General features: G+C 38.3%; 1 long non-coding RNA gene across 1 annotated transcript; it reads right to left on the reverse strand.

Moving 5' to 3' along the window:
- Positions 1-35,435: 35,435 nt before the first annotated feature.
- Positions 35,436-41,492, reverse strand: LOC148116498 (uncharacterized). The gene is made up of 3 exons (XR_015733620.1): positions 41,324-41,492; positions 38,365-38,437; positions 35,436-36,288 (listed from the first exon to the last, which is right to left on the reverse strand). It is a non-coding gene; the product is annotated as an uncharacterized LOC148116498 (long non-coding RNA).
- Positions 41,493-72,089: the final 30,597 nt, after the last annotated feature.

Raw genomic sequence — 72,089 nt, forward strand, 5'->3', positions numbered from 1 at the left:
GTAGTGATAATAGATTTGGATTAATGGACTTTTTTCCATCACAAATTAAATTGTTTTGTGCTTTAAAAGTGTTTAAAGATATTTGAAAGTTAAGATAGGTCGGGTGGCCACTGATGGTTCCCAACCCAGAGATAGCATACAACTGCTCATTTTCAAGTCCAGCAAGTCCCAAGCCAAGAATCTGTTAATTCAGTAAATGAGAAAAAGCAGGCTTAAGTTTAAATTCCATGACTGTGAATCTTTTGCCAAGTCAAGTCAAAAAGTCAAATTAAGCAATGAAATATTAGATCTGCAGGTTGTAAATCATGACAACCATGTCTTTGGTTAATTTTACTACTCGTGTGAATGTGGACTACCACTTACACGTGTGGCCCAAAGGTACAAAACAAGGATACAAGAAGTTTATATTTTATGGCAAATGGCAAAAATAAAGCTAAATAGCTAAATAACTTTATTTTCAACCAACTGAAATATAAAACATTTGAACTGTGTTTGAGTTTGTCCTACTGGAATGCAGCTAATATCCTGAGGGTTATTTCAAAGGGATATATCGTGTCCTAAGTTTGAAACCCCTCTTTTTTTGTTGTGCACAAAAGGAAATGGATGGATGAAAAACCACACAGGGTGCAATCATATCTTTCTTGGAGTAAGTATAAGGGTTGAATGAAAAATAATGCCTCCAATGTTATAAGTCACCAACATACTGTTTGTATATTTCAGTTGGCAGAATGTTGCTATGAGAAAAGGTTATTCAGGTAGTCCTCAACTTACAACCACAATTGAGCCCAACATTTCTGTTGCTAAGTGAGGACATTTGTTAAGTGGGTTTTGCCCCATTTTACGACCTTTCTTGCCACAATTCTTAAGTGAATTGCTGCAGTTAATAAATTAGTAATCTGGTTGTTAAGTGAATCAAACTTCCCCATTGACTTTGCTTGTCAGAAGGTCGCAAAAGGGAAATCACATGACCTTGGGACACTACAACCGTCATAAATATGAACCAGTTGTCAAGCATCTGAATTTTGCTCACCTGATGATAAGGATTCTGCAAAGGACATAATTGTAAAAAATGGTCATAAGCGACATTTTTCAGTGCCGTTGTAACTTTGAACAGTCAGTAAATGGACTGTTGTAAGTCAAGGACTACCTGTGTTGCCAATATTCATGAGTTCTACAGTGGATACTCATCAGTGTGCTTTAAGTAACATGCCACATTTCAATTTTGATCACTGAAAGAATCTCTCTAAGCGAAATTGAGCATCAAATGTTTTTGGTAATGACAATCTTGATATGAATCCTGTGAATTGTTGGGCCACAAATATATAGATGGTGAATCATCTTTGTGCAATCAAGAATGAAACGGATGATCCTTTTGACAGCAACTGATATGGTTTGCAAGAAAAAGTTTTGATGAACTGATAAGAACAATTAACAGGTCATTCAAAAGCAAATTACTGTCCAGCTTGGTGTTTCCCAGGAATTGTGGGTCTTGAATGAAGCCATGTTGTACAGTGGATCCTTTTAGCATAAAAGTAAGATCTTTTTTCACAGCCATGGCAGTATAAGCCCATTGCCTGGGATACAGTAGATACCTAAAACATGTGTTGCTGATGTGGGTTGTTTTTTTTTCTTTTCTTACATAAAATAAAAATTTAAATGTGCCCGCTTTTCAGATAGAGGCGCTCAGTTCAGGGGTCCTTGTTGCTGTTGGAAGAAATATCCTTCTGGGTTCAGTTCCAACTGGGGAGAAAGACACTGGACTCATGGAGGTTGCTTGGAAAGAAGGTTTATTGATGAACAGGATCACATGGCTTTAGTTCCTGAGCAGAAAAAAGGCAGAGATGCTGAGAGTGCCTTGGTTTTAGGCCCTCTGTTGGGCTCTGAATTTGAGCTTGTATTCTGATTGGTTGTCAGACTCCCATGGGGCGATGCAGGGGCAACTCTGCAGTCTGTCCTGAGTCCCAAGCTTGGTTGAGCCTTTCTGGATGATGATGTAATGAAGGGGCTTTGGGCAATTCCTCTTTATTATGGTTCTGCTAGAAGGAGGTCATCATTGGCATCCTTCAGTCTCAAGAGACTATGGTATTGTGCTCTGGAAAGAGGTCCTAAAACAGCATCTAGTGTGACTAAAAAGGCCAATTCAAGAGTGGCAATCCCTTCTACACTGAGGGCAGATACATTCTGTCCCCTGCCCAGCCCCCAGATTTTGCTGGTTCCGGGACTGCCTCTTTGCCTCAGCCTGCCGAACAAGTGTCTCTTCGAATTGGAGAAGGCCATGCTGCCTCTTTAGCCCCCAAGCTGAACGATCGGAGGTCAAGGTTTCCCAGTTGTTCATGTCCATTCCCAGGGCCTTTAGGTCCCTCTTGCAGATATCCTTATATCACAGCTGTGGTCTCCCTCTGAGGCGTTTTCCCTGCACTAATTCTCCATACAGGAGATCTTTCAGAATCTGACCATCAGCCATTTTTCAGGAGAATGAGGAAGGAGGAGATCTTTGTTATATAGACTAGACTGGCCCAGGCCTTAATGGCCCATTAATGAAGGTGGGGGCTGAGTTCCTGCCTCTCTTTTAGGGGAAATATTCTGCCCTTTTAATATTTCCTAAAATATCCCATTTTCCTAGGAGAGGGGTGGGTGCTAACGTCCTACACTGCTCTCTGAGCTTGCTTGTTTTCTTGCAGATATTTCATTACCCAGACTAGGTAACATCATCAGGGCTAGTCACTGTGAACTGACTTGCACTCAGTTCAAGACTATGTGAGTTAGCTTATGACTAATGGAGGAAGGCAAGAAAGTAGAAATGAAACAATGCTGGCAGGATATTGCTGGGTAAACGCCCTTTAAAAGTGCAGAAGACTTCTGCTATTTATCAAAATAACGTCGTATATTGCTCTAGATTTTCTTTCGATGCTGCATTTAAAATAATCAAAGGTATTTTCTTTAACAGGGTAGCCAGCAGTAAATGGCACCAGGGAAATATTAAAAGCTTATCTTTGCAAAGTCATATTCCGAAGAATAGACATCCTTCAAAAGTGAATTCAAAACACTTATTTGTAGTGTGTGGTTGTTGTAAGAAAAAGAAAACAAATAAAGAATTCGTGGAGCAATCTGCTATTTGTGTTTGAAGGTCTGTGGCAGAATGCGAAAGACAAAAAGGGAAATAATTGATTAGTGAGGTCTTTGATCTGTTCAGGGATCAAAGGGACAAATACTGTCTCCTAGGATGAAAGAAAGGGAAATGCTCCCTGTGCTGATACAGTTATCTGCTTAATCATGCACTCTTTATTGTGCATTACAGAGTTGCTGCTACCTGACCCTCTGTCAAACCTGTTTCAAATATAGTATCTAAGCACATCTTGCTGTAGTTTTACAATCATTTGTAAATTGGTGGCTCAAGTAAATTGATGGGAAGTAGGTAGAAATTAGTTGCTTATTTTTCAAAATACAGAACAGCCGTGCCTGGCATTAACAGGTTCTTGTTTGAATATGAACTTCAATCTGAAAAAAAAAAAAGGCTTACATCCCAGTTAAGAAATGATATATGCATTCCAAAACCTGGGGTATTTTCCTAAGAACCAGAAAGCCATACAGTAAGCAATGCTTGGGGTATTTACAATATCAGAAACGTTTGCATAATTTCACAGAGTGTGCACATAATTTAAAATGTCTTTCAATCTATTCAATTTTGACTCTATTCAATTTGATCTAAGTAATATCTGTTTCCATGAGTGTACTGGAACACAGGTGCATAGAAATATTGAGGGTCTCAAACCTCCTCTGCCCAAAAACCTGGGGTTTTTCACTCCTTGACCTTTCCTCATGCTTTAAAATAGGGACTTGGAAGATTTTTGCATCCACTACCTACAGTATCTTCCACCGGACTTCTTTTCCCTAACCCGAGTGTGCGAGAGAGTTAAGACTCTCATAATCTGTGCACCTTTCTGATGACAAAAAGATTGAAATAATACCAATAATGCCGATTCCTAGCTATATGACATACAGACCTTAATTGGAAGATTTAGCCATTCTGCATCTCACAAGACATAAACAAAAGCCATGTTATTTTAAAAAAAGAAAGAAAACATAGAATCCGTTTTAACTTTAAATTTTAAATGCAAACTTTTAAAGTTGAAGATATATATGTTATGAACTGTTCATGGCTGTTTTCAAATGATTTTTTTTTTAAAAAGAAAAGTTTCAAAGGAAGGTATAATTCTCCAGGCACAACACAAGAGGGTGCTAGTCTGCTACAATGAATACTGGCTACAGCCTTGGAAAAGACTCCTGTGTTCAACAGGTTTCAAGAGGTCCAGATGAGCAGTAGACTTACCTTCTCTTCATATTTGTGCTCTCAGCTGCGCTTTATAGAGAAAAGTACTTTTTTCTGAGCTACCAAAGTCCTGAGTTAACACCTTGACTTCCCACTTGATTTCTGTTGGAGTTCTCAGCATTTCCCTCTCTTTGAGGGTATGGCTAGAAATGCAATAAAACAGAGATTGTAGAATTCAGGCCCTGCCCAACCTTCCCTCTTGCCTCAAAACTTGAAGAAGATAATAAACCTGCACATTTTGTAAGACTGTATGTACTTCATCATCCGAGCATAAAAGGTAAAGGTTCTAGTCATAACCGACTCTAGGGGGCGGTGCTTATATCCGTTTCAAAGCCGAAGAGCCAGCACTGTCTGAAGGCGTCTCCATGGTCATGTGGCCAGCATGACTAAATGCCAAAGGCGCACAGAACGCTTTTACCTTCCCACCAAACTTGGTCCCTATTTTTCTACTTGCATTTTTTACGTGCTTTCGAACTGCTAGATTGGCAGAAGCTGGGACAAGTAATGGGAGCTCTAGGGATTCGAACCACTGAACTGCCGAAACTTTCAATTGACAAGCTCAGCATCTTAGCCTCTGAGCCACCACGACCCATCCATGCATAGGACAAGGTTATTTGAGGGACAGACTCTCTTTTGACTCAGTTATTTCTACCCACCCCATCAGATCTGGAAGGAGACACAGGCTACAGTCTCATCAATTAAGGGATGTCAGACCCAGAAAGTGGACCTTTTTCATCTTAGTGCCTGCCCTTTGGAATGACAAAGTCCATAAAATTAGGTTGGCCCCAAATCTGCTGGCCTTTCATAAAGCACTAAAGACTTGGATATGCTCCTGAGCATAGGTGGAGACCACAGGGCATCTTAACGTTATTAGACCTGCTTTATCTGTTGCTCCCTGCTTAGAAGGGGATGCAGTGGCTCAGTGGCTAAGATGCTGAGCTTGTCAACCAGAAGGTTGGCAGTTTAGCAGTTCAAATCCCTAGTGCCGCGTAACAGGGTGAGCTCCCATTACTTGTCCCAACTTCTGCCAATTTAGCAGTTCGAAAGCACATAAAAAATGCAAGTAGAAAAATAGGGACCACTTTGGTGGGAAATTAACAGCACTCCGTGCACCTTTGGCATTGAGTCATGTCAGCCACATGACCATGGAGACATCTTCAGACAGTGCTGGCTCAAACAGAGATGAGCACCACCCCTAGAGCCAGAAATGACTAGCATGCATGTGTGGGGGAACCTTTACCTTTACCTTACCTGCTTAGAGTTTCTATGGTGAGATGGTCAACCATGAAAATACAAATAAATAAATAAATACTATATATAAGTATGGCACTCCATCATTGGAGGTTTTCAAGAAAATATTGGTCAGCCATTTGTCTGGGACAGTCTCAGGATTCCTGCTCTAGGTAGGACATTGTATTAGAAGACTATGACTCTATGATTCTAAGTATTTATAGTAATGGAGCCTTTCTTTTCACTTATTTCTAATCTGACCTTCTGAAAGATTTTATATTACAAATGATTCATTGCCAAAAAGATTCACTACAAATCTATAACCGTATGTTGTAAATGCTATATTTTTAGCTAGTAGAGTAATTCATTGGAATTAATTGCTTTAAGCCATTTATTTCGTTATTTGGATTATGCTGTTTAAAACAGTTATTCCTCTTTATTTAAATTCAAATGTATACCATATCTATATAACCTATCTGACCAAGCCCAGCTGCCAAAAATGCAGAGAGAGATGTGTTCTATTAGTAGTATCAGAAGTAGCATTAACAGAATATATTATTTCAGCCCTGTTTTAGAACTCCATGTACTTTGCCATTCCATCAAGGAAATCTCTGTGTCACATTCTTTGCTTGTTTCCCAGAATCTGGATAGTTTCATTTTTTGGACATAACGAAGAGTAAGCATTGTTTGGAATTAAGTTGGCCAGACTCATAACAAAGCATCTAATAGTTTCCCCATTTTGTCTGTTTATAATCCAACATCAGTCCCATCATACTGTATTTACAAAATAAAGGGTTATGAGATTTATATTGACTAAAAAATGGGACTATTGGCTGGTGATAGCAAGGTTATTCTGGACTCTGAGAGACTGAAATTACTGATTCTCACAGCCTTCCTAGAGTGCGGAGAGGTAAAATTCCATTTTGGCTGCCTGGGGATCTTCTAGCTTTCCATCTTGTAAGGGGATGAGGCCTTTACAGTCTTTATCTTTTTTTAGACAGAGCAGGGGTGAAATTCAGCAGGTTCTGGAGAACCGGTAGCAGAAATTTTGAGTAGTTCAGAGAACTGGCAAATACCACTTCTGGCTGGCCTCAGAGCTGGGTGGGAATGGAGATTTTGTAATATCCTTCCCCAGGAGTGGAGAGGGAATGGGGATTTTGCAGTATCCTTCCCCTGGAGTGGGGTGGGAATGGAGATTTTGCATTATCTTTCCCCTGCCACGCCCACCAAGCCACTTCCACCAAGCCACTCCCACAGAACCGGTAGTAAAAAAAATTGAATTCCACCACTGAGACAGAGGTATGTCAGAAGTTGAATGGACTGTTTAAGGTCTACATTTCCAAATGGACTATTTAAGGTCCACATAAGGTCAGAGCAGCATGTTTTCTTGTTTGTAGGGCCCTTATTTTCACATAATGTCTAGATTCATCTCATAGCAATAGAAATAGCATATAGACTATAGCATATATGGATAAGCTCACAAAGGAGATACCAGAAAAAGATGAAACAGATTATTACTTAGTCTGGGAGAAATAGTATAAATGGTTGGAGGAGAAAGGGGAAAAAGGAAAAAAGGGGGGGGGGGACAAAAGAAAACTAAACAATGGTTAAATTAGGTGGAGAAATATGGAAACAAATGGGAAGATATAAATTGTGGAAAGGAAACTAGGTACCTGTTTATGTTAAATGTAAATAAAATATTTAGATTAAGAGAATATATATATATATGATAGACTAGGAATATATGTATAAAAGATAGATTAAGATAAGTAAGAGAAAATGTATAAATATAATTACTGATGCGAAGATGTTGAAAAGAAGATTTTTTTAAAAAATAATATATAGACTTATATACCACTTCATAGTGCTTTACAGCCCGCTCTAAGAGGTTTACAGAGTCAACATATTGCCCCCAACAATCTGGGTCCTCATTTTACCTACCTCGGAAGGATGGAAGGCTTAGAAGGCTGAGTCAACCTTGAGATGGACCAACTTAATTAGTCTGTCAGCTCCAAAATCCATCAGTTTTAACTTTGGCATCAAATGTGCTAACAATGGCAAAGGAGAGTTCAAACCTCTATCACTAACTCTACAGCTTACATTTCTCTCAGTTTATTTACCTAATTTGCAGGTGTACGCACAGGAACATAAAGACATGTTGGCTCTTTTGTGCACAATTAAACTATAGAAAAGAGAAATCTTATTAGAAGTTTACCTAACAGAAATAAGTAACACCTCACATCAAAGATCAGAAGAAATAGCTAACTAAAATGGAAAAAAAAAATCAGTATCATAGCATATTGATGATCCAGCACTTCAAAACATTAGACAACCTTCCCTCCAAGAGAAGACAGATTATATATTGATGTATAAATTCATTCCCTTGGGATATAACATTCCAGTTGTAACAAATGGCACAAAGCCATAATGTACGGTAGCACATTATATTTATTTATGTAATATATTAGAGATTCAGGTCTTTTCCCGTGTAAGATTGAGAGTATCTTGGCGACGTTTTGATGAGGTCCCACTCGTCATCCTCAGGCTGGTGTCTTCGGCTTTATGCTTGTGCGAGGAAAGTGTGATCGGAGCTGCCGCCTCTCTATAAATACTGGTAGGGAGGTGTGGGGTGCTGGCTTTGTTGCTGTGACCAGGTTGGTTGCCTGTGTTGTTACATCTTGATGAGTTGATGTTTGCAGATTAGTCAGGTGTTTCGTAACATCCTGTGTGGGTGAGGTCCTTGATATGTGCCCATTAGTCTTTTGTGTTTTAATGACCTGGGTAATGGGCTGTGTGTTAACATGCTGAGTTCTAGTGTTGTGGTATCCTGAGTTTTTTGATGTAGTATCCTGAGCAGATGGCTGTGATGCCACATCCCGGGCTTTGGTTTGGCTCCAAGTTTGAGGTCTTGCCATGTGTTCATGGCGTGTGTCAGTTTGCTTTGTGTGGGGATCGGAGGGGGGTGCAGCAGCTGGTGATGCCGACGTGATCTGGCTTCTGGATGGTGGTTGTATTTCGTCTATGGGATGGGTTTAGATTTGAATCTGGTGAGGATGATTGGTGGTGGTGTCATGTATTATCTTGGTGTCATATGTTATCTTGGGTCCGGTGTTAATCTTCGTGGCTGGGACTCTTCTGTTGACTAGGGCTAGTTTCCAGATGTCCAGTAGGCGGGAGGTATCATCGTGTTTATTTATGTTATATGAAGCTGAAGTAGTCATTGACAGGAAGGACATTGTGGCAGATAATTTTAGTACTATGCTTAGGTCAGACTGAAGTCGGCGTAGTTCTAAATTGTCTAATCCTAAAATTTCAAGTCTGGTGGCATAAGGTATTTTATTGCAGGTAGAGGGATGGAGGACTCTTCTTGTGAAATTTCTCTGGACTCTCTCAATTGTATTAATGTCCGATATGCAGTCCGGGTTCCAGACAGATGAGCTGTATTCGAGAATTGGTCTAGTAAATATTTTGTATGCTCTAGTTAGTAGTACAATATTACTAGAGAAGAAGCTATGCAAGATTAGGTTAACAACTCTTAATGCTTTTTTGGCAATGTTGTTACAGTGGGCTCTGGCACTTAGATATTTAGAAATGAGCACTCCAAGGTCCTTGACAGAGTGAGGGTCATCTACAAGGTCATGTCCGTCTAATTTGTATTTTATATTTTGATTATTTTTTTTTTGCCAATGTGCAGGACAGAGCATTTGTTGGATGAGATTTGATGAGACCATTTTGAGGGCTGATTGTGACAAAGATCCTTGTCAAAGGTGAAATAAAAGAATGCAAAAGCTCACTATTACAAAACAAACAAACAAACCCTCCAAGATAACTTTAATATCAACAGGCTATGTTAATGCAATGCAAATTTAATGACAAACTTCATTTTTCAAGATTCAAAAATTGACACAAAACTTAGATTTTTAAAGTTGAGGTTTCAGGATTACACCAAGCTCTGTTCCATAGCATGACATATGCTTGAAGTATTGATTGAAATATTCATATTCATATTAAACATTTTTCTTATATACAATTAACATGAAGGGGGTGGCTTACAAGATAAGCATTCCTTTACTTTCCATATGTTTCAGGGGTGTCAAACTGGTGTCCCACAGGCCGGAAGTATCACACACAGGCCATGCCCACCCCAGCTCTGTAATGGGAAAAACATCACAAAATGTCAAGTGACGGCAATGTGATGCAGCGAGTTTGATGCCTGTGATATGTTTGTACTCTTCACCACAAGACTGGGTAATCTTTTTTTCTATCATGGTACCAAGCCTCAGGAATAAGAAGTCAATAGTTGCATGTCAGTGGTTGGTGCCTCTTAATTAGGCAGGACAAGGCCAATATTATTGGATTGAATACATCATTGCCTCTTTTTCAAACCATCACCTTTTCTTTTTCTAACATGCTCCCTCTTCTTTTTATTTTCTTTCATTTTTGGCAATGAGTTTCCCTTATTTCTGTCTTTGTCTCACTGGAAAGAGGATTGAAATTCATAAAAATTAGGTTAATGGATGGATGTAGGCCGTTTAATCTTAGGGTAACACTTATGTCACCCATGGTTGGCTGATGACTCAACTGGAAATCTGGTATCCAAGCCAGAGTTCATAGCATCCCAAGCACCTAGACCCAAGCAACTAGGCCCAGGTTCTCCCAAAGGAAGTAGGAAATACCTCAGGTTTCAGAAGAAATTTTCCACCCTAACTGAATCTCCCATCTTTTTCCAAAGATGAATCCTCTGGAGACATTGTTATTCCTGATAGATGGCCTTTCTACTTGTGCATAAAATAAAGGGCAGCTCATCCATTTGCCAAGCATGCTGTACTACTTTAAGAAGTTTGCGATTTCTGTAAGTCCTTCTAAATGAAACTCCCCTTCCTTGGCATTTGATTCTATTGGTTCAGGATTAATCTCCGCAGTAACAGGGAACACACTTGCTCTTCTATATGACAATCTTCAAATATTTTAAGCAAGCTATCATGTTCTCGCTTTATTATATCTTCTCTAGGCAAAACACACTAGTCCTTTAAATAGTATTTCAATAATATCTGCAATGTGAATGAACTGACTAATGGGCTTGACTAGAGGACAGCAGAGCCAGTCACAGTTTGATTTTTAGTATATTTTGCAAGTCAACAGTAGGCACATTCTTTACCAGGAAAATCCAGGTCTATTCTGTGAGAAACCATCAACTAGGTTATATTTAGCTTAATTTGTTGTGCCTACTGCACAACATATTTCTTTGGACTATCAAAGAATCTTCCATCTTTGACGCTATACAAGATGCAAAAAAGATGAGTCAAATATCCAGATTTGCTGCCATTGCTAGTATATCTAGTAGTAGATATAAAGGATGGAGGGAAGGAGAACAATCCCATTGGAAAAGAAATTAAGCCCACAAAACCTTTAATAAATAATGGGAGAAATTCTTTCTCCCAAAAGAGAACTGCAATCCCCAATTTTTCTGATTCAAATTAGATAGACAACTCTGAAGGCTATTTTCCCCCAAATGTTTATCTATTTATGGGTATCAATGTTCATATTCAGATACATTACTTTTTGGGATTCTCTGATCCATTCTTATGCACCATGTAGAAAACTAAATAAACGACAATTCTTTTGAAACCTTTCTGTTCACTGTCAACATCTTCATCAACAACAACAGAAATTCCATTCCTGATATTTATTCTTTGTAAGAACTGCTTAAGCAGCTGTTAGATGGTAAATGCCAGATTCCCATATAAAGCTTCATGGCAGCAGGAAGCTGGAAGAATTTTGAAACTTTGAAACCCAACCTCAGCTTATCCGTTCTCTTTTCAAAACAACTGACAGAGCCAAAAGATTTTCACAAAGTCATAAATGAACAAATAATTTGTTTTTTTATTGCATTCCATTTCCTGTCTTGTGAGTTTTGGATAAGTCCTATTGATTCAGTGGTCATTGAGTGGTTACGTTGTCTGGACTGATCATGACTTGGCTGGTTTACCCTATTTTACGCCATTAGCAAGTCTTTATGTCACTAGTAACAAAGTTGCATCATGGAATTTTTTTGTTGAGGGTGTCCATTTAATTTCTTCCTTCTTCTGATTTTCATCTTCTTTAATAGTCAATCAGCAACCCAAAGATGTTCAAACCAAGGATGTTGAAACACCACTGGTTTCTTTTAATATTCCTTAACTTATCACTTCTTTTCAGAGTTTGGCAACTGCCGAGGATTCTCCCGAATCTTCTAACCTTTTGCATGTGGATGCTGCCATTTCATCTACCTACTAGTCACCCTGTGAAAATTACACACATTAGTTTATGTGCTTTAATGTACCATTTTGCTATGACAAAAGGGTGGGAAATAAAAGCAACCATGTCTTATTAAATATGAATATGCCACAATGGTCTATTGTTTCATTATCCTGTCATAGATACATCTTAGAATCAGTATTTTGCACTTTTTCCAATTACTACAGTAGGCCAGCAAATGCCTACTGCTTTCCCAAAGCTTCTGTCCCAAAAGACAATTGGGTTTCCTTGCTTTTTTCCTTGAAAGTGTTTTACTTCTCATCCAACAAGTGTCTTGAGTTCACTTCTTGGAGGAGAAGCGAAATATTTTCAAGGGAAAAATTAAAAACTGAGGAAGTCCAGCTGCCTTTTGGAAAAGCACCTTTGGAACAACCATCACCTGGATGATTGAGAATCTCCATAGACACTTACTGTTTTCATTGAAGTTAGAATTGAAAAAATATTGGTTATACTTTTTTAGTAGCAATTGTGTTGAAATACTTTGTTTCTTGAAGATTAGAGAATCCATGACAGGTGTCAAAATCTATAAGATGGTGGGTATGGAATTATTATTAAAACCTCACTCCTTTTCTATGGGTAATGCACACATATGCAAAAAAAGGACCAGGGCTTGATTTGTGATGCTCCATCTACCAACCTGAAGATTTTGACATTCCTGGCTCCTTGTTGTGACCTAGGCTTCCTGAGTCATTAAAACACATGAGTAGTCCCAAAAACCTCTTTTATTGCAACAGCTCTGAATTACGTTCATTCACAGCTGAATCCCAATTAGTTGCAAAAAGTCCTTCGGGAGAAGTCCTTTGGGATAATCACCAACCTTTATCTCCCTTGACACGCTGCCAAAGACCTACTTGGCAAAGCCACATAGAGTCCAGAATCAAACAGAGATGTCAACTGGGAACAGAATTAACAATGTTGCTTTCCTGCAAAGTGCCCACATGCCTTTGTTCTTCTTTTAAGTCTTATGGGAAGGGCCAATCATCTCCAGGCCTTACTCCTGAGTTGTCCCTTTTGTTTTAACTGTTCGTGCCTTCTGGCAGCTCTGTGCATGCGCACACTAGGAACAGGCTCATCCTGTTTCTCTGCCTCTCTGCTGTCCAACTCTAGAGGCTCCAGAGTCCTTACATCACTCCCAGGTGGCCCTGGCCCCATCTCTGCCTCCGACGCAGAGCCCTCTTCCAGGCCTTCCCCAGACTCCAGGACTGGCCCATGCTCCTCCCCAGTCTCCTCATTGTCCAACTCCGCTGCCAGCTCCACAGGCTGCTGGCGGACTACAACACTCCTCTGGATACCACTGTATTCCTAAAGAATTTAATACAGTTTTATTTTAGAAAGTGTCCTTAGTTTTATTCTGTTTTGCCTTCTGTTTAATGTTGACCAGTTTGGAATGAATATTTCTGGTTGTGTACAATGAAAAGCAGTGTTTTGTCCAAGTATGTTTGGATTTATTTTGCCAAATTCAGTTAGTAACCTTTAAAATAAGCTTTCAAAAACTCGCTGTTTTCAAGCATTACAAACAGGCCCTTATTTCTCAGCATTCCCATTAGGACAGTGGTCCCCAAGTTTTCTAGCTTGGCAGCACAGCCCGGTGCAAGGGGGGGACATGTGAATGGCAGGTACATACGCTGTTGGAGCTCCACTTGTGCAAATGGCACACAGATGTGTGCCCCCCATTCACACAAATGGAGCTTCATGCATGAGAAGCTCCACTTGTGTGAGCAGAGAGCACTTGTGCTCATGTATAAAGCTCCACTCGCATAAGCAGAGGGCACTCACACATGAAGCTCCATTCATGTGAATGGAGCTTCGCAGACAACACCTCCACTCATGTGAGAGGACCTTCCCCCATGAATGCTTGCCCATTTCTCTCACAGCCCAGTTTTCAAACAGGCCGCAGCCTGGTAATGGGCCACGACCTGGGGGTTGGGGGCTCCTGCATTAGGATATACAGAAACATTTTGGGATTTCTGATAGAAATGTCAAAAGAAAGGTATCTCTAATCTTATGCATAACAGAAAATTAGCAACATGTTTAACTATGCCTTTCTGTTCCTAAAAGTATGTCCTTTTTTATTTTTGAATCCAGATAAAGTAGGCCCAATCATATGTGAAAGAAATGTAGCTCTCTTAATTCTTTATTAAAAGAATTAAACAATCAAGCCTGAAACAAATATGTTCTTATCCAATTTTTATCAATTATCAAATTTAATTCTTATAATAATTGAAATTATTTTCTTCATCTAGTCAGTTGCTAGGTTATAAAAATGTGGTAATTATATTCTTTTTTGTTTTGTTTTGTTTCCCCAGCTTTTTTTTTGTAAAATGTGAAAAGGACTTCAGGTGATACCCATATAACTCATTCTATGCATTATATTAATAGAGACGAATAATGAAAAATACAAATCTCTGATGTTTCTGTGTTCCTTTATTCATTTCTAATTTGGAACTAGCTCCTGGATTTGTGTGGAACTAATCACAGAGAACATTAGCAGGATGGGATGGTAGATGCTAAATGGGTAGTGTTGTATTATCCATATTTATGTCTACTGTGGATGTTTTCTATTTTTTTTATTAATCCATTGTACATCACTGAAGGACAACTGGATTGCAGAAGTTTAGAAATTAGTTAAATAAATATAAATCTTATGTTGTATTTCTATCCCAATTTCGCATCTACCAGTAGTTAAACAGATGATGCAATCCCAGGGGGCATTTTGTCAGGATCCTGTGTTACCCATCCCTTTTCATCTACCAGATCTTCTGTTCATGTGGGTGAGGGATGGAGAGGACACGCTTAATAGGGAATCTATTGAAATGAATGGGAGAAATTTAATAGTGAATTTCTGCGGATGGAGAGCTTCCTTCAATAAAGGAAAGGATTATACCATGCCTTATTCAGCCTCTATGTATTTGTTGAGCTAGCTTTACAAAGTTGTTCAATTTTCAGGTGAGATTTTGATGACATACAGTGGAAGGTATGAAGGAACAAATATTGTCATTGCAAAATGCAAGTACAGGTGGTCCTCAACTTACAACCTCCCTCGTTGTAACCTAAGATGTATACTACCTGTGATCTTCTTGCGCTGCGAGATTCCCCCCTCTCGCAGATCTGGCCCTCCACATTATCGAGGGCCTACCTCAAGGACGGGTTTTGGGACCCAGAGAGGTGGCATGTGAAAACCAGGGGGTTGAGGGGTTTTTTATCAAATTTTTAAATTAAACTTTTAAGGGGTCCCAGGGAGGGGGAGGGTCGAATTAGAACTCGGGTTGTGGGTTTGGGGGAAAACCCACAAGGGGGAGGGTTGGGTCTGGCCTCGAAGTGCGGTGGGGGGGGGACCTGGGGTCGAGGGGGATGTTAGAGCTCATCCGGATAGTGTTTCAAACATCAATACTGTGAGTGGGAGGGGTAGATATGGCGGGAGCAGGGGGCCATATCGTGTTAGGGGAGCGCGCACCCGCTGTTTATGAGTGGTGGCGTGCTCCGGCCCCCTAGGCTCCACCCGTTCTCCAGGTTGCATAGACCCTCAGGGCCCAGGCCTTCGGCTGATGCTATGCAATGCCAGGTCCGTAGTAAATAAAGCCCCCCTCATTTGTGATCTTATTCAGGAGGGGGGTGCGGACCTGGCAGGTATTACGGAGACCTGGTTGGGCCAGGAGGGAGGGGTTCCCCTCATTGAAATGTGCCCACCAGGTTTCCACGCATTCCATCAGCCAAGGTCACAGGGGAGGGGCGGGGGGGTAGCGGTTATCATTAAAGACAGTCTGAGACCGAGGGAGGCCACTGTTCCTCAGACGGCCGGCTGTGAATCCCTCCTTGTGAAATGGGGTCACGGGGTTCAGAGGGGTTTGCTGATCATGTACCTGGCTCCCTGCCACGTGGCAGCAGCCCTGCCTGAGCTACTCAACGTCATCGCCACAGTGGTGGTTGATACCCCTAGGCTTATGGTCATGGGGGATTTCAACCTGCCGTCCATGGGTGAGGCGTCAGAGGTGGCTCAGGAGATCATGGCTTCCATGACAGCCATGGACCTGACCCAGTTAATTCATGGCCCTACCCACACGGGGGGAAACACGCTGGATCTGGTTTTTGTCTCTGGACAGTGGTTGAGTGATCTCGAGATAGGGGATATAGTCACTGAGCCCTTGTCATGGTCTGATCACTCTCTCCTTTGTCTCGACCTTCGAACCGCTACACCCCGCCACAGGGAGGCGGAGCCGGTAAGATGGTTCCGCCCCAGGCGCCTGATGGAACCTGACAGGTTCCAGATGGAGCTTGGGCCATTCCCTGAGGCTCTGGCACACGCCTCGACTGGAGACCTAGTGGCCGCCTGGGATAGGGCGGCCGCTGGAGCTCTGGACCGGATCGTGCCTTTGCAGCCTCTGACCCGGCGCCGATCTCATTTAGCTCCTTGGTTCACTGAGGAGCTGAGGGAGTTGAAGCGCCGGAAAAGACGCCTAGAGAGCAGTTGGAGGGCCAGTCTTTCTGAATCTGACCGGACACTGGTAAGATCTCATATTAGGAATTACCTAGTGGCGATAAAAGCAGCAAAATGTAGCTATTTTGCTGCTCTTATTGCGTCATCAGATAATCGCCCGGCTGCCCTGTTTAGGGTGACCCGCTCCCTGCTCCACCAGGAAGCGCGGGAGGACCCCTTGGAGGGTAGAGCCAAGGATTTTGTTCAGTATCTGTATGACAAAATCACTCAGATTCGGGAAGATCTGGACTCCGACTGGGTAGTCTCAGGGGGAGGGACTGGGGCAGGTCTTGAGAATGTTATCTGGGATGAGTTTGATCCTGTGACCCCTGAGGACATGGACAGGATTCTGGGTAGACTGAACGCGACCACTTGTTTATTGGACCCGTGTCCCTCCTGGTTAGTGCTGGCTTCTCGGGAGGTGACACGAGGCTGGTTCCAGGGGATTATAAATGCTTCGTTGGGTGAGGGTGTCTTTCCTGCCGCCTTGAAAGAGGCGGTGGTGAGGCCTCTCCTCAAGTAGCCTTCCCTGGACCCGGCAATGTTGGTAAATTATCGTCCGGTCTCCAACCTTCGTTTTGTGGCGAAGGTTGTTGAGAGTGTGGTTGCGCAACAGCTCCCCCGGCACCTGGATGAAACGATGTATCTGGATCCATTCCAGTCGGGCTTCAGGCCTGGGTACAGCATGGAAACGGCATTGGTCGCATTGGTTGATGATCTCTGGAGGGCTCGGGACAGGGGGTGCTCCTCTGTCCTGGTCCTGTTAGATCTCTCAGCGGCTTTTGATACCATCGACCATGGTATCATGCTGCACCGGTTGGAAGAGTTAGGGGTGGGAGGCACTGTGTTGCGGTGGTTCTCCTCCTTTCTCTCTGACCGGTCGCAGTCTGTGTTGACAGGGGGACAGAGGTCGACCCCGAGGCCCCTCATATGTGGGGTGCTGCAAGGGTCGGTCCTCTCGCCTCTCCTGTTCAACATTTATGTGAAGCCGCTGGGCGAGATCATCCGTGGTTTCGGGGTGGAGTATCATCAGTACGCTGACGACACCCAGCTGTACATCTCCACCCCGGATCACCCCAACGATGCCCTTGAAGTGATGTCCCGGTGCCTGGAGGCCGTACGGATCTGGATGGGGAGGAACAGGCTCAGGCTCAACCCATCCAAGACCGAGTGGCTGTGGTTTCCGACATCCCGATATAGTCAGTTGACGCCATCACTGACTATTGGGGGCGAATCATTGGCCCCCACGGAGAGGGCTCGCAACTTGGGCGTCCTCCTGGATTCACAGCTGTCTTTAGAAGAGCACCTGACGGCCGTGACCGGGAGGATTTTTCATCAGGTTCACCTGATTCGCCAGTTGCGTCCCTTTCTGGATCGGGACTCATTACGCACGGTCACTCATGCCCTCGTCACCTCCCGCCTGGACTATTGCAATGCTCTCTACATGGGGCTCCCCTTGAGGAGCACCCGGAGGCTCCAACTGGCACAGAGTGCGGCCGCGCGGGTGGTAATGGGAGCGACATGGCGCTCCCATGTAACACCTCTCCTGCGTGAGCTGCACTGGCTCCCGGTGGTCTTCCGGGTGCGCTTCAAGGTTTTGGTTACCACTTTTAAAGCGCTCCATGGCTTAGGACCTGGTTATCTACGGGACCGCCTACTACCACCAATAGCCTCCCACTGGCCAGTACGCTCTCATAGAGAGGGACTCCTCTGGGTGCCGTCAGCCAAACAGTGTCGGCTGGCGACCCCTAGGGGGAGAGCCTTCTCTCTGGGGGCACCTACCATCTGGAATGAGCTCCCCCCAGAGATACGGAGGATCCCGGATCTGCGCACCTTCCGCCGCGCTGTGAAAACCTTTTTATTCCATCAGGCGGGCTTGGCCTAATCTCTTCCCTTTTTTAAATATGTAAATTTTAATCTGTTTTTAAATTATTGGGGTGTTTTAATCTGTCTGGGCCAAAATGATTTAATTTGATTTTTTCTGGTTTTTAAATTTTTTGTATCTATGTATTTTATTGTTTGGCTGTTCACCGCCCTGAGTCCTTCGGGAGTAGGGCGGTATACAAATCAAATAAACTAAACTAAACTAAACTAAACTAAACAACCACAATAGAGCCCAAAATTTATGTTGTTGAGTGAAAAATTTGTTAAGTGAATTTGTCCCATTTTACGACTTTTCTTCTCACATTTGTTAAGTGAATCACTACAGTTGTTAAATCAGTAACACGGTTGTTAAGTGAATCTGGGTTCTCTGTTGCTTGTCAGAAGGTCGCAAAATGACTCCTGAACCCTGCAACCGTTATAAATATGACTCAGTTGTCAAGCATCTGAATGCAAATCATGTAACCATTGGGATGCTGCAATCGTCATGAGTGTGAAAAATGGTCATACTTCACTATTTTCAGTGCTGTTGTAACTTTGAACGGTCACTAAATTAACTGTTGTAAGTCAAGGACAACCTGTACTATTATGCAACACTGAATGTCATTCAATAGAAAAGAGAACTTTTTTTGGACTAAATATACATACATCTTCACTTTACATCTTTTCTGCTGAAGTGTACGTAAGCCATTTTTGTAGGGTTTTGTAGGGTTATACCCCAAAAGTTTCAGATAATAAACTATGATGTGCTCTGGGTTTGAAGAGAGGGGAAAAAAGGCAGAATGCACATATATAAACTTACCCTGTGCTCATTACAAGCTGGAATTTCTAGCATGTATACACTATTGAAACAGCGATGTCTACGCTGGTTGGGGCATGTCGTGAGAATGGCCGATGGTCGGATTCTGAAAGATCTCCTGTATGGAGAATTAGTGCAGGGAAAATGCCTCAGAGGGAGACCACAGCTGCAATATAAGGATATCTGCAAGAGGGACCTAAAGGCCTTGGGAATGGACATGAACAACTGGGAAACCTTGACCTCTGATCGTTCAGCTTGGAGGTAAAGACGCAGCCTTCTCCAATTTGAAGAGACACTTGTTTGGCAGGCTGAGGAAAGAGCCAGTCCCAGGTCCAGCGCAATCTGGGGGCTGGGCAGGGGACAGAATGTATCTGCCCTCAGTGTGGAAGGGATTGCCACTCTCGAATTGGCCTTTTTAGTCACACTAGATGCTGTTTTAGGACCTCTTTCCAGAGCACAATACCATAGTCTCTTGAGACTGAAGGATGCTAATGAGTAAATGAATGAATGAATTATACAAGATGTTGATCATTATTAAAAAGTATTTACTTTGCAGATCATTTTGTGTTCTACCCTATTGATTAAATTGCTTGGAAAAACATTACGTTTCCTACACAAGTACGGTAACAGAAATATGTTGTCTACAATTTGCCAGTTGTCTTCCAACAAAGACAAAAAAGTAAGCTGCTTGGTACTCGTCGTATACAATGAATCTATTTTTTCCCCCTCTCATTGGAAAAAAGGAAGCCATCTAATGAACATTCAAATTTATTGCTCTTCTGAATACAAACATAAGCTTAGCACTTCGCATACTCTGCAAATAAGCCTGTGTGTCAGAGAACAAATGATTTTAGTTTTGCATGCAAATTTTAAGGGGAAAATATTTCAAATAGAAACAGGTAGTTTCATTTCACATCCATAAACAAACATTTTCCAAATATTTAGACATCTGTATATAATAGACTTTGTAAATTGTTTGTTCTGAGCCATAAATAGATCTCTCTGTGTTTGAGTTACTACCTATGTTTCTCATTTTAAAACGCACAGCAAAACAAAACAAAAACAAAATCTGTGAAAGTAGGAACTCACATGTTGTGTTGTTTTGTCTTTGCATTAAATATGTTCAGACTCTTGTCACAGTGGATATTTATTAGTCAAGTAATCTACTTCTGCATAAGGCTTAATAAACCACATGTGGTGTGTATGCACTGGACCTCATATAGAAAGTTCACATGGATCTGTAATATGCAAAGTAGCTCCCCCAAGAAAAAACCTGGAATACCAAGCAATTAAAAGTACTGATAAGTCTGGCTTCTCATTGTTTAGTGACCACCTCATTTAGTGACTGTTTGTACGTACAACAATAAAGAAGCAACTTTGTGACCAATCTTTACATGTATGATCTTTGCAAGTCTGTAAAGCAAGCCTGGTAAGGGGATGTGGTAGCTCAGTGGCTAAGACGCTGAGCTTGTCGATCGAAAGGTCAGCAGTTCAGCAGTTCGAATCCCTAGTGCTACATAATGGGGTGAACTCCTATTACTTGTCCCAGCTTCTGCCAACCTAGCAGTTCAAAAGCATGTAAAAAATGCAAGTAGAAAAATAGGGACCTTTGGTGGGAAGGTAACAGCATTCCGTGCGCCTTTGGTGTTTAGTCATGCCGGCCAAATGACCACGGAGATGTCTTCAGACAGCACTGGCTCTTTGGCTTTGAAACAGAGATGAGCACCACCCCCTAGAGTCGGGAACAACTAGCACATATGTGCGAGGGGAACCTTTACCTTTATCTTTACCTTTAAAGCAAGGGAAAGCTGAAGTAAGATCATATGGGCAGTGATAGTTTAATTTTGAAATTGCTTTGTTTAATGGCCCATTATGGTAGTTAAAAGACGACTACCTGTATCATTTCATAAGGTTGCAGCCCACTTGTTCTCCTTACAGCATACCAAAAATGCAAGGATCTTTACATCAGAGATGTTTACAAACCAGGAGAAAACACTAATTTCCATGCTGTTACATGCCCTATTGCTTCCTCCCAGTAAGGCAGACAGGATAAACTTCAGAAGTTAAAAAGGAGGAAATACAAGTCATCCTCAAGTGACATGACCATTCCTCACACTTAAGATCACCACAGTCACATGATCGATATTCAGGTGTTTGGCAACTGACATATTTACAATAGTTGCAGCATCCTGGGGTCATATGCTAGCCATTTGCAACCTTCGCAAATGGCTTCTGACAAGCAAAGTGAAGAACAATCATGGTTTAAAAAAAGTTCATGAGATCAGGTGCAACTCACTGAACAAATGAGCTGAGCACTTTGTTAGCAAAATATATTCTGGTTCCAAATATGGTCATAAATTGTGACCTACCTGTATGCTGTTTTGCTTAATGCTATCGTGCATATACTGTAGTTCAAAGCCATTCAGTTTTTAAACAATTGCATCCACTAACAGACACATGCAAACTCCAGGAAACAGGACAGAGGTGGGTTTCAGCAGGTTCTGACCAGTTCTGAGAACTTTTGAGTAGTTCAGAGAACCGGTAGTAAAAATTCCTGGCCTCGCCCCCATCTATTATCTGCCTCCCAAGTCCCAGCTGATCAGGAGGAAATGGGGATTTTGCAGTTACCTTTCCCTGGAGTGGGGTGGGAATGGAGATTTTACAGTATCCTTCCCCTGCCATGCCCACCAAGCCACACCCACAGAACCGGTAGTAAAAAAATTTGAAACTCAACACTGAAACAGGATAAGAACTCTGAACTCCTGTTGAAGGTTGTTTTTCAGCAGCTATCCTTCCAATGGGCCCAGCCAAATTGGGTTCTCTTGTAGGGCTGCCATAACTCACAGAATCTCAGCCACCACCCCATTTGGGGAGGGGGGTTGGCAAAGTGAAATTAGAGGTTTTATCTGCATCCCAAGGCATGGCAACCTTTCTCTCTTTAGAAATGCTTAAAAGTAATTCCCATGTACTTTAGGACAGATTCAGTTGCAAGTTTATTTTTTATAACTGCAAGCAGCAGAAAGCATAAATAGGTTACTTTTTGGAATGTCAGAATTATAAAAAAGAAGTCAGTGAGCAGAACAAATACATCTCAACCCCAACTGAATCCACAAGGTGCCTTCTTCAGGTTTTACTAAAAGACCGGAATTAGGACTCTTAATAAGTTCTAAGACTTTTTCTTTCCTGCTTAATTTTACTGCTCTTAAAAGAAATATATTTTATTCATTGGCATATCGCTGGGATATCAGGCTTCATCCTTTGTGAATCATTAAGATTAAGCCTTTTGTGAAATAATGTAAGATCAACCCTGAGAGAAAAGGACATTAACCGCTTGTGCTTTTGAGCCAAAACTTATCTAAAGAGTCGTTCTGTCAATCTAACTTTTTTTTCCTTATTTTGCTTTGATATGGAGGGTGCAAGCGTTCCATCTGCAGCCTACAGAAGAAGAAGAAGTCATTTTCTTAGCTGCCTGAGAATTAGTTACTTTTTAACAAAGTTCACTACTTAAAGACTTCACATGATACAATCTTGCTGGGAGCAGGAACCTGACACCCCCCCTTCCCCTCCCTTGCCTTTTCTTTCTTCACATATTTGCTTTTATCATGTCAGTTTTACTCAAGTAACACTGACATATGGAGATTTTTCTGATTCTTTCTTTTTCTAGAAGGAGCTTATCAGTTGTAAAGCCTACATTTTTTAATGTGGCTTTGATGTTAATGGCACCGGTGCTTTTCTTTCTTATTTGGGGCATTAAGTTTAATTACATATTCCAACTATCTTTCAACACTTTTCCTAGATTTTTCAATAATTAAAATGGCTAAGGCTCTTTTTTATTATTATTGGTAATTCATATATTTCACAGATCTCAGGTCCAGTCCGTTCTCTTCTATCAGTTTCTCCAGTTTAGCATATATTCCTGACCAATTATATTTTATTTATTTATTAAATTTATACACCACCCATCTCACCTAGATGACTCTGGGCAATTTACAATATCATAATGAAGCCATATCAACCCCTGAATAAAACACATAGATTAGAAACAGAATTAAGAACAAGTTAAAACTTACAAGTAAAAATAAACATCAAAGTTAAAAATTCAAAAAGCTGAAAAATTAACAAGGCAGCAGAGAGTCTTCAAGTCACCAGCCATCTCCAGGGCTCCATAATACCCCCATGCTAATTGGCAGTGTCATATCTTAAGACTTTTCTGGAAAACCAGAGAGCGGGGGCCCACCTCGCCATTGGGGTTAAGATATTCCGAAGGATGGGGACATCAGCTGAGAAGATCTTCCTCCTAAATCCCACCAGTCACAATTCCTTGACTGACAGGATACACAGCATGTCCCTCCCTGCTTGACTGAGAGGGACTGGTCAGTGTAAGTAGGATGAGACGCTTCCTTAGGTATCCTGGCCCATGGCTTAAAAGAATACCTTTAGTGCATGCAGAGTACAAAACAAAACTCCAGAGTGACAATTTAAGTGTCTTACTTCTCCAAATAATAGAATCTGAACATTGGCTACGTTGTTAATAGAGTTCAATAACTTCCAAAGCAATCCTAAGGAAGCCTACCTGTTTATAGTCTGATGCAGATTAAGAGCTCTGCATTTTGCAAGGAGAAGTTATTTAAACTTTCTCAAAAAAACGTTGGTCCCAGATATTTGGGCTTTCTTCAGATATGATCTAGGTGTGAGGAGGCATGGTGGCTCAGTGGCTTAATGATGCTGGAGATGGTCTCAGCTCTGGCGGTTTGAGTGCGAGCATTGCATGTCAGGGTGAGCTCCTGTCACTTGCCTCATCTTCTGTCCACTAACAGTTCAAAAGTGTCTTCTATGCCAGTAGATGGGTAGGTACCACTTCAGTGAGGAGGCGAGTTGGTGCTCTGTCCAGGCTCTGAACCTTCCCATTTGTGACACCTGTTTGTGAAGCAGCTCTGGGAACAGGGGGGCTTGGGTGATGCTTCAGGAAGAGCCACAAATAGAATAGAATAGAATAGAATAGAATAGAATAGAATAGAATAGAATAGAATAGAATAGAATAGAATAGAATAGAATAGAATAGAATAGAATAGAATAGAATAGAATAGAATTCTTTATTGGTCAAGTGTGATTGGACACACAAGGAATTTGTCTTGGTACATACACTCTCAGTATACATAAAAGAAAAGATACGTTCATCAAGAATCATAAGGCACAACACTTAATGATAGTCATAGGGTACAAATAAGCAATCAGGAAACAATCAATATCATTATAAATTGTAAAGATACAAGCAACAAAGTCACAGTCATACCGTCATAAGTCGAAGGAGATGTATGATGGGAATGATGAAAAGATTAATAGTAGTGCAGATTTAGTAAATAGTTTGACAGTGTTGAGGGAATTATTTGTTTAGCAGAGTGATGGTGTTCAGGATGGTGTTCTTCAAGATAGTGTTATTGTGTCTAGTTGTTCTGGTGTGCAGTGCTCTGTAGCATCATTTTGAGGATGGGAGTTGAAACAGTTTATGTCCAGGATGTGAGTGGTCTGTAAATATTTTCACAGCCCTCTTTTTGACTCGTGCAGTATACAGGTCCTCAAGAGAAGGCAGGTTGGTAGCAATTGTTTTTTTCTGCAGTTCTAATTATCCTCTGAAGTCTGTGTCTGTCTTGTTGGGTTGCAAAACCAAACCAGATAGTTATAGTGGTACAGATGACAGACTCAATAATTCCTCTGTAAAACTGGATCAGCAGCTCTTTGGGCAGTTTGAGCTTTCTGAGTTGGCACAGAAAGAACATTCTTTTTTGTGCTTTTTTAATGATATTTTTGATGTGAGGTGTCCATTTTAGATCTAGGCAGGGATTTTTGCTACCGGTTCTCCGAACTGCCTGCTGACATTGCTATCTACTTGCCCGAGCCGGTCCAAACCAGAAGCATTTCACCCCTGCCGATAAGCATCTTTTAGTGTTGTGTAGCAATGGTCTAAAGTATTCTTGCTCTAGTGGGACAATTGACATGCTGAAAGTATTTTGATAGCTCTTTCCTTAAATTTGCTTTGTTTAGATCTCCCAAAATAATGGCCAGTGAATCGGGGTATTTGGCTTCAGCCTCCATAATCTGGTCAACTAGAGTTCGTAATGCCTTGTTTACACAGGCTTGTGGAGGGACAAACACAGCAATTAGTAGAATTGAGGAGAACTCATGTGGAGAGTAAAATGGTTTACAGTTGATAAGTAAAGACTAAGTTTTCATCACAGAATTTATATATTATAGTAATATCCTGAGACCAGCTGTTGTTGATATATAAGCATAAGCCTCCTCCCTTCTTTTTACCTGGTGATTCTGCAATTCTGTCTGCTATATGTATCTGAAACCCTGGAATTTGCATGCTGTTATCATCAATATCCTCATGTAGCCAGGTTTCAATAAAGCATAGGGCAGCTGAGCTGTGAAAATCAGAATTGCATCTGTTTAAAAGGAGTATTTCATCCATCTGATTAGCAAGTGAACGTAAATTAATAGAATAGAATAGAATAACAGAGTTGGAAGGGACCTTGGAGGTCTTCTAGTCCAACCCCATATCCAGGCAGGAAACCCTACACCACTTCAGACAAATGGTTATCCAACATCTTCTTAAAAATTTCCAGTGTTGGGGCATTCACAACTTCTGCAGGCAAGTTGTTCCGCTTATTAATTGTTCTAACTGTTAGGAAATTTCTCCTTAGTTCTAAATTGCTTCTCTCCTTAATTAGTTTCCACCCATTGCTTCTTGTTCTACCCTCAGGTGCTTTGAAGAATAATTTGACTCCCTCTTCTTTGTGGCAACCCCTGAGATATTGGAACACTGCTATCATGTCTCCCCTAGTCCTTCCCTTCATTAAACTAGACATACCCAGTTCCTGCAACTGTTCTTCATATGTTTTAGTCTCCAGTCGCCTAATCATCTTTGTTGCTCTTCTCTGCACTCTTTCTAGAGTCTCAACATCTTATATTTATATTGTGGCAACCAAACCTGGATGCAGTATTCCAAGTGTGGCCTTACCAAGGCATTATAAAGTGGTATTAGCACTTCACGTGATCTTGATTCTTATGCAGCTCAGAACTGTGTTGGTTTTTTTGGCAGCTGCTGCACACTGCTGGCTCATATCTAAATGGTTGTCCACTAGGACTTCAAGATCCCTCTCACAGTTACTATTATTGAGCAAAGTACCACATATACGGTACCTGTGCATTTTGTTTTTCTTCCCTAAATGTAGAACCTTGCTTTTTTCACTGTTGAATTTCATTTTGTTAGATAGTGCCCAATGTTCAAGTCTCTCAAGATTCTTCTGTATCTTGATCTTCTGGAGTGTTGGCTATTCCTGCCAGCTTGGTGTCATCTGCAAATTTAATGAGTTCCCCATCTATCCCCTCATCCAAGTTATTGATGAAGATGTTGAAGAGCACTGGGCCTAAAACAGAGCCCTGGGGTACTCCACTGCATATTTCCCTCTATGTAGATGCAGTTCTATTGAGGACTACACAGTGAGTGTGGTTGGTCAGCCAGTTACGAATCCATCTGGTGGTCAGAAAATTGGTCAGGAAGCAATAGAATTGACCTCGAATATAGAAGAAATTGACATAGAAGCTAATACTTGGGCAGACCACAATCCAATGATGGTGAGATGGAAAGGACAAAGGAGAAGATCCAGATGGACTTTAAATACTACAGTGCTAAAAGAAAAGGACTTTGTACAGAAAATGGAGAAAGAATTGACCTTTTTCTTCAAAGAAAATAGAAAAGAGGATACATCAATGCAAAATCGGTGGGACACTATGAAAGCTTACGCCAGAGGCCTGATAATTGACTATATAAGAAAAAGAAATATTAAGAAAAGACAAACTTATAAAACGTTAGAGGATGATTATAAGGAATATGAAAAAGAATTACAAAAATTCCCACAAAAAAAGGATATTAAAATGAGAATGGATATAATTAAACATAAAATGGGATTAATAGAAAAAGAAGATTTAGCACAAAAAATTAGAAGTGCTAGACAGAACTATTTTGAAGATGCCAATAAACCAGGCAGATGGCTAGCATATAGCACATTTTTTTCAATATAAATTGAAAAAAGAGAGAGAATCAAGGAAAATAACACAATTATTAGATGAACAAGGACAAATGAGATTTGGGAATGATGAGAAGAAAAACATTATGCAAGATTATTATAAAAAATTGTATGAAAAAGAAAATATAGAGGAGGAAAGTGTTAAACAATATTTACATAAGGCGAATTTCCCCCAGATTTCAAAAGATACTGAGATGATGCTAGAAGGAAATATAACGATGATGGAACTGACTGAAGCACTTAAAAAACAAAAGATTGGGAAGGCGCCAGGTCCGGATGGATTGCCTGTGGAGTATTATAAGACTTTTCAGGAAACACTGAGTCTCCCATTACTAGAAGTTATGAATGAAGTAATGTTAAAGAAGGAAATACCCAAAACATGGTTAGAAGCATATATTACACTTATCCCAAAGGAGGATGCTGACCCACAACAAATCAAGAACTATAGGCCTATATCCCTGCTAAATTCAGATTATAAAATCTTTGCTACAATATTGGCAGAAAGACTTAAAAGATATTTAAATAACTTTATACATTCGGATCAAAATGGATTTTTACCAAAAAGACAGATCAGAGACAATTTGAGGATAATATTGGACACTTTGGAATATTATGAGGCACATCCAGAAAAGCAAATGGCTTTGATGTTTTTAGATGCACAGACAGCCTTTGACAATGTGAATTGGCAATTTATGTTATTACAACTGGAACAGATGGGCTTTGGGAGAAAATTCATTCAAACCATAGAAGCTATATACCATAAACAAACAGCAAAAATAATGATAAATGGAGAATTGACAGAAGCTATTGAAATACAAAAAGGAACGAGACAAGGCTGCCCATTGTCACCACTGTTGTTTGTGTTAACACTAGAAGTACTAAATAGAAATATAGAGAAGAAAAAGAAATAAAAGGAATGAAAATTCGAGAATATAAGTTGCAAGCATTTACGGATGACCTGGTGTTTATTTTGGAAGATCCACTCGAATCAATAAATAAACTGATAGACAAAATAGGAGAATTTGGTAAGGTGGCAGGTTTGAAAATAAACAAAGATAAAACGAAGATTTTGACAAAAAATATGTTAAAAAAAGAAAAAGAAAAGCTGATGGAGGTCAAGGATGCAGGTCACGAACAAGGTTAAGTATTTGGGGATACATTTGACAGCAAGGTGTGGTACACTTAAGGAGAATAATTATAATAAGCTTAAACAGCAGATAGTGACAGATTTGGCTAAATGGGAGAACTTGCAATTATCATTGATAGGAAGGATATCAACTATCAAAATGAATATATTGCCTAGAATTTTATATTTATTCAAGACAATCCCAATTAGGTTGGGGAAAGAGTATTTTGAAGATCTAAATAAAATTGTGTTAAAATATATTTGGCAGGGTAAAAAGGCGAGGATAAAATTAAAATTGCTGCAAGATGTTAGAGTAAGAGGAGGTTTTGGTTTGCCGGATTGGGAATTATATTACCCAGATAGTAATTTGATGTGGATTAAAGAATGGATAACACTAAGAAATACTAGATTGTTGACTTTAGAAGGACATGACATGCTGGTGGGCTGGCATGCTTTTTTGTGGTATAAGAGTATAAAAACACAGGGTTATTTTAGAAGACATATCATATGAGAGTCTTTGTTATTAAATTGGGAGAAGATTAAAATATATCATTATTCAAAAATTCCAGTCTGGTTATTTACTATTGAAGCATTCTCACATTCAATAACATTTAGAAAGGAACAAATTGTTAGATATTGTGAATTATTGAATGATAAGGGTGAACTTAAATCGAAGCAAGAACTAGAAGAACAAGAGATAAAAATGGATTGGTTTACATATATGCAAATACAGTCTAGATATGATAAAGATTTGAAGACAGAGAGTTTTTACATTAATTTGACGAATTTAGATAAAATCATAACAGGTTCTGAAGACTATGTAATTAAAAAACTGTATGGTTATTTATTAGAAGTAAAACTGGAAGAACAAGTTAAAGAAACAATGATTGCCTGGGGGAAAAATTTTGGTCATGGGATTGACTTAGAGAACTGGCAAAAACTGTGGTCGCAAAATTATAGAATGACAATGTCAACAGCATATAAGGAGAATTTGTATAAGATGTTTTACAGGTGGCATCTACTCCCAGCGAGAATAGCCAGAATGTTTAAGAATAAATCAGAGAAATGTTGTTAAGTGTCATCAGATTCCAGGATCATATTACCATATGTGGTGGACATGTGTAGAAGTTAAAAGATATTGGACTAAGATACACACGTGGTTGGAAAAAATGACAAAGAAACATATTGACTTTAAACCAGAGATATTTTTATTGGGGATCTTACAGAAACATACAACAAAGAATTGCAATATTTAATGGTGAATGTTTTAACAGTGACTAGAATTGTATTTGCTAAAAATTGGAAAGGAGAGAAGTTACCTACTGATGATGAGGTTATTAAGAAAATTATGGAATGTGCTGAAATGAGTAAATTGACATTTGAAATTAGAGAACAGGAAGACAAACAATATTATATGATATGGGATTTATTTTATCATTGGCTTGATAATAAAGCATGGAAATGAAATATGAAATATGAAATAAATGTAATAATAAAATGTAGGAAGCGGGTTTTTTTTTACAGGAGATAAGCCACTGTTAAATAATTGGTAAATGAGAATAATATTATAAAGAGATATAATAAATTGTCAAATAAGAGAAATTAAATAATTTGTAAATCTTGGATATGAGATTAAGCATAAAAGAATTGTAACCGATCGATACACTTTTTGTGATTGTAATGGATGATGGTTGTTTTATGTTTTTGATTTGTTTAAAAAATAAAAAAGATTTTTTTAAAAAAGAAAATTGGTCAGGAAGATTGAAGGCAGAGGGGTTTTATTTTCCCTATTCCTTAGCCTGTTCAAAATTCCCACCCTTTTACCTAATCTCCGTCTCCTCCATTTGTTTGTTTGATTTTTTTTGTAATCCATTGCTCTTCCTTCTTCCTGTGTTAGAATCTCCTCCACGTTTGTAAAGACGGGGGTGGGTGAGATCACAGAAAGCTGCTCCTTAAAGAAACGTTGCTTAATTATTAGCAGATGGTCTTGTGAGTATGAAATCTATAGTGAATTGCAGAGAATAATAAAAAATAAAGAAACCATTAGAAAGCATTTCACCGAGGCAGCCTTTGACAGCGCCATCTTGGATCATCTTTGTCTCTGGTGCAAATCCAGCTCACCCTCCTCTGGTGCACTTACTTGCTTAAATAAGAATGAATTGGTAGGATCTATACTACGCATTCAATTGTGTTACATAGAAGGTTTCTGTCCCTTCACTGTCTGTTGATTCTTCTTTTTCCCATCCCTTTGGTATATGGAATGGGAATTTTCAATGTATATTAAGTGTGCCTCAGTTTGCATGCATTGTTTTTGCATTGAATGAGCTGCCTAAGGAATTTCTAGAAAGATGACATGTAAAATATTTAAAATTTAAAGCATATGAACAATTCATATCTTTGATATACCAGCAATACAAAAATATTTAATGGTATGCATTTTGGGGTGTACTGGGGAAGAGGTTTAACTTCCATTTCCTTTCTGAAAATTAAAACGAAAAAAGATTTTTCTTTCTTGATGATTTCCTTAATCAAGATACATTTTACTGGGAAGGAAATTTTTCCTTATACTATAGTTGGGATTGTCTTGTGACTACCAGTTCAATGCCTTTTACAAACGTATTTTAGTCCAGAACAGCAACCAATACAAGAATCTAATTGCCCAGTTGCATATTTACTTCTAACAAACATGCTATCATGCTACCATTTATTCTGTTGAATGGAAAAAAGCGACTGTAAAACTGACTGTTAATATGAAATATTACATCCTGAAAACTATCTAAAATTGTAAGTTGCTTTCACATTCCCAGTGCCATGTTGCTTATTTGTTCTTTGTTCTTCCGTACTAATATGGACTCTTCTTTGGTTTGATAAAAAATGCACATGCATAATAAAAAGGAAGTAGGATTTGTTTGGACAGTATAGTGAATACTGCTCAAAGTTTTCCATAAATATATGTTCTTGGCAATTCTGTCTTCCAACTTCTCACATGTTTTTCAAACTGCCTAGTCTAACCTACTGCTCTGGATTTTCTAGTACTCTCCATTCATATACCAGGTCTAAACCTGCCTTTTTGAAATCACCTAAATGGCCATGCTGCTGCCATGCAGTTGGGCATAGATAACGAAGTCAATGCATGAACCACTAGTTCTGTTCACGAAATCATATTGCTCATTATCCTCAGTCCATTCAACAGGACTCCACTGAAAGTGGTTTCTTGATGTGAATCTCTAATTGTACTATTAAGAAGACCAGTTTTACAACCTCTTCTCTTAATGCATAAAAGGGTTACAATTGTTTTGATATCCAGATTTGTCAAATATTTATGTGGCATTGATGCAGAATAAGACTTTTTGCTAAACACAGAAAAACTCAACAGCTATCCAAGGAATACAGCTAGTCCTCGGCTTGAGACCACAATTGAGCCTAAAATTTATGTTGTTTTAAGTGAGAATTTGTCAAGTGAGTTTTGACATTTTTTGCCGCAGTTAAGTGAAACACTGCAGTTGATAAGTTAGTCACCTGGTTGTTAAGTGAATCTGGCCTCCCCGTTGTCTTTGCTTGTCAGAAGGTTGCAAAAAGTGATCATGTGACTCCAGGATGTTACAATGGTCATAAGTATGAACCAGTTGCCAAGCATCTGAATTTTGATCACATGATCACGGGGATGCTGCAAAGATTGTAACCGTGAAAAATGGTCATAAGTCACTTTTTTCAGTGCCATTGTTACTTTGAACGGTCACTAAATGAACTGTTGTAAGTTGAGGATTCCTATAGGCCATAGACAGAAAATAATAAAAACAAATTCATAGAAAATCTGACTAACATGAACGTTGTGTCAAGAAGTAAGTGTTATGCTAAAATCAGAATTGTGCACATCTGCTATATTTTTATGTACTAACAATTCACACCTGTTAGTTACTTAATTTTCTGATGAAAAACTTGTGGAAGAATCTAAAGCAAAGCACCTATTTCTTTTATATTTTTAATAGAAATATATATATTTCTTACATTTCTTATTAATGCACTGTGATTTCTTTCTAAAATCTATAAAATCTCATTCAAGAAGTTTGCATATAATGACTTGATTGAAAAATGGATTCTTTTCAACAGTAGCCTTTAGAAGCTAAAAAAGAAAAAAAAAGCACCACCCTAAAAGAAGAGCAGGATTGTTGTATGGCATTCCATCTGAATACTGGTCTGGTTTAAGTCCAGGAGAAATATCAGAAGTTCCTTTGCTCAGATGAATATTCCTTTCACAATTTGTTTGAAAAGTGTAAAAGGGAGATGGGAAGTTAACAGAGAACAACATTGGTGTTAATTATACAAGGAAACTATTCATAAAGTACCTGAATGTGGTTCATAATTCAAGTGAGAACATAGCAGAGACCTACTTAGAAACCTAAAGACTGAGTCATTACCAAAAGTCCATTTCTGGCTCAAATGAAACATTTGTTCAGTGTAGGGGTTGACATTTCCCTCTCCTTAGTCTGCTGTAAAATTGTTTCCACATCTTGTCTAATTCCATGAAGAATGCTTCAGATGCATGAATACTTCTCCATCCAAAGTTAGGGAATACTGCCTGGTTGACTTTTGCATTACCTGCTTAAAAGGGAAAGAATGTGATCTACATTTTACACAGACTGATCATATCAATTTATAAAGGTGAAGGCAACTTTTTTTTACTATCCATTTTGGAGACATCATTTCGGCAATAGCATATATTTTTACCATTCTCATTATATTTCCTATTATGGAAAATGAATAAATAGAACAAATATTAAGGAATAATATTTTGCATACAGGAAGGAAGGGAGGGAGGGAGGGAGGGAGGGAGGGAGGGAGGGAGGGAGGAAGGAAGGGTGACAAAGGCTGGGACAGAGAAAACAAAGTCACTAGTCAGTGACAAAAAATAAAAGGATTATAGATTGAAATAACTTTGGCTGTGTTTGGCTTATAATAAATGTTTTCTGCAATATAAAAACCAATACATTTCTAATCACTAAGAGCAGAAACCACAATGGGACAAGGACTGTTGTCTTTTTTTCTCCTTTCCCAGGGATCCCCCTCCTCTCTCTCTCACACACACACACACATCCTTATACAAGTAATCCTTAAATTACAAATGTAATGGAGCCTACCAATTACATTCGTAACTCGAGGATTCGTAGGAGTGAATCACGTAACTTGAATGTGATCACTCCCTGCTTTCACCCATGCATTCACTAATCAAATGTAACTTCTTAAGTACCCCTTCCCATTGCATTCAATTTATTTAATGTTTCTTCTGATGTATCTTTTATCTCATTGTAACAAAACAGGATCATTTAAACTTGTTTTGACAACCATTCATTCCTCACAACAGACTACATATTACCAACTACTTTTCTACTTTGCATATCTTAAAGTTTACCCATCACTTTTCACATCTTTAGCTACCAAAATACATACACAAATTCATCCACTTGCTCTAGTTTTCCATAGTTTATGTACAACTTGCAATCATTTACTCATTTACTCTGTCAAACACAATTGCTTTGATCTTTGATATATTAATATATAAATCCATGCTCCTTATGACCTCATGCAATCTATTTATCATTCATTGCAAAACATTTGGACCTTGGCCAAACACAACAATCTGCATATGAAAGTACATGTTTATTCATGTCACCAATAAATACACCTCCAACATCACTACAATATTCCATAAATATATTAAACAACAAGGGGAATGACACAGCCTTGGCTTACTTCCTGTTCAGTGCTAAAACCAGCGGTGCTAACCAGACCATTATTGTCACGTAAGCTTTATTTCTATATACTGGTCTTATCTCATTCAATAACTAATACTATATTCCGACTCCTTATTTGTGCAAAATATTCTGTAATTCGAGACCTATATTTCAGTGTATTATGTTTTTTATAAATTTCTTTAGTTATACATATTTTATATACCACTTAAAATACAATGCTGACATAGCTAAGCTGCCTTTATTGTCAGCCCCCAAGCATTGTGTGGAAGGGTCTTCAATGCCTATTTAGAAGCTAAAAGGTTGGGATCAGTCTGTGACTCAGATAGGGTAACTCCATAAACTGGGGTCAGCCCTTAAGGCTGATTGGTCTTGTTCAGGGAAATCCAGCAGGTTCTGACAGGTTCTGGAGAACTGATAGCGGAAATTTTGAGTAGTTTGGAGAACCAAAAAATATCACCTCTGGCTGGCCCCAGAGTGGGGTGAGAATGGAGATTTTGCAGTATTCTTCCCCTGGAGTGGGGAGGAAATGGGGATTTTGCAGTATCCTTCCCCTTGAGTGGGAAGGGAATGGGGATTTTGCAATATCATTCCCCTACCACGACCACCAAGCCACGCCCACCAAGCCACACCATGTCCATCAAGCCATGCCCACATGCCCCCCAAAAATGGATTTCACCACTGGTCTTGTTTCAGTTTAGGTTGCCTACTCATTGTGCTCCATATTGCTTATTATGATTGTTTTATCTCTCCAGGGTTGAACCTGATCTCTTAATAACTCAGATATCTGCAGTCCCAATAATCCTTGAGTTGCAGATGGCATTTGTCATCTGTGCAGGGTATAGGTTCCTCATTTATGCTCCATCTGGAGGTAGCACAGACTAAGTTTGGTGCTTTACATAAAGCATGTATTAAATTAATAAGCTATAGTTCATCTGCCAGAGTAACAGTTATATTATCAGCTAATTTCTATTTCCACTTGACAGTTATTATGTCAGCCTTGAAAACTCTTCCTTGTCAAGGATTTGATTGCCTTGTAGGGAGCACATTCCTCCATAGAAATCCATAATTAAGGATTAAATCCCTGTGCAATATATTTGTTGATCAGCGACTGGTTACTGTGAGAATCAAGGCTTTTCCTTTCATTACTTCAAAATGTATGGAAAAGTTTCTTTGCTTTGTCTTCTGTGACAGTTCTTAGTAATTCTTTTGTAGCATTGGAGAAATGAACAGCTTTAACCCCCCCCCACCCCCTGCATTTGAGAGTCAGGATACTTATAATGTGTGGATAAACGTTTTTGCAAAAGCTACTTCTTGGCACTTGAAAAATATTTCTGGAAATATTTATGCAAAAAAGTGGTTACATCGCCCTAATTTATAGAGAGGTTAATTCTAAACTGAAAATAATTACATAATGACATCTTGTCACTATTTTTTTTTAAAAAATGTGACAAAGGCTTTATTAAGTGTCAGAAACTATTTATTTATTTTCCATCATTTATTCCATAATAAAAATGCAAAGCAATTAACACCCAGACCAATTTCAGTCCATATGGTATTTTGCACCTTTTCCCAATCATTCTTAGGAAAGATTCAATGACCCACAAACCTGTTGTATACAATTTTCTTCTGCCTCCTCGCTTGACATCAACAAAAATTACTGTATTTTTCACTGCTCTGGCACCTTTCCAGTTAGGAAAATAGACGTCTAATGTGATTTCTTTATTGGCCCATAAATGCCGCCAAAATAATTATACATGAGACCTCTCGTTTCACATGTTAACCCTAATCACATTCTTATATTTTAGTAATTATTATGGGTCAACAAGAATTGATCAGAGATTGTGGTTTTCTATTGTAATGCCTGTGCATTTGTGACAGACAAAAACATCAGAATGTTTTGATTTGGTTAGCCACTATTATAAGCAAATCAACTATTGATATTCTATAACTGCATTTTACTCTTCTGCAAAGGAAATAAGACCAGAGTTGCAATTTTTGTCCATCATCATTTGCAGGGCAAAACATTCTGTGAGCCTTTCTCCTAAGTCTTTCCAAGCTCTGTTGTTCACCTGTTTACAGCTTTTTCCATCCCTCAGCTGCAATTTGGGTATCATTAAAAAAAATATAAACAAAACTCCAGGCTTCACCCTAAGGTCATTTCAGCCAAGCGGACAGAAGACAAGCAGCCAATCCAAGGAATAATTATATTGACAAGATGAGTGATGGGCAAGCTTCACCCTGGAAGTTTTTCCACAGATCACGGCCTTCATTTTAGCTGAAGCCTGTTTGATGTTCATATTTAGTCATGCTGAGGGTAAAACCACAAATTTGTTTTGATTAATGAGGGAGCATACCTTGATCAAATGTATAAATTCCCTGTTTTCCAAAAAGGACAGTCAATAACATGCCACAAAAAAGGTTAAATTATAGATTTTGTGAAATGACATTTTATGCAAACGATGAACAAACAGTGTCTGAACATAAAAGCAGAGTGCAATGTAATCCTGTAGATAAAGATACCATTTATGTCCTCTTTCTTCTCCCTCCCTTTACAGCTCTCTGTGCATTTTCATTTCCGCCCCCCCCCACATAAATGAGGGTGCTGCAAGTGAAAGGAAAAAAAAGTAAATAAAAATATAACTTCTGAAGATCATGTGAAATAATACCATTGCCTGTCCTTCACAAGCCTTAGCCGTTGCTTAGAAATCATTATAGATTTGCCCTCTGAAACAAAGGAGCATTGCAGCAAGTTTAATGTGATGATTGATTGGCCATGGTGAGGAATTCATGGATCCTTCACTGCTTCCTGTAAGTGTTGCCAGGAAGCTAGAGAATGTGTCATGCGACCTGGCTTGTATTTGCTGTTTGCAAATGCTGTGAATATACATGAAAGGGCTTGCTTCCTATTGACAATTTGGAATTGTTTTGACTGTTTTTAGAATACCGTGCTAAGGGACACAATAATGAAATCTGGAAAGCAAAGTCGATCCCGGCTATTAGAAAGTCATCTGGATAACAGCTATAAGAGAATAGTGGGAAACAGTGGGTAGCATCAGCTGTTTTCATGTTAACTAGATAATACAACAATCTGATAAATAAATTCTCTTAGGACAGTTTTGTTTTAATACAGTGCCATGGGTCAAGGCCTGAAGAAGTAGGTTAAGTTATTATTTTTTTCATTCCAAGGCCAGGGATAAAGAGCTCCCAGTTCACAGGGAGACATCAGACCTTGAATTACACATACCTGAATCAAGATAAATTTTAACAAAGTCCAATGTTTCCTATTATCTTACATCAATACAAGAAAATTGATGTGACATCAAACTAATGCTTTTTAATAATAATAATACTAATTACTATTATTATTTAATAATAATAATTACTATCTATTTTGTCTTTTATCCTTTATTTTACCGTACCATCCTTCCACTATTTTCTCCAACCCAAGAACAGCTATGGGGTGTGTGTGTGTGTGTGTGTGTGTGTGTGTGTGTGTGTGTGTGTGTGTATTGGGGTAGACATTCTGTGCTTCGACAGAAAAACACTTAATCTCTCCCCTGGCTCAAGATGATAAAGGGAGGAGAACTTGTGGCTCAGAGGTTAATACAACTGCCTAATATGCAGGCAGCCCAAGTTCGAATCCGAGTAAGGGTATGGCTAGCTGATGAGAGCTAACTATCTTGAAATAGATCTATACTAGTCTCCCTTTATTTCTTTATCAGCAAATATAAATATGTATATACAATCATATAAACAGCTCTTGTGTCTATATGCATGTGCATATGTATATGTATATGTGTTTGTGTATTTGTGTGTGCATTTGTGCCTTTGCTAGCAATATATTCCATACATCTAACGAATTGGATTGTGATCCATGAAAGCTAATGTAATAGATTAATGTAAGCTGCCAAAATATGTTTGTACTGTACTTAAAAAATTCAATCAGTAAAGAGTATAACCTTTTCCTATTGTTCACTTTGCTGTTCTGTTATGAAAGTTTCCCTGTGAATGTGAAGTTCTGATGTTAAAAAATTCTTCTGCTGAACATGAAGCCAACAATAGAAAAAAGGGACGAGACCTGATTCAATATGCAATGTCCCCTAAGACCCAATTGAGAAGCAGTTTGATATAGTGGTTAATGCATTAATTAAAAATCAGGAAATTGTGAGTTCTAGTCTCAACGAAGTGACCTTGGACCGCTCACTCTCACTCCTAAGAAGGAGGCATAGGCAAACCACTTCTGAAAAATCCTTGCCAACTACAGCGACTTGTCCATGGAGTTGCCAAGAGTCAATACTGATTCAAAGGCGCAAAACAAAAACAAAACAAAACCAATAAAGGCCAAGTTAGAGATATCATTGTATCAAACCATTTGGCACAGTACCTGCGATATTATTGGCTTTCAAGAGCTTCTGAGTCAAGACTGTGATGGACATGAGTAACCTTATCTTGGCATGCTAAAATAAAAAAGAAATGGCATATCTTCAGTATGAAAACGCAGTATAAACTGTAAATTTCCTTAAGAAGATTTAATACTGTAATAGGATTCTCTGTATCCAAATATAAAGAAGGAGGGGAAGAATTATGAAGTTACAGATGAGACAGAAATCGGAAATGGTAAATGAAGATTCTAGAACTTATGTTTCTGAGTCGATTCACTATGTCCACTGTATCAATGCTTCCTGTATTACAGCAAAAACGTACAACATCTGGTTGCCTGCAGAATGAGGTAATCATATAGAACAGTTTTAGTGAATGAGTCCAAGAACAACAGGTTGTGCATGTGTGCCAGAGAATATTTATTTTAAAATATTTTAAAAACCTTTTCTACTTTAAAAAGTTGTTATAAATTGGTGAAGGATTAAAGAGCAGCAACTTTTGAAGAAATCCCCATTAACCTAGGTGAGATCCATTTGTACTGGTATAGCCAAGGGAATTAAGACTGACAACTACTTTTTTTTTTTTTTTGCAAGGGCACAAATGAATTCATGATCCTTCTTCTAAGTGAAAACATATTCTGCAGTTTCACTACTGTCAAGAATCTCTAAAAACATGCTAATTTTTCCTCATTTTATTGCAAAGAGCAAACAATTGAGTGTGGGTATACACTCAGGTCTTCATTACACACAGGAAGATGGAGGTAGAACTCCTGTCATCTGATAGAAAATGCCAAAGTTTTCTTTGGTACATAATGCCAAAGAATTACTTGATGCACGATCAAGTAACAAAATAAAAGTACAATATATGAATGATGTCAGACTTCATCTGTCAAATTTACCTAAAAAACTTAATGTAGTACATCAAGATTGAGGGTATAAAACTGAGGTTCTTTTTAAACTTTGTTCAAGTAACTAACAGCTTTTAGCTGTTGATGGATTACCTGCTACTACTGGTCTTCTCAAATGAGAAATAGAAGAGAGGGCTTCTTTGAGTCATGTTTGTTTTGCTCCACTTTGTCCCAAACCTCCAACTTGGTTCACCCTTTTCTCTTCATAACAGCTGAAAAATAGCATTTGAAACTTTTTTTCCCTGTTAGGAACAATCATATTCTAAGTTCCATCTGGAAGAAGTCAACTCCATTTTGGCCCCAACAAGAACCAACCATCAAGAATATTTTGTCCTGTACAGAAACCATCCTAAATTGGTTGTTCCATCAGTGGAATGATTATACCAAATGTTTGGTACATCTCTTTTTCAGAAAGACTAAAAAGAAGGGAATTATACCTCCTCATTCCATCGATGTGAATATGTGTTTGTGTGTGCATTATTATGTACATAGTCATAATATATGAAGAAACATAGGTTGACTGAAAGAACTGAAAACTATAGCATACTGCATATCTAATTTCATAATTTATTGAAGAATTTCTTCTAATTAAAACAGAGATGGAATGAACCCTAGTAAAAAGGAGCCACAATGCTGGAGTTGCTTGCATCCCTAAAGAGTCATAGGGAAGCAAGTAACAGTGGCATAAATTTTACAATTTCCCCCCCCCCTTCAATCTAGGGTCACAAATATTTTCTGAGAAAATTAAGTGTATGGTTTCAGGACTAATCATTTATCTTTCTTTTCTATCTTAGTATAGACATATACATAACAAATGTTTTGAGAAAGCTCACAGCATAATGAGAAAATTCTGGAAATAATTAAGTGAAGGGTAGTATCTATTCTCCAGCAAATGAAATACATCTTTTTATTTCATGCAACGTTTTTTACCACCAACTTGCTGCAATTAGGAGGTTGTTGGAAAGATATCAGTTGAGATTTGAAGCCTTATTTCCAAAGATGTTTTGAATTAACAACTAATTGGTAGCTTTCTTTGATAACTATTTTATTGCAGGGTGCAGCTAAGATGAAAATCAACCACAAAGGGAACTCAGTTTTGTTTGTCATTAATTTAAACAGATGATTTACATAGGCCCACCCCCCCCCCATTTTTGTGTGCTTTACAATTCCTCACTGCTAACTAGCAGCAGTTGGATTTGATGTTGTGTCATTTCCTATTTATTTATGTTACAGAAAATATCCTGTCACAGATTAGCAGGGGGGCATGCAGGGGGGAAAAAAATGAAAAGCAGGAAAAGGATCAAAATGGGAGCTCTTGCATTTTTAAGAGTATTAAACAATGGGCCCTGAAGAAGAGTGCATATGTAATTTCACTTCCTTCTTAGATGTCCACAAGTACTGAAATCAAAGGTAAGTCAGAAAATATTAAAGGGACACGGCTGTGATTTTAGTTAATGAAGTCTTCCAGCAGTCCAGCAAGAGAATTCTCTCTCCAGGAATGTATGCTCATCATTCTGCAGGGGGCTTCTCATCTAAAGAAATCCAATATAAAATATACTCCAAAACTTTGCATTGTATTTATTTCTTTTTCATTGACAAAACTCTCCCCCAAACAATTAAAAAGGGCAGTTAAGTCTTGCCAAAAGGGCAATGAAGTCTTCCTATTAAATAATAACCTCCCAAAAGCTCACATTTTTTAAACCCACAAAACAGGAAAGTATAACTAAGGTGTCTATATAGCAATGGAAGGAATACAAATTAATCAAAAGGACACTTTTCGGTTTTTGTCAAAGAGCTACAAAGCTCAGCATGTACAGACACTACGAGCTTTAGATGTCACTTTTTTATTATAGTAATGAATTGATGTAATACATGCATGGTATAGATAAATACATAGTTTTCTATTTATGATATAATTATTAACACCAATTTATTATCAAAAGAATGCAAAAGGAAAATATTAGGAACAGAAATATATAACATAGTATCTACAGACACTGTTCACGGTGGCTAAAATTAAACACAGATGATTAAACATTACAGCACTGTATCTCACCTTTGAAAGAGATGTATAGCTGGTTAGCAAAGCTTTGCTCTTTGGATTGTTAAAGCAACTATGTCATTCACAGCTTCTTCAAGAGCTTTCTCCAGTTGTCTGTCGGCAGTCCCAGAGGAAGGGTTCTGTCTGTATACACATGCATCCATGAGGATCATAGAAGGCAGCTGACCTAATGAGCTTGAGATAATTGTATAAAGCATTCAAAAGAGTATTGTGGCAAACTACTCCCCACCTTGAGCACATTACATCAAGATGTTTAATGAACAACATTTGCACTAGAAGTGGGACATTTTAGATCAATTCCCATTAGCCCAAGCCAACATGCCCAGTGACAAAGAATTGTAGGAGTTGTAGATTAAAAAAGGAGTAAACCAGCTTGCCAACTCCTAACTGAAACAACCAAGTTGAAGGTCTCTTTTTTTGCTTTTATATAAGCAAACATACTAGATCAGGGATGTCAAACTGGTGGCCCATGGGCAAGATGCGTCACGTGCAGGCCATGCCCACTCCAGCTCCATGAAGGGGAGAAAGTCACAAAGCATCATGTGATGGCAATGTGACATCGCAAATTTGACACCCGTGTACTAGATCATCCAAGGTTTACTTTCTGTTGTAATTGTAAGATGTAACGCAGTAGTGGGTTTCAAAATTTTTTGCTATCGGTTCTGTGACTGTGGCTTGGTGGGCGTGGCATGCTTGGTGGGCATGGCAGGGGAAGGGTACTGTAAAATCTCCATTCCCACCCCACTCCAGGGGAAAATCTGCAAAATCCCCATTTCCTCCTGATCAGCTGGGACTCAGGAGGCAGAGAATAGATGGGGCAGGATCAGTCAGAGGTGATATTTACCGGTTCTCCAAACTACTCAAAATTTCCGCTACCGATTCTCCAGAACTGATCAGAACCTGCTGAAACCCACCTCTGATATAAGGCCTTTGGATTTTTTGGGAATGACTTCTAAATAGGAATAAAGGAATAGACTGCCAGTCTTTGACATATTTTCCAAAATATTTTTCAAAGTTTCAGAAAACAATTTTGTCTGTTGAGCTCAGGAGCAAATTGAGCCAGAGAGTTTGCCCATTACCATCTGTATGATGTAGATGTGCCACAGACAATTGAAGTAAAAACACAAATTGGGTTGCTGAAAGTTATTTATCTAATAACTACAGTAGCTTTCCTCCAGTTATTATATTTTCTTATGTTAAAAGAAAAAGAAGTATGTGGAATTGCAGACATTTTTTATTTTGTCTTTATTTGCTGATTGCAGGCCTAACTATAATGAATAGTTGTAAATGAGTGAAGCATTTGGAGCTAACTCTTAAGTCTTTCAACAGTCACTTGGTCAGATTCATATTAGTAAATCAAAAGAGTATGATAATGGTTTTCTTTAGGCATGTTTGAAAAACTGTTATAAATCTTCTCTATTTCCATTCATAGCTTCATAGGAAGGAACAGTGTTCAGAATTGAAATCAGAGGTGTTATTCAGCTGGCTTGGACTGGTTCACCCGAACTGGTAGTGGAAATCATCACCTGCCCACCTGCCCACCTGCCCCAGCTCTATGCCATCCTATTTAGGCATGTTTTTGCCGCCAGGCGCATGCATGTAAGGCGCGTGCGCAAGCAAAGCACATGCACAGAAGGCTGGGCGCATGCAAACTGGGTGCACGTGCACATGAAGCAAGCGTGCACACATGCGGTGAACCAGTAGTAACATAATGTGAAACCCACCGCTAAACTGTAATGCATTATGAGTGAAGGAAATGTATACTGTAGTAGCTGAGATCCACAGAGAAAGAGAGAATGTTTGGGGATTTGCCAATTCTATTAGATTGCTCTATTGGACCTTTACACAAGAAAAACAAGTTATTCAATTCTCCACCATCGTTCAGAACTAAAAAAGCTTCTTGGATGAGAAGAGGGCCCAATTGGCAAAAGAAAGCTCAGAACCATATAGGTTGGAAACATGCAGAAGAGGCCTTCATTCTGCAGTGGGTAGACAATGGCTAAAATGATGATGATGATGATGATGATGATGATGATGATGATGATGATGACGATGACGATGACTCTGTAGTTTCTTCCCCAATCCCCTGAAACTTTAACCTTAAACTGTCTATGGTTGACCTCACCCCATTCCTAAGAGGTCTGTAAGGGGCATGCATAAGTGCACCAGCGTGCCTACCGTTCCTGTCCTAATATTCCTTTTTACTTACTCTTTTCATGTATTCAAATTATGTTTATACTTTTTACCTGTTATCTTATATATGCCTGACAAATAAACTGATGATGATGATGATGATGATGATGATATATGCGGTTAGTGATTCTACTCAGTAGACAACTAAGCTTTAGATTATTTTTTTTAAATGATGAGCTCTGAAACAGCTCTGTATTAGGATAGAGCATTGCTTAAGATTTGATTATAAAAATGTGTTTCAGAATATGTGATGCCACGAGACGAGCCTTTGTCTGAAGCCTCCTTTTGGACTTTTGTGGCTGGGCTCAGGTTCTGGAGTTTTTGCTTGAAGCTGTTTCATTGAACAACTTTTCAGAAAATGAGAAAGATACTTTTTATGAAACATATCAGTACAAAAATTCCCTTTTGTTTCTATCAATATTTTAAATAGCTTCAGTGTGTTTTTGCACGTGTTTCATACTAATTTTGAGCTATCTAAATCAGAATATAAAGCTTTTAAGTTTAAGATGTAGATGTGTAATAGGGAACAGGAAAATGTTAAGGAGTGGAAATTTCTTAGCAATTGTTTTATATGGAAAATTTTAATTGCTACTTTTCCCCATCTATTGTATTTACCAGAATGACCTCCTAATTGAATCTTCTTGTAAATACTCCACTCCTACTGAGGATAGTTTCTTCTAATTATATTAATCACAAATTCACCATGTGCTTAGTCTAACACATCCTTGTTCAGCTTCAGACACTAGGAAAAGACGTAAAATTATCATATTTACACAGAATGTTATTCAGTATCTTGATAGCACTGAACAGAGGATGTTTTCCTGGTAGATTGTTTCTAAATATTCTTGGCAAACGATAATATAGCTGCTCTGTCTTTTCATTTTAATAGATGACCTCTGTAGGGTGGTGGGATCCATTTGGATAGCCCTTTCCAGATGCCCAATGGATCCAGTTGGTTTCCAAAGGGTACTTAGACAGTTTTCCAGCTCTCTGGCAAGTAACCAAATGCTCATCTTTACACATTTTCATACAAAAATATGAAATCACTTTTTTTTTTTAATTTGATTTATATGCCGCCCTTCTCCGGAGACTCAGGGCGGCTTACAATGCGTTAAGCAATAGCCTTCATTCTTTTGTATATTTTATACAAAGTCAGCTTATTGCCCCCACAAACTGGGTCCTCATTTCACCTACCTTAAAAAGGATGGAAGGCTGAGTCAACCTTGAGCCTTGGAGAGATTCGAACCAGCAGAAATTGCAGGCAGCTGTGTTAATAACAGGGTTCACTAAACCACTGTGCTATCAAGGCTCTTGTGTTAAGAGTGTTTTGTGTTGTCTTTTATTAGGTCAAACATGCTGTCTGAAATTTTCATCTCTTAGTTTTAAACTTGCTCTCTGACATGAGATGACATGACCCTATACTCTGCATTATTCCTTTTCGACACCACAGAATAATATCTCAGCTTTTTCAGTTATCCAGTTAACCCAGTTAACACAAAGGACTTGGGTTTCTGAACAACTTGTCTTCCTAGTTTCCTTTTTCTGAGCATATTAAAGTTTGTTTTTTAAAATGTGGTATGATAATTCTACAGTGCCAATGGGGTTTAAGAATGCAAATTAAAGGGAAATGTTATTGGATGCTGTGCTATTGTTTGTGCAGCCCAATGTTATGCTTGGATGAGCAAGTCTGGTCTTGCTCATCCTATAATTGTGACTATGAAATTTTCTTACTCAAATGGTCGTCATAGGATTCCTCACCCCTTTTGATATTTAATTGTCATTATTCTATAATTATAAATTTTACCTCCAAATTAATTTTCATCTTTAATGTTAATTTTATGTTTTTGTTTATTAGTTATATTTCATTGCATACCACCCAGAGCCCCTCTTTTGAGAGAGATGGGCAGTTTAGAAATACAAAATATTAGATAGATGATTGATGATAGATAGATAGATAGATAGATAGATAGATAGATAGATAGATAGATAGGAGAGAGAGGGGGAGGGAGGGAGGGGGGAGAGAGAGAGAGAGAGAGAGAGAATGACTATATTTCAGCTTTCGTTGTGTCCTGTGTATTACGCTTCTCCCTGGCTGCTCTTAGAACCAAAAACTTTGTGGGCAGGAATTCAAGGATATGGCTTTTGATAAGCTAAGCTTATTGCAGGTGCTAGAATAATCTTAACGAAAAAATCCAGCAATAGAGTACATCCCTTCTGGCTCTGCAGATCAGAAGCAGCAGCGGATTTTGTGTGCATGCCTGTCACTTACAAAAATGAAGCTTCATGTGCTCCCCCACTGCTTGTGCAGACCAGTTCCCAACGGGCCATGGACTGGTACCGGTCTGCAGACCAGGGATTGGTAACCCCTGGACTACAAGATGTAAATCAGATGTGGGATAAAGTTGCAGTTATCTGTCTCTTACCACTGCAGCATTGCTGGCTAAAAGCTTTTCACATCTGGGTGGGAAAAAAGTTTGATACTTATATCAAACTTGATGCTGTAACAGATAATTCCACTCTAAAGTTCTTTGCTTCTGACTCTGTATGACTGAGATATTATGCTGTATATGCTCGCACAAAGATTCACGATATCCTCATCCTCTTATGACCTGCCATATAGCTGCCCTCAAATCTTCTTGCAGAAAACCCATCAATCTTTCAGAATAGATTTGAGCACTTCAGGAAAAAGGAAAGGAAATGTGGCAGCCCCTGGCAAAGTACATAATACTAAGAAGTTTTTGTTGTTGTTATTGTCATTTTAATGACCTCTTATTCTTCAGTAAACTCTTTTTCAAGCGAAGATCAACTTCTGGAGATTGAATATATATGTTGATGTTTTTTTTTTCTTAGTGATACCATAAAAGGATAATTTTGTAAAAAAAATAATAATAATAACATCCTACTTTAAACTACCGTTCATGGATTTCCTGAAGTGTCTTTCCAATACTCACCTAATCTGGTAGTAGTCCTATATGACACCTATATAGTATGAAATATTAACTGTGGGAGGTGGAGAAGATAACCTGCCCCTGGGAAATCCTCTTTTTGAGGCCAAAAAGTATGTAGACAAGATGTGTATTCCCTCCCTCCTTCTTCCCTCTTTTCAGGACCCAGCTATTTTCAGCAACAATCACAATTATGGTTCAGCAACATCAGAAAGTGTGTGCGTTCACCTATTTCTGTTGTGATTGCAAAATCTCAGTTAATGTAAAATTGTCAAATTCAAAAGCTTGTTTTTCTTCTAAAAATAATACAACAGTTAATCTAAAAGTTAAATCGAGGAAAAAAGAAGTAAATTTATTTTCAGATTTATTTCAGCTTTAAGTGTTAACATTTACGGATGCCACTATCAAAGTCCTATTTATCAGCAGAACATTAAAAATGAAAAGATCACTATGAACACGTTTTTTCTCTAGTATTAAACACATTTTTAACATGCTGTCTTTTAAGAAAATCTGAGTCCTACATTCTTTTCATATTCTTTTACAAAAATGTCCAGATGTTTTCTTAAAACATTTTAAACTTTACTTGAAAAACACTTTCTTTTCAAATGAGGATATATGCAATATGCAATTAAGCATGTTTTTATAACTAAGCATACCAGTTTATATCTTGTGGAAAAAGATAAAATAAATAAGCAGAAATAAAAAGTGATCATAATGTAACATCTTCTGGTTCACACCAGTTCTTTAATCCATTTCTGGGAGCTATAACAGCAAAAGACAATTTCTCTGAATGTTAGTGATGTGTATTCTTGCTTACATAAAAAGGTATTTAATTGTCAGAAATTATTTAGATATTTATTCTTTGTTAGTCAAAAGATGTTTTATTTTCAAAATGTTACTGTACTGCTGTGTTAAAATAGAAGTCCAAGCAAAAATATTGTGAAATTGTGTTCAGTTCTTTGTGTCCTGCAAAGAGCAGGGGCTTTATAAAGCCATCTGGAGAAAAGGAATATAGTTTTTGGTGGAACTTTCAATACACCATGATCAGATTCATGATGAAAATATATAACATTAAATACCATCAAGCATAGGACAAATATGGAAAGTCACACATGATAAGCTCCTGATCTAGTCCACACAGTACACTAATGGATGGAGTGGCGAACATAGGAATGTCTTTTAATGTATATATGTTTTTTTGTTGCAACACAAATTGCAGTTAGTGGTTTTTGTTTTTAATAAAAAAAAGCATGGCTATTATCCAAAAGCAGTAATCATAAAGGTCTGTTGATTAAAAAGGACACCAGTTTTCATTGAGTACAGGTGACAAGTCAGGCAAGAATGGCTGGTTCCTCCCAGAACTTGTTACTTTAATACTGTCAAGATTGAATTAGGACTTACTTTCTGGGCGGGAAACTGAAAAGCTTACAAAAGTCACTGAAAAATATCTGTCTGATTCAGGATCTAGTCAAGAACAGGAATGAATAAGTCAAATCTTTCCCTTGCAACTTCTAGAGCAGGGATGTCAAACATGCAGCCCGTGGGCCGAATGCATCACGCACTGGCCATGCCCATTCCCGGTTTAGCGAAAGGGAAAAAAGTTGTGATACATCATGTGACAATATTGTGACGCCGCGACTTTGACACCCCTGCTCTAGAGTGATCTCTGACCAGAGTGGCTGAAAACTGATAACATGGTTTCTAGACATTTTGAGGCTGGAAAAATTAAAAATTAGAATTCATGCCTTAAAATAGGATTAAACCTTTTTAAAATGAAATTTAAAGCTTCCTCCAAGAAAAAAAAAATCCTCAGAATATTTTGCTTCTCTCCACCTTGAATTGAACTGAATTCCTGAAACAATGTACAGCCTAACAAATCAGGCTCAGCCCCTAAGCAAGCGAATTGTGTAGTTTTTGTGTCAGAAACACCTCAGAGTATCCTATGGTTCTAACAGTTCATCCGAAATCTGGATAGGGTTGATTAATCAATTAAAACTACAGAGTCTGTACTGGAAGGAAAAGGCTTCTAGTGGAATACCTTGATGTATGGGTCCTCTGTTGAAAAAACCATGCTCGGTGGCTCCTTAGATAATCCTAAAGAGGAGTAGATAATCCTCCTCTCATTTTTTCCCCTCCATCTGCATTCTAATGGCTTTCTCAGTCCATATCAGTCAGCATTTGGAAGCACGTCTTTCAAATGAAAAGGAATTTTCTCAAATTTTGAATGGGATTTTAATGCCCAAGTTCCAGTGCCTTACATCAAACTTGGTCCTTTTGATCTTGAGGGTAACATTCAAAACTCTTAACTTTTAGTTACAATTCCTGAACATTATTGACTGTTACTCAAACCTGGTTGTTTGAAATGTTTTTTTTTCCCCCTTATTCTTTTACAGTATCACATGGGAAATTACTTTCTCCTATATTGCATTGAGCATTCATGAGGGGTTAAGCCTTGGTGCTATTTTGTTTGTTCTTTATACTTTTACCTTTACCCAAACCAAAATATTATATTAGTTGAAAGGAGAATAGTGGATAGGTTCAGACTATATAGCCAGGTGCTGTATTTGTGTATATCTGTTTTTGACTTCTTGAATATTAACAATATAAAATAGCAATAGCACTTAGACTTATATACCTCTCCATAGAACTTTACAGCACTCTATGAGTGGTTTACAAATGTCAACATATTGCCCCCAACAATCTGGATCCTCATTTTACCAACCTCAGAAGGATAGAAGGCTGAGTCAACCTTGAGCCGGCCAGGATTGAACTCCTGGCAGTAGGCAGAGTAAGAATAGTAATAGATTACTAAACTTCATCTTGATGTTAACTTGATTCATCTGTTAGAAAGAAAATCTCTGTATATACCTCCTGTGAAGAACACAAAGCAACCAACAGATATGTTGCTTTACTGTTGTCAAGAAGACATCTTTGTCTTAGCTTGCCTCACATTGTTTTTCTTTCCTGACCAGCATTCTTCATGGAATGTTCTTTTATTATATTGTATTGTGCTGTCAGTTCTAGCTTGCCTTATAGTCTGATCATAACGCTATGACTGTATATGGTGTGTAAGTGTTCAGAAGTGCCTTAAACATGGGCAGATACCAGATTAGCTACTGATCTCAACCATCTGCATTTGGAGTAAATATTCTTCTTTTGGGAATGAGAAAGATGCTTTACAATCGGGAGTTGTTATGGAAGCACTATGTCATGTTAATGAAGCTCTGTGTCACTTTTACAGCATGCTATGTCATGATAAGTTATCCAAAGTGCCTGTCAGCTTTGCTCACAAGATAACCTTTCATTTTAAGACAAGACTAAGAAAACATTTTTTTTCATCCATTCAGAAAACATTTGAAACTTAAAAGAAAAAGCCGTCTTCTTATATATATAGTAGAGTTCTAATTAGGGATATGTTTTAAATATCAAAATGTTTTATAGCGTAAGATTGTAATCATGCCTTTCTTTCAAACTATTTAGACCTATATGCTTGCAAATTGAGCCAGATTTTAATGTATAAATTGCCTTACTGACTATATTATCTCAGTCAGGTATAGACAGCATTTTGACCTCATTGGTTTTGAGTAGACTTCAACCACTTGGAAATGAGATTGCTGAGTTTAGAAGTTGGAATTGTTCTAGTCTAGTAAAATCATTTTTACTTGCCCAAGGATGATTGTTGTTGTGCCTCATTGCTGGTGCGTTACTAGAAACTAATCAAGGAGAGAACCAATCTAGAACTAAGGAGAAATTTCCTGACAGTTAAGACAATTAATCAGTGGAACAACTTGCCTCCAGAAGTTGTGAGTGCTCCAACACTGGAAATTTTAAAGAGATTGGGCAACCATTTGTTGAAATGGTATAGGATTTCCTGCTTGAGCAGGGGTTGGATTAGAAGACCTCCAAGGTTCCTTCCAACTCTGTTATTCTGTTATTATTTTCACGGTTGATTCAAACTAAAAAGCAAAATCTCAAAAAATTAATAAGGGATCAGGCTACAGGAAATTCAGCAAATGAATTATTATTCATACAGATCTAATTTATCCTCTGAAATGTCTTAAGGTGGAGCCTGATTCTGTTTCCTAGCAAGCAAGCCGACCTCTTCAGATAAAGGAAAATCTTGCATCTGTTCATCAAACCAATCTTTTGCATCTGTTCCTTAGACAGTGAATTTAGTCATTTCTCAGACCCAGGTCCTTTTCATACAAATGGAGAGTATTCATGGTAATGATTTCATACAAATGGAGAGTATTCATGGTAATGATTTCATACAAATGGAGAGTATTCATGGTAATGATTTCATACAAATGGAGAGTATTCATGGTAGTGATTGGCTTGATTCAGTGCTGTCGGTACTGTCCAGATTTGCAGAGTTCAAATTATTTGCATTTTTAGCAATCATGGCCATTGCTGGAAGTTGAACTCTATACATTCAGAAGACAGCATGGATGGAAGATGCTATAGCTTTGAGAGTGGAAGTGTATTCAAGTTGAATTGATTAAATAGAACTCAGAGGGTTTTGCATTCCTGATGGATAACGCAATTTAGAAATGTCCTGAAATACCTTTTGAAAAGAATGTTACAAGGACAATTAATTTAAAATTGTTTTCCAATTCATTTTCTGAGGAACAAATATCACCAGGCAAATAGTTAGAGCATGACTGAATAATTATTTATACTGTGCTTCTAGGTTCAGAGGAACCCATTACTACCCTCAGTGTTCCTTATTTACATGCACCTGTCGCACTATTAACACCTCATTAAGGTATGCACCTGCTGTGTTTCATATTTAAGTCCACTGTACCACAACCATTAACCTGCTGTATTTCATTAGGAGGTACTCAGCACAATGGTGGCACCGAGCACAGCTCATTAATGGGTCACATTGCCACTGAAAATTGGTTTTCTGTAGGAATCTCCTTTGGGTTCAGATTTCCTTTTATTAGCCATTGATTTTGTATTAAATATTTTCCCAGAAAGAAAAAGAATATATAACTGGAACATGAACAACTTTAAATTCAGCTGAAACAGCATAGTTTTTAAGCACTGCAGAGTAATAATAGGAAAAATGTAATGCCTTAAAATCAGCTAGTAAAGTCAGCTTAAAATGCCACAGCTAAAGATTCTGAATATGCTAAGAGTTTTTGCCTAAATAACAGATGTCCTTTGGGTCTCCGTCTATTGCATTAAAAAATGGACATTGAAAAAAATTAAAGTGAACAACTCTGCAATGTATACTTTGAGCACCAATGAACTAATTTTTATGAGTACAAAGACTGCAGAAAGACAAGTTCAAATGTCCCAGGTCACAAGTTTGTTGGCTGACCGTCACACAAACACAAATTGTATGTCACAGCATTGTTATAAGAATGCAGAATGGAAAAGGACACTGTATGCTAGCCGAACACTTTTGGAGAATAAGTATACAGATAGTCATCGTCTTACAATCATTTGTTTAGTTCAAAATTGAAAAACGTGGCTTATGACTGTTTTTCACATTTATGATCGTTGCAGCATCTTCATGGTCATGTGATCAAAATGCACTATCCTAGGCTCACATGATCGCCATTCCCAGCCAGCTTCCAACAAGCAAAATTAAATGGCGGAAGTCAAATTTACATAACGATGGCATGTCTGCAGTGCAATGATTCGCTTAACAACTGTGGCCAAAAAAAAAATGTAAAATGGGACAAAATTCACTTAACAACTGAAATATTGGATTCAGTTATGATCATAGGTCAAGGAGTACCTGTAATATATAGTTTGGTTTTGGAGGCCAAGTTTAATACTTTTTAGCACAAAAATTGCGAGCAATATCTTTAGGTGGCATTCTTTATCCAGGAAGAGCCTTGGTAGTACAGTGGTCTAAAGCACCCTGTTATTAAGACCAACTGCCTGCAATTGCAGGTTCGAATCTCGCCAGGCTCAAGGTTGACTCAGCCTTCCATCCTTTCTAAGGTAGGTAAATTGAGGACCCAGTTGTGGGGGCAATAAGCTGACTTTGTATAAATATACAAAAGGATGAAGGCTATTGCTTAGCACATTGTAAGCTGCCCTGAGTCTCCGGAGAAGGGCGGCATATAAATCAAATTAAAAAAAAAAAAGAGAGAGCCACTAGAGTCTATAAGAACTTCCCAATACATTCCTGGATGTATAATGAAAATATGGATTAAATATAAGATGAAGAAAAATGATGACCGATGTAATTTGATTTTGATTATTTTCTATATCGAGCACTGTAAAGCTCCACGTGGTTTAGGGACAATTTGAATGATAAGTGAACATATTTAGAAGCTCTCTGGTTGTGAAAGTTGCTGCATAGTAATCATCAAAGCTTCATGCCAGGTACAGCAATCAAACTCCATCCCCATTCTGCATTCCCCAATAAAAACAACAAAGTTAGATAACTAGAAAGCTATGGGTATGAAGTTCTTTCTAACTGCATTCTAGAGTTCTGTCATTTACACATTTAATCTTCAGGTTTAAATATGGGACTCTTTCTTGCCTTTTCACATCAGTGGCCATGTAGCTTCTTATTTCCCAGCCTTGAAGGATGTGAAAATGGTGCCATGTTAATAAAATGGGTTTCTCTGTGTGAGAATCAGAAATTTCCACCTCATCAGCTTCAGTCCACACACTTCAGTCAAGTTTTTGGCTAGGCTGCACTTGAAGAACAAGCCTTTATCTGTGTCAAAGATCAGCACATCATAAAACACCACTTTATATGAAGTGGTTTCATATAAAAAGAACAAATTCTAAAACTACCTGCACATATCAGTCAATTGGCTGCATATTTGCATATTTTATTCATTTATTTATCAAATTTACATATCCACCCATCTCACCAAAATCTACTCAGGGGGAGGTGCACCAATATAAAAACAACAGATACATAAAAATATACAAATCCATGTTAAAAATAAATATTGTAAAAAAATAACACGATGTAACATAATTTATTACGCTTAGCATAACAAGGTCATTAATATCCGAAAGTAAAATTGATCAGAATGACTGGAAAAATTGCTTTGATGTGGCGTTATTAACTCTACTAGATGATATAAAACTATGTCCTGTCATCTCTGGGGTGGCGCAGTGGTTAGAGGGCAGTACTGCAGGCTACTTCTGCTGACTGCTGACTGCCAGCAGTTTGGCAGTTTAAGTCCCACTGGCTCAAGGTTGACTCAGCCTTCCATCCTTCTGAGGTTGGTAAAATGAGGACCCAGATTGTTGGGGACAATATGCTGATTCTGTAAACTGCTTAGAGAGGGCTGTAAAAGCACTATGAAGCGGTATATAAGTCTAAGTGCTATTTCTATTGCATGAACAACTTGTCGCATTCACTTTTCATTGGAGATTTTTAAGATGAGGTTGGACAACTGTCTATGGAGATTCTCATTCATCCAGGTCATCATTGAAAAAGCACCTTTGGGACAGATTGGGCAGCCATTTGTCTGAAATGGTATAGGGTTTCCTACTTCAGCAGCAATGGGGTTGGACTGGAAGACCTCCAAGATACCTTCCAACTCTGTTATTCTATTATTCATATTGTACCAGCCAAGTGAAAGCATTTAGTCAATCTAAAGTGTAATTGGACTTCATAATACTTGGATGACAGATCCACAGGCAATTCCAGAGTTATGGCTCAATTGACCTCCGTAATGTGCCAAGAAAACTACCATATTTTCTGGTGTATAAGATGACTGGGCGTATAAGACAACCCCCGACTTTTCCTGTTAAAATATAGGGTTTGGGCTATACTCGCCGTATAAGACTACCCCTCTTCCAACTCACACCAAATAAAAATAAAATAAAATAAATAAATAAAATAAAATTAATAAAAATACACACACACAACACAACACAACTGGCTCACCCACAATGTAAAAGCAGCTGTGCTAGACCCAAAATGGCCCCTGCAACAAGCAGGAACCTCACACAGTCACCAAAAGTCCCAAAAACCAACTTTCACACTTTACACACACAAAATTCCACATACAGCTTTGTGAGATTTTGAGTGTTTGTGTAGTTAGAGTGAAAACTACAGAAACACACAAAATCTCAGAAAGCTGCACAAATATTATTTTATTTTATTTTATTTTTATTTTTATATAAAAGCAGCTAAATTTAAAATTTCCTAAACTTTAAATGGCTAGATCTAAAAAAAGAACAACTAAAAATAACCCCAATTAACTATTTTTTTTTAAAGCTCCCAAAGGGGAAAAAAACTTATCCAATAGAACAGGGGTCTCCAACCTTGGCAACTTTAAGACTTGTAGACTTCAACTCCCAGAATTCCTCAGCCAGCTTTGCTTTGCTGGCTGAGGAATTCTGGGAGTTGAAGTCCACAACTCCCTGCCTGCTTGATTGCAGGCAGGAAGATTCAGTTGCTTGCTGATGCAATCGATTGCAGGCAAGCGAAGCAAGGCAAGCGTTGCGACTAGCAGCTAAGGTAAGCAAGCTGGAGGGGGGGGATTTTTGTTACCGATTAGCAGTCAGTCAGAGCCATTTAAAAGAAAAAACTTTTTTAAATGGCTCTGGCGATCCAAGCTGAGTTGCCTGATTAGCAGGCAACTCAGCTGGGATGGTCAGAGCTTGGCTCGTCAGAGCCTTTCGGGCTGGTCTGCATAGTTACAGAAGAACGACACCCGGCGTATAAGACAACTCCTGACTTTTGAGAAGATTTTCATGTGTTAAAAAGTTGTCTTATACGCTGGAAAATACGGTACATATTTGTGATCATGTGGTTATCAGGAGTTTTTCTTGACTTGAGGGACTCTTTACCTTTTCAAATTGCTCTAAACTGTAGGGAGATCCTTTTGCATAAATACATGGTTATAATCCTACAAGCACAGTGAAGTAACTAATGCACATCTTATTTTACGGACTGAGTTTTAGTCCATCGCCATCCATATCTCAAACACCTTCTTAATCTTTCAGGTATTATACAGGGCTCAGGGAGGAAATCATATTATAGTGCATAGAAAGAGTTAACATTATACAAATAATTACCTGTTACATAGAGTTTCAAATGAAAAGGCTAATAAACCAATGGCAAAGAGGACACTTAACATATGCAAATGTGTTCCAGTGAAAGAGTTAAAGTGCTTTATAATATAATTTTGCTTTCAGTGCCAATATAATTAGATTGTTACAAGCAAATCCCTGCAACTAACACAGTGAAAATTTGAAAATTTGATTCTGCCTGGCAAACAACCAAGTCCCTGTGTGTACGCAAACCTGACATTAATAAGCTACAAGAGATTACATGATTTAGAAAAGAAGCACTTGGTGTTACAAAATCAAATAATAGATCTCTAGGCTATAATTAGGAGAATTGGGATTCAACAATAAAGTCATAATAATGTAATTTAGCTGTAAGTAACAGAGCCATGGAGTCACATTAGGAGGTGTGATCACATCTTTCTGTGAAGCTCTCCTACGTAGATTCACTGCTGCTCTAGTTAGTCAGGGTTCCAGCAACCTGTTGGTCCAACTCATGAACACTTCCCCTGGTTTTCTCAAGGGATAATGGGGAAAAGCATCAACCATATATTTTTACTGCGGCCCCATGACATTTAAATGAAAACAATATATTGCCCCTATTGAATGCAATTAAGCCAATAAGCATTTGTATGGACAGAATGTGGAAATGAAGCAAACAGATCAGACCACACATTAGAGATCTTCTTGCCTTATGGATACACAAAATCTAGTTATTCCTTAGCCTTTTAAATCCTCAGTCTTTTATTAATTGAGTTTGGTGGACTAATACCATGAAATCATAATTTCCATAATCTGGCTGTATCTTCTTCTTTCTGCTATGCTCTGTGTAAAGAAACAGATCATCACAAGAACAAGGAATGTCTATGGAGATTCTCAATCATCCAGGTCATAATTGGCCCAAAGGTGTTTTTTTTCCCAAAAGGCAACAGAACTGAAGAAGCTTCTGGGATGAGAAGTGAAATGTTTTCAAAGAAAGAGGGGAAAAAACAACAACACGAAAGTTCAATTGCCTTTTGGAAAAAGCATCTTTTGAAGAACAAGGAATCTATTCAACACTTAACCTACATTGTCCTAAATTGATTGTTTCTAACCCCAAAACCTTTCCCAATAACTTCTATAAACCTTTATCACATACAGATGCTGAAATCCTTGTTACCAACTTCATGTTGGTTCAATGCACAATGCCAATATTTCACCAGTCCACCATAGTTAAAGACATTTTGTCTTCCGTACTTGTGCTCTTTTGTTACCCTGAAAGGCTTGTGGTTTTTCTATCATTTTCATGTGTTGAGGTTTCAGAAGGGAGAAAATGCTGTTAAACTTTAGACGCCTGTTTCTAATTTGAATTTATTTGGTATGTGTTAGCTAGGATTCTCTTGTTGGCTCAGATCATCTACTCATTGTAACTTAATAAAATAAATAAGCCGGTTCAGTTTTATGAGTTGTGACTTATGCAGCAGCTGGCACCTCATTGTAACAAAATAGAAGCTAGACCTGCAGCAGTGGAAATATTTGGGTATATATACCATTTTCATTATGCCCAGTAACTTGAGCCACTTAGTGTCTCCAATCTCCCCCAAATAGTTTGGTCATTACCCTCGCTGTCTTGAGAAGATGAGAGGCTTAATCCAATACATCTGGAAGGCACTGAGTTGCAACACATCAGTTCATCAGTTTCTCTGAATCAGAGAGAACATCTCTAGGGAATTATGCTTTGACTCAGATTGTAAAGCCATACTATGCTGCTACATCTATGTAGTTGTAAACAACACTGAGATTTAGTTCTAGTTGAACCTTTTTCTTTCAATTGCCAAAATTATGGCAGCACATTTCTTAGCTTAACTATGAACTACTTTTTATCTTTCTTCCCTGCTTCACAATAAATACAAGTGGATCAGGAGATCCTTTGGTAATTCAGGTCAGATATCATAAATATATTGTAAAATGCACCCATTTATGTTCTGCATTAAATTACAATGAGCTGTAGTTCATAATGGGTACTTTCTTTTTTACTGTCCCAAGTCTCTAATGGTAATCATTTAAAATGTGAGAGAACACGAACTTCTGTGAAATTGGATTAAACAGATCTAATTGGAGGAGGTAGATGAAAAGTCATAAAATTAGACTTTGTTTATCTTTATTGGACACCACGCTGAGACCTTCCAAGTCACAAATGGCAGATAGCTGCTTCTCTTCTTTGACTATGAATGGTTGCAAGCACCCTAGCAGTAATTTGTGCCTTGACTAATTGTTTCCCCTAGTCCCTACATGATCCTAAACATTTATATCCAGGATATCAAGTGGGAGTTAAAACAATTCAGAAGTGCTAATGAAGCATCACTTGCCAGGAATACACAGTGATTTGCTGGACATTCTCCCACTTCAGCTTCATAATGTAGAAAAATGCTTCTCTGCAAGTTTTTTTATTCTACTTGGAATGTTGTACCTTTCTAATCTGCTTGTTAGAAAATGGTGATTGCTGGGACTTACTGTTACTGAGTAACTCATACACCTTTTGTTGTTTTGCACCTTTGTTTATAAAACGTGGTTTTGTAATTCAGAATTTCAGAAAAAGACAGTCTAACTGGCAGATGGTGGAGACATTGTCTGACACAAAAGAACCAGCAATTTGGATCATGCACCTATGCTGCTGGCTGGATTTAGAAGAAGGACGCCTATTCTTTTCTGAATTAATTTGCAAACTTTCTGAGAAAGAAAGCAGAATTTTATATTACTTTCTCTAATTATGAGGTCATATCCTGATCATAAACACACAGGATAAATATTTTTACCAAATGTTTTTATCAGAATTCTGGCCAGAGAAATAACGTAAGTATTATTGCCCTCCTAGAAATTAAATAGCATCATTGTATCAGAAGGATAAATCTACTGCACCAGAATAAGAGTTGGAAGGGGTCTTGGAGGTTTTCTAGCCCAACCTCAAACAGGAAAAACTATGTCAGAACTGCCATCTTACACTTGAAGTTTACATGTGCTAGCTGCCAGTCTGTCATGAACTATGCAGGGAGGGAGCTGTTGTGGTGGGGAGTAACTACTCACCGTACCTTCCAGAGACACCAGCTGAAGGTTAAAAAGCTGGGAATGGAATGCAGTGGCTGTCCAATCAGCCTACCATTGAAGAGACAGTTCCCAAAACAATTTATTCAAATGCAATTGGACAATAAGAGACCAGCAAGCAGGGGGAGGAACCAGGGAGGAACTGGATAGGGAAGGTTAACCAGGAAAGTTTGGCGCATGAACTTCGGTTCTAGCTTTGCTACACTGTAATCCACTTGGCTTTTAGTAAAGTAAATGTTTCACATCAAATAGTATTGAGGGTCATTCTTGCATAAGGGACCAAGTTGGGGCAGGGCTGACATCCTATAGCATATCCAACAAATGGCTGTCTAATCTCTTCTTAAAAACCTCCAGTGATAGAGCACCCACCAAAAGGAGGGAGGAAGAATAGACAATAGCCTAGTCTTTTGGAAGCAACTGAATGCCAGAAGTGGTAGGAAATTAATCATGGAAGGATATGAACTCACCCGTAGACTAGTCATAGCAAAAAATCACAAGGGTCAGTCACTGATAGTCGTGAGCAGCATCCTTTTTGGCAAGCAAGAAGCACAAGGGAGTTATTGACCCAACCTTGCACTCTTGCTCTTTCTCTGGTAATTTAAAGGGGCTCATCTTAAAAGAGTTTTATGATCGGTCTAGTTCCACCAACTCATACAGTACCTCCAGAGGAGCCATGATGCTCACTCTACTTCAGGTTGTAATACTCAAAACATCACACTTGACCACTGGAAGTTATCAACGTGAAAAACAAGGGCACCTCTCTCACTGTGTTGGAACATAAAATAATCTACAGCTAATATTCCTTATTTCTAGTATTCTGTCTTTATCAAAGCATTGTTGCTTTCATCCCGGTCTTGGGAATTGATTTCTAAATAAAACATGCATGCACATAGAACCAGTTTAAAGGAGCATGAATTTCTGTATCATATTAATATGTATTTCATTTTTCAAAATATCTCCTTGCAGTCCCTGATAGCCTTATAGCTGTTCCATATATCTGTGTAATTTATTTTAGTTGCATTTGATTGTGTTACATTTTAAAAACAATTTGGGCATTTCTGTAATAAACCATTCATAGAAAGACTTGAGTAAACAATGTTAGACTATTTTTTTAAAAAAATTCTTACTTATTTAACTTTCACAAACTCTGATCAGCCAAATTTTTTAAAAAACTAAAACATTAGGACTGGTGATGAATTTTTGGAGAAATATTAAGTATTTTACCTTCCATTATATTTCTGACACAACCTTAACATTTCAGACACTATGACTTCTGAATAATGAAACTGACATGAGTGTGTGTGTCTCTCTCTCATTAAAGAATAATCAATTATAAATTATTTAGAGCAAGAAATTGGAAAGGATTCTATGAATGGATTCTTACTGTCTGAGGGACTTGTTTTACTCTCCCTAGGAGTCTTTTGGGTTGATAAGCAAGGGGGGAAAAGCTAGCTTTTAAAAACAGGGGCAACAGCAGCTATAAAAACAAAGAGGTCATTTAAAGTCAGTGTGAGAGAACGCCAAATATAAAAAGGTAATAATTGGAACATAGAAAGAGGAATAGGTTGTATGTACACATTCCTGAACAATAATAATAAAAAGTAAAACCTCTGAAAAATATTTTAAAGAAGAGCTACTAAAACTATTCAGTGGCTAGAGGAAAATGGATATGAAACTTGACAAGCAAAGGAGAAGAAGGGAAAATTTCCTTTATTTTGCAAATAGTGAAAACGTTAAAACCCATGAAGTGAATTTTGCATTAAAATTACATAGAAAAATTAAGTAGCCAAGAATCCCCCTATACCAGGAATATCTAACCTTGGCAACCTTAAAACCTGTGCACTTCAACTCTCAGAATTCCCGAGCTAGCATGGCTGGCTTGGAAATTCTGAAAGTTTAAGTCCAAAGTCTTACAGGTGCCAAGGTTGGAAATCCCTGCCCCACATTGTTGTTTCTGTTGAAGAGAGCATCCCCGTCCATCAGATATTTTCCTTAAGGATGCAGAAAAGGAGAGGGTCACTTGCTATTCTACATTCCATTTCTGTTTTGTTAACAGTATATACATAAAGGGTTAAACCTAAAAAAAACTTAAAGGCCCCTCCCTTTGAAACAGCCCATGCTAATAGCCCACAGTATTGTTTCCAATGGCTCTGGAAAGTGTGAGAAAATGAATTGTGGCCTGTTGTTCGTGTTTTTCTTTTTTCCCTTTTGTCTCAATTTTTTCCAGTTAACTGAGTTTTTTTATGTTTGCTAATATTTAATAAATGAACATCAAGTTATATTTTTGCTAACTAAACTGCCTGCTTACTCTGATCTGGATATTGGAGTTGTTGACTGGGTGAGTACAGGGTGCTGGAAAATGGCCACAGTAATTTGCCAACACAAGGTTTAGGGGCTCAGCCCAGAATTAAACCCTGAGACCCAGCACACACCCCAAATCATCTAGTGAATTCAATTCAATTCAAATCTATTTCCAGACACTTGGTCATGCAGACAGCACCATGTTTTTGAAAAGTCCATCAGAAGTAGAAAAGTCAGACATATGAAAATAGTAAACAATGCAACATCTAGAACAGGGATGGGCAATTAATTTTCCCAAGGGGCCACATGAGCATCTGGGATTGTTGAGCAGGGTCAAACCAATAGGCTGAAATTAATTATGCTAAATATTAATTTTAATCACTTTATAAAAGCAGTTAATTATATAGTTTTGTTTACTGTGGAGTTATCAAAACACACATGCATGCACAATGCAGTTACACTGTATGCCACTTGGCTTGGGGCTCCAATGGAAGGGCTTCACATTGGGATGGTTGATAGATTAATCACAGATCCCCTTTTCATCATACTCTCTCCCTCCACGTTTTTTAAAGCTAGGTTGATTTTTTATAGTATTGTATTCATATCATTAGGTTTTATACAGTTTTATCTTCAATATTGTAAGCCCCGCCCAGAGATACATGTGGTAAGATGAATGGCTAATAAATTTTACAAATAAATAAATCAATGTACAGTGTACACTTATTTACATTCGATTTCTGATTTCCAATTAACCTCACATGGTCTGGATACAGCCAAAGGCCCAGATATGGCCCATGTGCCATAAAATACTCAGGTCTGCTCAAGAACATGAAGATAAAGACACTGGTTGAAAAACTGGACTTCTCCAAAGATTTGGCAACAACATGCCCTGAGGAAGCTCAAGCCAGGATAGCTTGTATGAAAAAGATAAATTGCTTAGAACTGAAATAATGTGAGGTTGGCTCAAAATTGTGCTTTAGGAAAAGGGATCAGGCAGATATATGCACACTCAGGAATGAACAGCAATGCTACAATGCTCAGGAAAGTAGTAAATTGAAATTATCAGAGAAGGAAATTGTGATTAAGTTTGTTACCAGAAAACTATAAATACATAATTCAATAAATCAAACTTAATGATGAAATTTGCTTTGAGAATGCAATTACTAACTCAGAAGCATACCAGCATTATTTGAATGATGCAACGGAAGGGATTTCCCTAAAGAAGGAAAAGGGGAGATATGTGATCTGGAACAAAAATGAACATATTAAAGAGAGAATGTAAATTTTACAGAACTAAAATCCATACAACAGAGAGAGATAATGGAATCAAATGTCCTAAAGGAAAAGTCAAGAATATAAAATGTTTTTAAAAACAACCCTAAGGTTATAGACAGAGAAACAGTATTTATGTTGGCAAATACCCTGTTTTCCCCAAAATAAGACATCCCCTGATAATAAGCCCAATTGGGCTTTTGAGCGCATGGCAATAAGGTCAAGAGTTTATTTCAGGGTTCAAAAAAATATAAGACAGGGTCTTATTTTTGGGGAAACACGGTAAATGTTTACTAGAAATTGGACGATTCTGAATTTGAAAAGAAAAATAGATTTTTTTGCTAGGTAGCAGTGCAACAAGTCAATATATGTGCAACAAGGATATCATTATAAGCCTTGATGTAACTTATACAAAAAAAGTTAATTTAGCAAATGGAATGTTGATGGATGTACTTGGAAATAGCAGTATTAGATTGAAATGTTGGTGAATCATAATGAAAAGAGGAATATTTCAACAAGCATATTATGTACCTGAACTGGATGCAAATTGTATAAGTCTGTATTACCTTGTGGTTTTAAAAGTGTGCTTAATAATGGTCTCTGTGCTGCTAAAAAGAGCGATGATGTCATGTTAATGTAACTAAATTGTTGGAACTTAGGCAATAGAAGCAAATACAGGATGCATTATAATAATGGCATAGAACAGGGGTGGGAAAATGTGGCTCTTTTATAACCTGTGGACTTCAACTCCCAGAATTCCTGAGACAGCCAAGCTGGCTCAGGAATTCTGGGAGTTGAAGTTCACAGGTAAGAAAATAAAGAATAACAACTTAGCCATTGGACTGAAAGTTTGTCCTTCAAGGAGCAAAGGCATTCAAACTATTGTTTAAAGGAAAAAGGAGAAAGGCTGTTCCTAGGCTTAAATTCAAAGAAGTCAGCCAGTCAGGTTTTTTTTTTTTTCAAACATTTGTTATTTTATTTATTTAGCGTATGGCAAATACATGGACTTATAGTAGTTCAAATGTTAAAGCTCATCAAACATTTTACTCCCATGCTAACCAAAATGATGGATCAGGGAAAAAAGACTTTATTGCATTAGTAGACTGTCACACTATCTCTGAACCAGTAAGAGTGGAGTATTTGAGAAACTTAAATAGTACTATGTTTTTACAGAAAAATATGTTATACAGAAAAATAAAGAGAATATGCTGGTGTACGCTTTCCTGGCTGGCATTGAATGGTAATAAGCTTAAGGATTTAGACAAGATATTTTTTAATGATTGGTGGTGTTGGTACCAGTGGTGGGTTCCTCTCGGTTCGGTCCCGTTCGGCCGAGCCGGTAGCGGTGACGATATGATGTCACCGAACCGGTTCTCCCCCCCCGCCCTCCCACCTCCCCCACCCCCCACGTTATTCTTACCTTTTATTTGGTCCCACACCCAATCTGTTGCTGCCTCCTGAGTCCCAGCTGATGACTAGAGGGAAAAAAACTGTTTAAACTCTTGCCGCGGGGCTTCAAAGGGCCATCCTACAGCTGATCAGTGTTAAAAGCAAACAAATGAGTCAGGTTGTAAGTGCGAGGACTGGTCGTAAGTGCGAGGACCTTCCAGAAATGACTGACCAGCTAGCCACGCCCACCTAGTCACATGACCTCCAAGCCACACCCACAAAATAAGCCATGCCCACAGAACCGGTAGTAAAAAAAATTAGAACCCACCCCTGGTTGGTACCTCATTAGGAAGAATGACCAATCAGGCTTGAGCACAAACAAAGGATCAATGAAAGCCAGATCTCACCAATCTGCACCAATGACAAACCAACTCAGCTAAAATCCAATCAGAATATACACCTGGCTATAAAGACTGGGGTCCAGGCAGTCTCTGTTCAGTTGTCTATAGTCTGTGTAGCAGCCCATCTTGTCTCTGAACATGCCAGCCAGGGCTACTGGCAAAATGTCAGGTAATCTGCGGTCTAGGAGTGCAGCACTGCCCAGCAGATTAAAGAAAGTTAAGAAGATCTCAAAGATGTAATAAAAGGAATCCAACCGGAGGCTGTGTGTCACATTTAGCTAGAGCAAGTAATATGAAGAGACTGCCAGCAGTTGAAGCACAGAAACAGAAAGAAGCTGCATGGGAAGAAATGGGATTGTTGCATAAAACAAAACATGGATCCTAACTGATCTGATTTATTATGTGTCATCAAGTTGATGTCAATTCTTTGCAACCACATACATAAATTTTCTTCCTGACATTTTGTCCCTAACCTGGTTCTTCAGATCTTCCAATGGTATATCCATCTCCACTCTAACTGAGTCCATCCTGCTTCATGCTGGTCATTCTTTTCTTATCTGTGAGGGGTCCTTGGTGTTCTCTGGGCTTGCTTGTTTGCTTGCAGATGTTTCATTACCCAAACTAGGTAACATCATCAGTGCTAGGTAACATCATCAAAGTAGCCCTGATGATGTTACCTAGTTTGGGTAATGGAACATCTGTAAGAGAACAATCAAGCTCAGAGAGCGCCAAGGATCCCTCATGTCAACCCTGAGCTACAAATATTCTCCTTTATTATTTTCTTATCTGTCCTTGCACCTTTTCCAACATTACAGCCTTCGCCAGAGAGCTACTAAGGGTATTTATATAATACATTTGAAGTATGATCATACTAACAGAACTGCCAAAACAGAAAAAAAAAAAAAAAGCTATAGGGTGTAAATAGATTTTTAAAACAAAGTCTGATGTTCATAAAAATGTGCCACATTATAAAGCTATGTTAGAGCCCAAAACTATGCCAAGGATTATAACAAGGTTTTTGCGCAGTAATATAAGATGCAAGCTTCAGAATTCTATTATGTGTAGCAGCATTTAGAAAATTTTATATGGAATCCTTAGATCTTAAATAGCATTTCTGCATGATGATTTGAAGAGAGGAGATTTATGTTCCACCAGGTTTTAAGGAGTCACAGAAAGAAAAGCTGCTTTGGAAATTGCAGAAATCCACATATAGGCTAAAACAGGCAGCCAAAACATGGTCTGATCTACTAAATCCAATATTGCAAAACATGGCTTGGACCAGGGAAAGGCTTATCCATGCAGACAAAAAAAGATAGCTTAGAGGCAGTGAACAATTTAAATAAAGAAGTGAAATAAACACCAGAAGATATGAGCCACTATATTGCATTGAAATTTAAAAAGAACAAAAGTGGAGGTTACTTGCTCAGTCAAAACCAGTTTTCAGGTCTTATTGATCCATAGGTATCAAATACATCCATGGAAGTTGCCTAAGTAAAAAAGGAAATAAAAATCCAATGCAAGCACGTAGATTGAAGAAAAGGGGCAGGTAAAATTGATATGCTTTTAAACTCATAATATGATGGCATACACAGGCCAAGGACCAGTCTTAAGGACTCTGTACCCGATGCAATGTACATCTCACTAAGATGAACCATTCAGGTTCAGGTAGCTGCTGAAAATGGAAAGTTGGATATATGTCTGCCAGTTTTCTTTATACTGTGAAAGAGAAGAAGTGCAAACACATGACCACAGGGGCCCCCAGCCATCAAAACTTTGCATCTGGGTCAGAAGTACTTTTGGGTGGGGTCTGTTGTAACTTTGAGGGCTACCAGTGGTGGGTTCCTCCCGGTCCGGTCCGGTTCGGCCGAGCCGGTAGCGGTGATGATATGACGTCACTGAACCGGTTCTCCCCCCCCGCCCCCCCGCCCCCCACCCCCCCACATTATTCTTACCTTTTATTTGGTCCCACACCCAATCTATTGCTGCCTCCTGAGTCCCAGCTGATGACTAGAGGGAAAAAAACTGTTTAAACTCTTACCGCGGGGCTTCAAAGGGCCGTCCTACAGCTGATCAGTGTTAAAAGCAAACAAATGAGTCGGGTCGTAAGTGCGAGGACTGGTCGTAAGTGTGAGGACCTTCCAGAAATGACTTTGACCAGCTAGCCACGCCCACCTAGTCACATGACCTCCAAGCCACACCCACAAAATAAGCCACATCTACAGAACCAGTAGTAAAAAAAATTAGAACCCACCCCTGAGGGCTACCTGTATTTACATTAATAGTAACACTACAATGACACAAGAATTTGGACAGAGTGCACATATAGACCAAGCTCAACAAACCAGCTCAGAACAACAAAGCCCTTGCATTTTAAAATTCACCTTGAAGCTCATTTTTAATAGAACGCCAAAGCAATGTAGTAAGAAGGTTTTCAAAGAAAAAGATAAAGAACAAACACAACAAATGATTTCAAGGCATAGAGTTTTTAAAGTTCCCACTACTTTGCTGATTTTTAACAGCATACTTGCCAAAAATTGTCAAGGCAGTTTATATGATTTTTTTAAAGTAAAAACCTTTTACTTTAAAGTAAAAATTATATGGCAGTTCTGTTGAATCCACTAAAACCAAGAAAGATTCTAAGTCCTGCTCATAAAAATTAAGAACTCCCAACTGCCCTGCCCATTTAGCTACTTGCTCTCCAAATGCTACTAAGTCCATTTTTTCGGACATTAAAATATTACCTTCGTTGCTTTTTTCATTTATTTTAGACCTTTGCAATTATTTGAAAAAACAGATTTTTGTTGGTGCCAAACTTAGAATGTGAATTGATAGATTCTCACCCCTGGAGCATATTATCTTTTTGTCCTTTGAGAATCATTATGTCTCCCCTTAAGACCACAAGTTTCTCTGAGGATATCTTTATTTGAGGCTTTTAATTCTGTTTCTGCTTCCTCTTTCTGCTTCCTGCCTCCTAAAGGCTTAAGGAAAGAACAATTTTGTACCAGTTAATGTTGGGTTATGACCAACTTTCCAAACAGTATATGAAGACACAATGTATAAAGGAAATCTGCTTGATCTTTAAGATCCCTGAGGAGCTCATTGTTTGCATTACTCTAGCAATAGCAATAGCATTTAGACTTATATATCACTTCATAGTGCTTTGCAGCACTCTCTAAGTGGTTTACAGATTCAGTATATTGCCCCCAACAATCTGGGTTTTCATTTTATCAACCTCGGAAGGATGGAAGACTGAGTCAACCTTGAGTTGGTCAGGATCGAACTCCTGGCAGTGAACAATAAGTTAGCCTGCAATACTGCATTCTAATCATTGCGCCACCAGGGCTCCTTCCTTGTTTCAGTTTTAGCATTGGGTGATGTGTGAACTTAGTCATTGTGATTTTTAAACCATATTGATGCTTGATGTCCTGCTTTCTGTCTTGTAAAAGGTAAAGGTTTCCCTCGCACATATGTGCTAGTTGTTCCCAACTCTAGGGTGAGATGCTCATCTCTGTTTCAAAGCCAAGGAGCCAGCGCTGTCCAAAGACATCTCCATGGTCATGTGGCCAGCATGACTGAATGCCAAAGGTGCACAGAACGCTGTTACCTTCCCACCAAAGATGGTCCCTATTTTTCTATTTGTATTTTTTATGAGCTTTCGAACTGCTAGGTTGGCAGAAGCTGAGACAAGTATCAGGAGCTCACCCCGTTATGTAGCACTAGGGATTCAAACTGCTGAACTGCCGACCTTTCGATCAACAAGCTCAGCGTCTTAGCCACTGAGCCACCACATCTGTCTTGTAAGTACAGTAAATAAGACCTGTTGAATTTTATGGGTTGGCACAAGGCCTTACAATATTTCGGAAATAAGTTAACTTCAAAACGTTGTCTTCAGAAAATAATGGGATCCCAACATTTCTGGATTTTTAAAATTCTGATTAATAAAATAAATATTTTACTGTACTTTATCATTAGCCATTGACCTTGATCATTTTATGAATTTCTATGGGTATTTCTTTTTTGTTGTTGTTGTTAGAAAAAAATCATAAATAATGACAGATGAATGCAAATTTCTATAAGTTGCTATACCTTTCATATGTGCTGTCTTTTAAATTTAGTCAGTTAACAGGTGTGTGTGTGTGTGTGTGTGTTTGTATGCAGGGATACAAATGTATAAATATGCATTTCTGCAAATATGGCTATTATTCAAATAAAGTACTATAAATGAACTTTTTTTAAAATTTGATTTATATGCCGCCCTTCTCCGGAGACTCAGGGCGGCTTACAATGCGCTAAGCAATAGCCTTCATTCTTTTGTATATTTTATACAAAATCAGCTTATTGCCCCCACAACTGGGTCCTCAATTTACCTACCTTAGAAAGGATGGAAGGCTGAGTCAACCTTGAGCCTTGGCGAGATTCGAACCTGCAGTAATTGCAGGCAGCTGTTCTTAATAACAGGGTGCTTTAGACTACTGTACTACCAAGGCTCTTGATTTAAAGCACTTGCTTTAAACTTTAAAGCACTTGTCAGTGAATGACTTGACTGTCTCTTAAGATCCTACGTCCTATGCTGGAAAAAAAACTTTCAAAGAACAGGTTGTGCCAATAGGTGAATGCTCGATTTTAATGTACATTGGAACATACATTTAGACAAGTGTCTCCGAAATGGAGTTTGACAAATAAGTCCTTTTGTAGTTGCTTCTGTAATTCAACACCACCAAACATATGGTTGTATGAACTGACTCTTTTCTCTCCCAACAAGTTTAGTTGCTTGCCTTCCAAAAGCAAAATTGCGTGCATTTGCCGCTCCAGAAGAAAACTGCACAATCAGCCAAACATGTAACACTTTCCATTAGATCGTGTTTTTGAAATATGCATATCCTGCAGAACAAAACTTGAATGTTGTACAAAAAGTGAAGTGCTGAAAAGAGCCTGAAGGCAACTGTAATTTGCATGCCAGCAAGTTACATGGTATTACATAACTCTCTTTCGCGAGGCCAAAAAAAGGCCATGATGCATGATAAAACTACTGTTGTGACCCTGGGAAATACTCATTCTCTTGTACTTCCTCTTGTTATAGTACCTGAATTTTTTAGCAGGGGTTTAATAGTGAAAGGAAAGTACATGGGCTAATTTGAAAAATGAACTGTGCGAGGGCACAAGATTGCCTGGGGACTATGAGCATCGATCCAAACATCAAAGATGCATACCGGAAACCTTTTGCAACTTTTGAACAAGTATTTACTAGGTTTTCTTTCTTGGATCTGATGTTAATACACCCCATGAAAGTTTGATTTTAAAAATCAATTATGACAATAAAAAGAGAACAATTAAGAAGTTCTTTAAAAATAAGTAGTGAAGACAAAAAGCTGAGACAATCTACTATATCAGAGGGAAACTAAATGATGATGCTGTCAACATCCAGCATGAGTATCCAAATAAAAGTCTAGGATCATTTCAATTCTGAAATGCTTACTGTTTATTGAATACATAGTGTGGTAATGGCAAGATATAAATAACTCTGAATTTCTAAGGCACCAGTTCACAGTATTAAGCAATGAATTCCTCAGCCTAACCCCCAGGCTTCGACATAGACCATGTAAACAAGTTTGTTATGGGAACCATCTGCCTTCTTCACACCTGTTGATACGACCTTGAAAAGTGTCCAGACTCTCACAAGCTTCCGTGGAACTGCAGAAGTTTCATATCTCCAAACTAACCCATTCGTAGTCAACACCTCCCCCCTTATTCTAATGACAAGTTAAAACAAAGAGGCACGTAGCTGCCAATATTTCACTCTTGACAGCTGCTTTCTTGCTGAACTTAAGCAGGGCTGAATTTGGTAAATCTGTGAATGGGACACCACCGTGGGTTCCACATATGACACCTTGAGTTCCAAGGAAGACAATTACAGCAATTATATAATGACCAAGTCATTTTGAATAAAAAGAGTTGGCTGACCCTGGAATGGTTATATTACATTTTCATCATTTATCTCAAGTGATTTCTGGGCATTCAATGTCAAGCTTTCTTAGACAAAGCAATAGTCAGTAGTATTTGACCCTTAATCAGATTTCCAGTGGTTTCTGTGTGAGGATCCATGAATGTCCTGGGTCATCTCAAGGCCACTCTATTAACATACTGTAATATGCTGTCTTCAGAGTTCCCCAGTCAACAAGTTAGGATGCAGTTATGCTTGCACTCTAAATCTGTAAGATGTGGTCTTTTTTGTGTTGCCTAAATATATGTTTATGTTTCACCAGACCGGCAACTCTTACTGACTCAATATATTTTTTTCTAAGAGTTAAGTAAGAACAATAATGAAAGCTTGCTACCCAATCTGATTTGAAAGTATTAGTTCAACAACATATGCCCTAGGCCTGTTATTCTGAATTGCCCTTACTCAACTCAGAAATGAAATTAAAATTGTTAGGATGCATTGACAATGAGAAGTAATATTTTAGCTCCCAGTTTTTAATCCCCTTACTGCCCACTAGGTCATCTGCACGTTTTCACTATTAATAAGCCAACTGCTTTTAAGAGGCATAAAAAAATGCTGCCGGGCATTTTGTGGGGAAAGGAATATGATAGCTCAAAAGATCACCTACTTTTAATGTGGAATTAGACTATTGTTGTCATTCAAATAGCATTTTCAGAATAATGTGGCAAAATGCAGAGAGCCAGGAATTCTGTAATTTCACATGTAAACATGGAATATATGGGCATATTTGAAGACCATTTAAGATTTTTCCAGGACTGTTCCAGGACTGTTTGCTATTTAATTATGTACATAAGTGGAGGATGAATTATTGGAGTATGTTTTTACCCAGTTTCCATGTGACAGAAGCTATTCTCAGAGAAAGGGAAGAAACCTACTGTGTGAAGTTCGCACATAAATTAAGGGAATCTCAAAATCTCTGGATTAGAATGAATGTTCCAGTTGGTAGCTGCAGTGAGTTTTAGTCACTCTGAGATGTTAGCTCTTAGTGTTTATTAAAGTTACCTAACACCACATAAAATTTCTGTATTGGCTATTTTCCAAATAAAATCTGTGATAGAAAATCGTTTTACCTCCATCCTCTAGTAAAAATGGAAATTTGCAAGTGCCATGTGCTAATGAATATGATTGCCTGCATGGCTAAGGAAGCCTTGCATAGTGACATCCAAAAGCGTTTGTGGTGGATTATCATTTTATTCTCTGTGGGTTATATCCGTTAGATTTCATTTCACATCAAAATGTACGAGGAAGATCTTAATAGCATTATCCAGAAATCTCATGGGTACTGCTTTTGTCAAATGTCCAAAATATTTTTTTCCAATTGATTTTTTTTGTTTCTGTAGCTCTTTGAAAAGTAAAAAGGGGAAATAATGCATTTATTTACATGCTGAATTTTATCTTTCAAAAAGAAGAGCTTTGAAAAATTAGCTGCCACCAATAGTTTTCCCCATTCTTCACTGTATTGAATAGAAACAGTAGTGCTTAAAACATATCTTGTCACATGACTGAGCAATATAGACAGCAAAAGCAATTTTATTCAAATATTTAAATGGAATTTGTGATTATCATTGGAGCAGTGTTTTTGCATAGAATAAGTCTTTTCTTTTTAGGGAATTCAGTGTGATAAATAAATGAATAAAGACTGGAAGACTGGAAGTCTTGGATATTGCTGCATAGAAAGCACTTCTGTTCTGAAAGCATAGTACAAAAAATAGAAATCACAATATCCTCTATAGGCCCAATGTTTTGGATTTTAAAACAAAAACAAGCAAAGACTCCAGAGCATGTTTCCCCCAAAAAGCATAAAATTTATTTTATACAATAAAATTTGAGATGACAAATCTATTTGGTAAAAAGTACTATTATTTCTTTTCATAGGATGTCTGCTGTAGCAGCTGACTTTTAAAGCAATGGTTGGCATTTCAAGTAGTTTGTCTGGATTAAATTCATGTCAATTGTTGTTTATCTAAAGAAATCAAAGAGTATCATCTGATTTGTTGAATAAAGAATAAATCAAAATAATATTTATACACCTACACATTGCAACTGAGATTGTATAAAAATGTGACATTGCAAAATTGCAAATGTGCTTCATTTTTAATATGTTAGACTTATACATGTCTATTAATTTATAGCCTTTTGATGAATATGTATGTACCCCTATGTTCAGTGTCTCC

Source organism: Pantherophis guttatus, chromosome 1 (genome assembly GCF_059756535.1).
Source record: "Pantherophis guttatus breed Tessera chromosome 1, ASM5975653v1, whole genome shotgun sequence".
In the NCBI taxonomy this organism is placed as follows: Eukaryota; Metazoa; Chordata; class Lepidosauria; order Squamata; family Colubridae; genus Pantherophis; species Pantherophis guttatus.